Raw genomic sequence first — 72,089 nt, 5'->3', positions numbered from 1 at the left:
TAATAAACTAGTCTAGACATGGATATCATAATCAAAGAAGGAAATAAATCACGAGAAACAAGTTTCAACCACATGCTTTAACCAAACAACAACGCATAAGTACTCGTCACCTCACATATACATTGTATCCAACATTTAAACACATAGCAAATAGGCAAACAAGTCCTAATCCCTCAAGTCAAGATTAACCATGACACTTACCTCGCTCCAAAAATAAACTCAAAGCTCAACCACGGCTTTGCCTTTCGAACAAGCCTCCGAGCCAACTAAATCTATCAAATTAGTAACCAACGATTCAAAATAAGCCTTAAGAACTACCCACGAATGAGAAAGGTTCAATTTAGGTCATTATTGAAAAAGTTAACTCCCGGGCCCGCTTGGTCCAAACCCGAAATTCAGACCAAAACCCGATTACCCATTCACCCCGAGACCGGTTATGCATTTTGTTTCAAAATCCGACCTCAATTTGAGGTCTAAATTCCAATTTTACACAAATCCCTAATTCTACCCAAATCCCCAATTTCTACCACGAAAATCCTAGATTTTGGGTTGAAAATCTTATGAAATGCAATGGGTAATTAAAAGAAAATAGGTTAGAAGCACTTACCGACGAATTGGGGAGGAACATCTCTTGAAAAAATCGCCTCTAAGGTTTCTAGGTTTAAAAATTTGAAAGAATGAACAAAATCCCGTCTAACTTAGCTTAAGTCCAGGTGTAGATGTCACAATTGCGACCTGGGTTTCGCAATTGCGAAGAACCCCTCGCAAATGTGAAGGTCTCACACTTTTGCTGTCATCGCAAATGCGAACTTGGGATGGTTTCTTCGCATTTGCGAACTTGAACTCATAGCAATCGCGATCATTTTGATCGCAAATGCGAACAGTACTCCCCCAGCCCACTTCGCAATTGCGAACCATTGGTGCCCAACTATTTTTCACAAATGCAAGGAAATAGCTCGCAAATGCAAATCTGACAGGAAGTCTGCCATATCGCAAATACGAAGCCAGACCTCGCAATTGCGAGGTCTAAGGCGTGTACCAGAAACAGTAGAACACCAGCTATGATCCTAAGTCCAAAATTATTTCGTAGCGTATCCGAAACTAACCCGAGCCCTCAGGGCTCCAATCCAAACATGCACACAAGTCTAAAAACCTCATACGAACTTGCTCGCACGATCAAATCGCCAAAATAACACCTAGGACTACGAATCGGACACCAAATCAAATGAAAATTTTAATGAAACTTTAGAATTCCTATTTTAACAACTGGACGTCCGAATCACGTCAAACCAACTCCGTTTTTCACCAAATTTTGCAGACAAGTCATAAATATAGTAATGAATATATACCAAGCTCCGAAACTAAAATTCGGGCCTGGTAGCAATAATGTCAAACCTTGGTCAAATATTTAAATTCATTAAACCTTTAAACTTTAAATTTTCGACAAAATGTGATAACTTGAGCTAGTGACCTCCGAATTCGATTACGGGCATACGCCTAGGTCCCAAATCACGATACGGACCCACCGAAATTGTCAAAATATGGATCCAGATTCATTTGCTCAAAACGTTGACCGAAGTCAACTCAAATGGCTCTTAAAGGCAAAATTTTAAAATTTATCAATTTTTAACATAAAAGCCTCCCGAAAAAAGACATGGACTGCGTACGCAAATCGAGGAAGGTTAAAATTAGATAATTGAGGTCTCGAAACACAGAATTAAGGTCTAAAACTCTAGATGACCTATCGGGTCATCATAATTTTATACCAATAGATTTATAAATTATGATAATTTTTCCCCTCATTAATTAGTATATTTGCTTTACTCTTCAATTTTAATTTTTTTCTTTTTATATAGGAATTAAATTATATATATCAATAATATAATTAATTTCTTTTAAAATATACTTTGAAATTGCTTGAACACAAAAGTATTCATGCACCGATTTTCTATTAGTGTAATTCGACATATTATGTTAGGTTATTTATAATTTATTTTAGATATTCACTAAAAAGTGCTACTTAATATAATGAACTACAATTATCGTTTATATTGATTAGAATGAGTAAATATTTTGACACCGTCAATGCTGGAAACTTAAGCTATTACGTTATGTACGTTTTTTTTTTTTTTTTTTATTTATGATGATAGCCAAATCAAATTTTCACTTTGAGTTATGGACCTCAACATCCGATAGTCGTCCACTTTATTTTTTGTGCTCTTCTTCCTTTTTTTCTTTTTAAAATTCGCTTTTTTGTCTTAAATGATTAATTTGTTATTTAAAAAGTAAATTTTGTTGTTAATGTAAATATTTTGTAGAATAAATTTAAGTGCTTCTCAATATGGTTTCGCCTTAGGCCACGATTATATATATATATATATATATATATATATATATATATATATATAGTCTATGTATATCGGCCGAAAAAAACTAATAGGCTATTTGTGTAAAGGATCTTTTTCTCACTCAATGTTACCAACATTCAGGCCTCGACTACTTCAGTTGCACGCGCGTAAGGCCCATTAAAGAGAAGGATTCTTTTTATTCTCCGGTTGGCAACTCAAGCCGTAATGAAGAAGAAGCAGAAGTTAGACACCTTGTCCGCCACCACCACTGATTTGAAAGCCTTAATCGGTGAGCAGAGAGTCTTCTTCGACAACAGGGACGGATGCAGAGTTTGGCCATCGGATTCATCTGAACCCAGTACTTTCGATGCGGAGCATAAATTTATGTGTAAAAATTCATTAAAATTATAACAAATGGCAGGTCTGAACCATAACTTTAAAATTACAAAGTGTTCAATGTTAAAAGACTTAAAAGTTGAACTCATAGAATCTAAAATCTTAGATCCGTCTCTGTTCAACCAGCAGATTGACCTAATTCTACCCAAACAGTACCTCCCTGATGATGACTCTCACAGCAAATCGCAGTACCAAGGCAGCAGCAGAAAAGAAGGCACAATAGTCCTGCCAAAGTCAAGGTGAAGAAAGTGAGAAACAATGCCAAAAGGGAGAAAAAGCTCATGAAACCTGACTACATTGCTCAGGATAAAAGCTAAGCTAAGATGCTTCTTATTTTTATTTCATTATTAGAGTTTGAACTGTGGTTTCACATAGTTTTTTTTTTTTTTTTTTTTTTTTTAACGTTCCGCACCTTTATTAACAATGAGGTTAACCTTGATGCCACTTCTTTTGAATTTCTTTCATTCGCTTTCTAAAGGTTTAATCTCATTCTTTTATTTCTTAAGTATAAGTATATGACCATATTAACAACCGTATGTTCTATTATTTTTCATATAAGAATTAAAAATGTATCCATCTTTCCAAGGGCGTATTATATGTTGGAGCAGGGGCAAGTGAACCTAGGATCCTCTCTTTGTATCATGTATAATAATATTATTTTTCTTAAAAATTCTTTAAATATACATGTATTTACCCAAGCTCAAATAGTCTTGTTTACCCTCAAAATCAGATAACAATTAAATTTATAAGTAGTTTTAAGGATACGAGGATTAACTTGATACAAAGCGGTAAATTAAATTACTATCGAGCAAATAAAGATAAGATAAATTCAAACCACACGAGTTGGATAGTTCCAGCCTTAGTGAAATGGTCACTCTCGATTCGGGTTCACCACGGCCAACACCAATGAAAAGGAGTTTTAAGGATCGGCTTCGGGGTTGCGCTCGGAGGGAAGGGTTTCTAAACAAACTTCATAGAGTCTAGGCCTTTAAATATCGGTGGTGCTCTGGGGATTTGGTCGACCCTGGAGTTTTATGTCTCCACCTTCTCGTCGTTAGATTTGATTTTCTTTTCTCTCATTTCCACCCGTTTTTTCAATTCCTTGATCATCTTTATTATTTTGGGGTTGGTTCCGGGTTCAACTTCATTTGGCCTATCTGCGACTGGTTCATTTCTGTGAGCATTTTTCCGGGATGGTTCGGGCTCAACTCTACTGGGAGCGCCGCTTCGGTTCTGCAGTTGGCTATCGCTGCCTGCTGAGCCTGCAGTATTGCGAAGATCACCCGCAAGCCGATCCCATCTCCCTCACCATCACGAGCATTTTGCACTACCGATCGGACTCCCCCGCGGATGTTGTTCTCAGGATCAGTGGACAAATTTGTGTCGATGGCCACATGTGAGTTGGCGTCGATCGGGTCCGTGACCGGAATTCCGTTGGGATCGGTAGGGGACACCTCATTACCGGGTGCTATATATTTGTTCTCGCCATAGTGTCCAGACTCAACATCCGTGTTTAGAGGGACAGATTGAGAGTTTGACATTTTAACGCAGACCTAAAATCAAAGGCACTTCAAAGAACAAGTGTGAAGTAGGGTGTGTTACGGAAATTTGTATCAAATTGCCGCTATTATCCTTAGCTCCACGATGGGAGCCAAATTTTTTACCTTCAAAATTGGATAATAATAAAATTTGTTAGTGGTTTTAAGGGTAAGAGGATTAATTTGATACAAAGCGGTAAATTAAATTACTATTGAACAAACAAAGATAAGATAAATTCAAACCACACGAGTTGGATAGTTCCAGCCTTATCAGACCCCTTTTATATAGTAGGGGAGCCCTACTTTAGGTACAACTCTATAAAAGATAAAAAAAATCTTTTGATTAACTGACTGTCGATTCCTTATCGATACTTGCCGAGATCCCCGCCGTGATATCTGGTCGGTCACGGATATTTCGGCCTTCTGTCGGCTATGCTTGGTTGTCCGACAGTGTTGTTCGAAGTTGTTTGAGGCTAGGACCGATTCCGGAATCATGACCTCGACATTCTTGAGGGCAGGTGTCATGTCCCCGGATTCTGGCTCGGTGGGACCTTTGGCTCGATCTTAGTCCCTTGCCACCATGTCTCGAGCCTGGCTTATCTTGTCGGAGGCCGGGATGCACAATGAGCTCGATTTCAACCGTATACAAGTCTTATGGTACAATGATTATTGGGTGCACCTTATCTTGTGTTTTAATCAAATATTTTTTATTTTTCTTTATTTTTTTATTTGGCTTATTCATTCAAAATCCACAAATCTAACAAATTAAAATTCTTGATCTCCTTTATCATCGCAAAATTTTATATAATTAAATCTAATAGCAGTGGATGATGTAGCATCAATGATTTCAGCATTTTTGTTCTGGAACATAGGTATATATATTAAAAATCACTAAATTGCAAGAAAAAAAATTAAATTTTAACCTTTAATTTCTAAATTATAATGGATTTATGGTAAGAAAATGTGATGACCCAAAAGGTCATTTTATGTTTTAGAACTCGAATCTGCGCTCTTAAGCCTTAAAAATCTCACTTTTACCCTCCTCAATTTGCGTGCACAGTCCGGGCAGGTTTCCGGAAAGCTTTTATGTTGAAAACTAATAAAAATAAGAATTTTTGCCTTAAAAGTTGATTTTAGTTGACTTCGGTCAACAGTTTTTGTAAACAGGCCCGAATCCGTGCTTTGACGGTTCCGGTTGGTCCGTATAGAATTATGGGACCTGGGCATATGCTCGGAATCGAATTTGGAGGTACCTAGTTTGAGTTATAAATTTTTGATAAAAAATAAAAGTTTGGAAATTATTTGTTTTTAACAATTGATTGATATTTGGCATTGTTAGTATTGGGTCCGTATTTTGGTTCCGGATCCCAGTACTGGTTCATTATGATATTTAAGACGTGTCTGTGAAATTTGGTGATAAACGGAGTTGATTTGACGTGATTCGGACGTCCAGTTGAGAAGATAAAATTTTTAAAGTGTTCTTGAGAATTTTATTTGATTTGGTGCTAAATTCGTAGTTCTAGGTGTTATTTTAGCGATTTGATACCGCGAGCAAGTCCGTATGATATTTTTAGACTTGCGTGCATGTTTGGCTTAGAGCCCAGAGGGCTCGGGTGCCATTCGGGCGATGCGCGAGTTGAGTTCAAACCTCAACAAGGCTGCTGGTACACCAAATCTGGTGTGCCCACACCTGCGAGCCGATGGTCGCAGGTGTGAGCGATAGCCCCGCAGGTGCGACCCAAGCCTGGACTTCATTTTTCCGCAGATGCAGACTTTTCTCCGCATGAGCGGGACCGCAGAAACGGAACCCTTTCCGCAGGTGCGGCCCCAGTTGGCCCAGTCCTTTTTCGCAGAAGCGCACATCCTGTCCGCATATGCGGATGCGCAGGTGCGACCAAATCATCGCAGGTGCGAAGGTCGCTGGGCAGTGAGTTCATTTAATTCGGTGTCTAGCCATTTTTCTTCTCATTTTCAAAAGGATAGGAGGCCTAGGGCGATTTTTCAAAGACATTTTCTTCCCCAAATCATAGGTAAGTATTCCCTAACTCGTTTCTTTCAATCTTTTACTTCATTTTACTAGAATTCAACCTAAAATCTAGAGTGTTCACGGTAGAATTAGGGGTTAGAGTAGAAACTAGGGCTTTCAGGAATTTGGGGATTTAGACCTCGATTTGAGGTCGGATTCCAAAACTAATTACATATTCGGGCTTGGGGGTGAATGGGTAAAAGGATTTTGGTCCGAACCTCGAGTTTTGTCCAAGCGAGCCCGGGGTTGATTCTTTTTTGACTTTTTGGAGGAAACTTTGGGAAATTTAATTTATGAAATATAATTTATTCCTTTAGCAATATTTGATATTATTGAGTCATTTTTGAATAGATACGAGTGGTTTAGTGGTGAATTCCAAAGTAAAAGCTGTGATTGAGAATTAAGAGGCCTTCGGAGCGAGATAAGTACCGTGTCTAACTTTGGCTTGAGGGAATAAGTATTATGTGTTCATTTGCTACGTGATTGGTTGTTAGATGTGATGTAAAGGTGAGGTGACGAGCATCTATGCGTCGTTGTAGATTCATAGCATGCGAGTGAAATTCTATTCTTGTCTATTTTGTAGCCTTAAATTCTACTATCCATGTTTAGCGGGATATTTAAAATGTTGGGTGACTCATATTTGGTTTCACTGAGATTTGGTAGCCTTAGAATATTGATTTGAGGTTGAGATTACATTTTGCTATTGATTATGGGAAAAATACTTGTTTCTTTGTGATACTTTTATCTATCCAGTGTTATTGATTCTGTGATTTATGAGGAGGAGTGTAAAGCACGAAGGGTGATGCCGTGCATGCATTATTATATTATGAGGAAGAGTGTAAAGCACGAAGGGTGATGCCGTGTATATTATGAGAGGTTTAAAAGCACGAAAGGTGATGTCGTGCCGTTCTATTTATTTATTTGGTGAGATTGAGAGTAAAAGCACGAAAGGTGATGTCATGCTGTTTTCCTTTGCTATTTTAATTGCTCAATTCGTTTACAGATTTTCTATTTAATTCTGTCTTTTCATTATTCTAACTCTTTATGTTGTATTCCCTTACTGTATGTCCCATTCCCATTATTTCTGCGTTATTGCTTTACTTACTATTGTTTCCACTAGCATGATTATACTGTTCGGGTTTTATTTGTTAGTCTTGTCCTAGTCTCGTCACTATTTTGCCGAGGTTAGGCTCGACACTTACCAGTACATGGGATCGGTTGTACTGATGCCGAACTCTGTACTGTTTGTGCAGAATTTGATACCGGCTCAGGTTGATTGAGATTTACTACTACTCCGCTGTCTGGAGAATCAAGGTAGATCTGTCGGCGTTTACAGACCTTGAAGTCCCCGTCTATCTTTTATGTCCTACTGTTTTTTTCATTCAAACAGTTGTATTTCTTTTACACTATTACTTGTAGTAAATTCTAGAATGCTCGTGAATTGTGACTCCAGATCCGGGTGGTAGTAATTAATATAATTTTAAGATATTCCAAACTTATTATATTTCATCTTAGTTAATTACTGTTATTTACTGAATGGATATAAGAAATTGGTTTAACGATTTTCTAACGTTGGCTTGCCTGGCAAAGGAAATGTTAGGCGCCATTCACGGTCCCGTCGGTTTGAAATTTTGGGTCGTGACAGTTAGTATCAGAGCACTAGGTTGCTTAGGTCTCACGATTCACGAGCAAGCTTAGTTGAATTTGGAGGATCGGCACGGAGACTTCTGTACTTATCTTCTAGAGGCTATGAAGTTTAGGAACAAGTTTCACTTCTATCCTTCTCTGTTGTGCGATTTTGCTTTCTCAATACTAATTGAACTCTTCTACTCTTATTCTATCACAGATGGCGAGAACACGTACCACTTTCTCAGCTGAGCAGCAGCCAGAGCCTCCAGTGATAGCTCTTACGCGGGGCAAAGGTCGAGGCCGAGGCAGGGGCAGGGCTCAGCCTAGGGCCCGAGCAGCATCCCAAACAGTGGAGCCTCAGATAGAGCTTGACAAGGAGGTTCCAGCACAGACTGTTCCTGCCAAACCAGCTCAGGTTCCGAAGGGGTTCATTGCTACCCCAGTACTTCAGGACGCTTTGGTCCGTTTGGTGGGCCTTATAGAGAGTGTGGCCCAGACTAGCGCATTTCCTATGGCATCAGCAGTATCTCAGGCTGTAGGAGGAGCCCAGACTCCCACCACTCCCCCTCCGGAGCAGATAGCTCCCCAGTATCAGGCTCCATCAGCTCAGCCAGTCGGATTAGTTCAGCCGATTATGCGGCACAGGTCGGAGATGGGCCAGCTATGTCTTCTGAGGCTTTATAGAGATTAGATAGGTTTATCAAGCTCTTTCCTATTCACTTCAGTGGTGCTCCTTCAGAGGATCCCTAGGAGTATCTTGACAGCTGTCACGAGGTTCTACGGAACATAGGTATAGTGGAGATCAATGGGGTCGATTTTGCTGCATTTTAGATGACTGGTTCCGCCAAGAAATGGTGGAGAGATTACTTGTTGACCAGACCAGCTGGGTCGCCTGCTCTTACTTGGGACCAGTTCTCTCAGCTCTTCATAGAGAAGTTTCTGCCTATCACATTGAGAGAGGAGCGTCGCCGTCAGTTTGAGCGTCTCCAGCAGAGCGGTATAACTGTTACTCAGTGTGAGACCCGCTTTGTGGATTTGGCCAGTCATGCTATTCTTCTGCTTCCCACCGAGAGAGAGAGAGAGAGAGAGAGAGAGAGAGAGAGAGAGAGAGAGAGAGAGAGAGAGAGAGAGAGAGAGAGGGGTGAGGAGGTTCATTGATGGACTTGCTCATCCTATCAGATTGCAGATGGCTAAGGAGACTGGGAGTGAGATTTCCTTTCAGGCGGCTGCTAATGTCGCCAAACGAGTCGAACTGGTTCTTACTCAGGGAGGTCAGGGGTCTGACAAGAGACCTCGTCATTCCGGTGAGTTCAGCGGTGCCTCATCTAGATGCAGGAGTACTTTTGGTAGAGGCCATCCTCCCAAGCCGTTTCATTCAGCGCTCCAGGCATCCCACAGTGCCTCAGGTGGTCGTGGCCCTCACACGCATTATTCCGACCAGCTAGCCTACAGTGCACCACCAGCTCCTATTAGTGCACCTCCACTCCAGAGTTATTAGGGTGGTTATTGAGGTCGATAGGGTCAGTTTCAGGGCCAGCAGTCACAACAGCCAAAGTTATGTTATACTTGTGGTGATCCGAGGCACATTGTTAGATTTTTCCCTCGGGCAATGGGCAACTCACAGCATCAGAGTTCTCGTGCCATGGTTCTGGCACCAGTTGCTGCACCACCTGCTCAGCCAGCCAGAGGCAGGGGTCAGGCAGCCAGAGGTAGAGGCCAGATTGTTAGAGGTGGAGGTCAGGCTGTTAGAGGTGGACACCAGCCAGTGAAAGGTCGTCCCAGGGACGTAGTTCAGGGTGGTGGGGCCCAGCTACGGTGTTATGCTTTTCCAGCCAGGCCTGAGACTGAGTCATCTGACGCTGTTATCACATGTACTATTTTAGTTTGCAGTAGAGATGATTTAGTTCTGTTTGATCCGGGATCTACTTACTCCTATGTATCATCCTATTTTGCTTCCTATTTGGTTGGGCCCCGTGATTCTTTGAGTGCTCTTGTGTGTGTGTCCACACCAGTGGGAGATGCTATTGTTGTAGATTGTGTTTATCGTTCATGTGTGGTCACCATTGGGAGTCTTGAGACTCATGTAGATCTCCTACTTCTCGACATGGTTGAATTTGATGTCATACTGGGTATGGATTGGCTGTCACCTTATCATGATATATTAGATTGTCATGCCAAGATAATGACCTTAGCCTTGTAGGGGTTGCCTCGATTAGAGTAGAGAGGGAATCTTGGCCATTCTGCCAGCAGAGTTATCTCTTATGTGAAGGCTCGGCATATGGTCGAGAAGGGGTGTCTATCTTATTTGGCTTATGTCCGTGATTCTAGTGCAGAGGTTTCTTCCATATATTCGGTGCCGGTTGTTCGTGAGTTTCCAGAGGTGTTTCCTGCAGACCTACCGAGGATGCTACCCGATAGGGATATTGATTTCTGCATTGATTTGGCTCCGGGCACTCAACCTATTTCCATTCCGCCATATCGCATGGCCCCACCAGAGTTGAAAGAATTGAAGGAGCAGTTGCAAGATTTACTTGATAAGGGCTTTATTAGACCTAGTGTCTCGCCTTGGGGTGCACCTGTGTAGTTTGTGAAGAAGAAAGATGGATCGATGAGGATGTGTATTGATTATCAGCAGTTGAACAAAGCCACCATCAAGAACAAATATCCATTGCCGAGGATTGATGATTTATTTGATGAGCTTCAAGGTGCCAAGGTGTTTTCAAAGATTTATTTGAGATCTGGCTACCATCAGTTGAGGATTAGGGCATCCGATGTTCCTAAGACAGTTTTTCAGACTCGGTATGGGCATTATGAGTTTCTAGTGATTTCATTTGGGCTGACAAATGCCCTAGCACCATTTATGGATTTGATGAACCGGGTGTTCAAACCCTACCTGGATTCCTTTGTGGTTGTGTTTATTGATGATATCCTGATCTACTCCAACAGTCAAGAGGAGCATGAGCAGCACCTTCGGATCGTTCTTCAGACTCTGAAAGACAGCCAGTTATATGCTAAGTTCTCAAAATGCAAGTTTTGTTGAGTTCAGTTGCTTTCTTAGGTCACGTTGTATCAACAGAGGGTATTCAGGTGGATCCTAAGACATTTGAGGCAGTCCAGAACTGGCCTAGACCCACATCAGCTACAGATATCTGTAGTTTCCTAGGTTTGGCGGGCTATTACCGTCGATTTGTGGAGGGGTTTTCATCCATAGTAGCCCTGTTGACCAGATTGACCCAAAAGGGTGCCCCATTCAGGTGGTCAGACGAGTGTGAAGTGAGCTTTCAAAAGCTCAAGACAACTTTGACTATAGCATCGGTATTGGTGTTACCCACAGGTTCAGGATCTTATACAGTATATTGTGACGTGTCCCGTATTGGTCTGGGTGCAGTATTGATGCAGGGTGGCAAGGTTAGTGCATATGCTTCCCGGTAACTGAAGGTTTATGAGAAGAATTACCATGTTCATGATCTAGAGCTGGCAGCCATTGTTCTCGCGCTGAAGATTTGGAGGCACTATCTTTACGACGTGCCATGTGAGGTATTCACTAATCATCGGAGCTTGCAGTATTTGTTCAAGCAGAAGGAACTCAATTTGAGGCAGAGGAGGTGGCTGGAGCTATTGAAAGACTATGATATCACCATATTGTGTCATCCCGGGAAGGCTAACGTGGTGGCCGACGCTTTGAGTAGGAAGTCAGTCAGTATGGGTAGCCTTGCATATATTCCAGTTGGGGAGAGACCACTTGCATTGGATGTTCAGGCCTTGGCCAACCAATTTGTGAGGTTAGATGTTTCTGAGCCCAACCGTGTTCTAGCTTGTACAGTTGCTCGATCTTCTTTGTTTGAGTGCATCAGAGATCGGTAGGATGGCGATCCTCATTTACTTGTCCTTAGACACACAGTGCGGCACGGGGGTGCCAAGCAGGTTACTGTTGGAGATGATAGAGTTTTGAGGATGCATGATTGTATTTGTGTGCCTAATGTGGATGGACTTCGTGAGTTGATTCTTGAGGAGTCCCACAGTTCTCGGTATTCAATTCATCCGGGCTCCGCCAAGATGTATCAGAACTTGAGGCAGCATTATTTGTGGAGGCGAATGAAGAAGTACATAGTTGCCTATGTAGCTCGGTGCCTAAATTTCTAGCAGGTAAAGTGTGAGCATCAGAGACCTGGTGGTTTACTTCAGAGGTTAGATATTCCTGAGTGGAAGTGGGAGCGTATCACTATGGATTTTATTATTGGACTTCCACGGACTTAGAGGAAGTTCGATGCAATTTGGGTTATTGTGGACAGGCTGACTAAGTCAGCGCACTTCATTCCTGTGGCAGTTACCTATTCCTCGAAGCGGTTAGCAGAGATTTATATTCGGGAGATCGTCCATCTTCACACTGTGCCCGTGTCTATCATTTCTGATCGAGGTACGCAGTTTACCTCGTACTTTTGGAGGGTAGTTCAGCATGAGTTGGGTATGCGGGTTGAGTTGAGCACATCATTCCATCCTCAGACGGACGGGCAGTCCGAGCGTATTATTCAGATCTTGGAGGATATGCTCCGCGCTTGTGTTATAGACTTCGGAGGATCGTGGGAACAATTCTTTCTCCTTGCATAGTTCGCCTACATCAACAGCAACCAGTCGAGCATTCAGATGGCTCCCTATGAGGCATTATATGGTAGGCGGTGTCGGTCACCAGTTGGGTGGTTCGAGCCGGGAGAGGCTCGGTTATTGGGTACAGATTTTGTTCAGGAGTCCTTGGATAAGGTCAAGATTATTCAGGATCAACTTCGCACAGCTCAGTCCAGGCAGAAGAGTTATGCCGACCGTAGAGTTCGTGATGTTGCATTCATGGTGAGAGAGAGAGTGTTACTTCGGGTATCACCCATTAGGGGTGTAATGAGGTTCGGAAAGAAGGGCAAGTTGAGCCCTAGGTATATCAGACCTTTTGAAATTTTGGAAAGAGTGGGAGAGGTGGCTTACAGGCCTGCGTTGCCACCTAGTTTAGCAGCTGTTCATCCGGTATTCCATGTGTCTATGCTTCGACAGTATCACGACGATCCGTCCCATGTGTTAGATTTCAGCTCTGTCCAGTTGGACAAAGATTTGACTTACGAGGAGGAGCCGGTGACAATTCTAGCCCGCCAAGTTCGCCAGTTGAGATCAAATAGTTACCCTTCAGTTCGAGTGCAGTGGAGAGTCAGCCTATTGAGGCAGCTACTTGGGAGTCTGAGTCCGATATGCGGAGTAGATATCCCCACCTTTTCACCAGCCCAGGTACTTTTCTATGTCCGTTCGAGAACGAACGATTGTTTTAAATGTGGAGAATATGATGACCCAAAAGGTCATCTTATATTTTAGAACTCGAATCTGCGCTTTTAAGCTTTAAAAATCTCACTTTTACCCTTCTCGATTTGCGTGCGCAGTCCAGGCAGATTTCCGGAAAGCTTTTATGTTGAAAACTAATAAAAATAAGAATTTTGCCTTAAAAGTTAATTTTAGTTGACTTCGATCAACATTTTTGGTAAATGGGTCCGGATCCATGCTTTGATGGTCCCGGTTAGTCCGTATCAAGTTATGGGACATGGGCGTATGCCCGGAATCGAATTTGGAGGTCCTAGCTTGAGTTATGAGTTTTTGATGAAAATTAAAAGTTTGGAAATTATTTGTTTTTAAGAATTGATTGATACTTGGCATTGTTAGTATCAGGTTCGTATTTTGGTTTCGGAGCCCGGTACAGGTTCATTATGATATTAAAGACTGGTCTGTGAAATTTGGTGAGAAATAGAGTTGATTTGACGTGATTCGGACGTCCAGTTGAGAAGATAGAAAAATTAAAGTGTTCTTGAGAATTTTATTTGATTTGGTGCTCAATTCGTAATTCTAGGTGTTATTTTAGCGATTCGATATCGCGAGCAAGTCCGTATGATGTTTGTAGACTTGCGTGCATGTTTGGCTTGGAGCCCCGAGGGCTCGGGTGCCATTCGGGCGATGCGCAAGTTGAGTTCAAACCTCAACAAGGCTGTTGGTGCACCAAATCTGGTGTGCCCACACATGCCAGACTTTGGTCGCAGGTGCGAGCGATAGCCCCGCAGGTGCGACCCAGGCCTGGACTTCATTTTTCCGCAGATGCGGACTTTTCTCCTAGGAGCGGGACCGCAGAAGCGAAACTCTGTCCGCAGGTGCGGCCCCAGTTGGCCCAGTCCTTTTCCGCAGAAGCGCACATCCTCTCCGCACATGCGGATGTGCAGGTGCGACCAAAGCACAGCAGGTGCGAAGGTCGCTGGGCAGTGAGTTCATTTAATTCGGACTCCAGTCATTTTTCTTCTCGTTTTCACAAGGATAGGAGGCCTAGGGCAATTTTTCAAAGACATTTTCTTTCCCAAATCATAGGTAAGTGTTCCTTAACTCGTTTCTTGCAATCTTTTACTTCATTTTACTAGAATTCAACCTAAAATCTAGAGTCTTCATGGTAGAATTAGGGGTTAGGGTAGAAACTAGGAATTTCGAGAATTTGGGGATTTAGACCTCGATTTGAGGTCGGATTCCAAAACTAATTACATATTCGGGCTTGGGGGTGAATGCGTAAAAGGATTTTGGTCCGAACCTCGGGTTTTGACCAAGCGGGCCAGGGTCGATTTTTTCGACTTTTTGGAGGAAAATTTGGGAAATTTAATTTATGAAATATAATTGATTCCTTTAGAAATATTTGATAATATTGAGTCATTTTTGAATAGATACGAGAGGTTTAGAGGTGAATTCCAAAGGAAAAGTTGTGATTGAGAATTAAGTGGCCTTCAGAGCGAGGTAAGTTCCGTGTCTAACTTTGGCTTGAGGGAATAGGTATTATGTGTTCATTTGCTACGTGATTGGTTGTTAAATGCGATATATAGGTGAGGTGACGAGTATCTATGCGTCGTTGTAAAGTCATAGCATGCGAGTGAAATTCTATTCTTGTCTATTTTGTAGCCTTAAATTCTACTATCCATGCTTAACGGGTTATTTGAAATGTTGGGTGACTCATATTTGGTTTCACTGAGATTTGGTAACCTTAGAATATTGATTCGAGGTTAAGATTACATTGTGCTATTGATTTTGGGAAAAATACTGGTTTCTTTGTGATACTCTTATCTATCCGGTGTTATTGATTCTGTGATTTATGAGGAGGAGTGTAAAGCACGAAGGGTGATGCCGTGCATGCATTATTTATATTGTGAGGAAGAGTGTAAAGCACGAAGGGTGATGCCGTGTATATTATGAGAGGTTTAAAAGCACGAAGGGTGATGTCGTGCCATTCTATTTATTTATTTGGTGAGATTGAGAGTAAAAGCACGAAGGGTGATGCCGTGCAGTTTTCCTTTGCTGTTTTAATTGCTCAATTCGTTTACGGATTTTCTGTTTAATTCTGTCTTTTCATTATTCTCACTCTTTATGTTGTATTCCCCCACTGTATGTCCCATTCCCATTTTTTCTGCGTTATTGCTTTACTTATTGTTCTTGCCACTAGCATGATTATACTGTTCAGGTTATTTGTGGGAGTCTTGTCTTAGCCTCGTCACTACTTCGCCGAGGTTAGGCTCGACACTTACCAGTACATGGGGTCGGTTGTACTGATGCTGCAATCTGCACCTTTTGTGCAGAATTTGATACCGGCTCAGGTTGATCGAGATTTGCTACTGGTCTATTGTCCGGAGACTCAAGGTAGATCTGTCGGTGTTCACAGACCTTGAAGTCCCTGGCTATCTTTTATGTCCTACTGTTATTTTTTCATTCAAACAGTTGTATTTCTTTCTGACTATTACTTGTAGTAAATTCTAGAATGCTCGTGAATTGTGACTCCAGATTCGAGTGGTAGTAATTAATACAGTTTTATGATATTCCGCACTTATTATATTTCATCTTAGTTAATTATTGTTATTTACTGAATGGAAATTAGGAATTGGTTTAACGATTTTCTAACGTTGGCTTGCCTAGCAAGTGAAATGTTAGGAGCCATCAGAGTCCCGCCGGTGGGAAATTTCGGGTCGTGACAGAACCTAAAGGTTGAACACGTTAAATATAAATTTTAGATTAACCTCTTTATAACAGTATACCCATCTTTTTGGAATACTGGATCTGCTGTGAGGATCAATTGTTGAATCAGGACGCTATCAACTTTTGTTCTTTGATTGTTCCTTACCAATTCAGCCACCTAGGAGATAGCCAATTCTGTGATGACCTAAAGTGTCATCTTTCAATTTAATACGTAATTATGTGTTCTAAGACCTCGAAAAGCACCATTTATCATTCCTTGACTTGCGTGCACAATTCGTACAATTTTTTGAAAAGCTTTTATGTGAAAAATAGACTAAAATGTGAAATAGAGCTTTAAAAACTCAAATGAGTTGACTTTAGTCAATATTTTGAGCAAACGGACCCGGATCAGTATTTTGACAATTTCGGTAGGTCCATATCGTGATTTGGGACTTGGGCGTATGCCCGGAATCGAATTTCGATGAAAAAGTAAAAGCTTCAAAGCTTAATAATTTTTAAGAGTTTACTGATGTTGGATTTATTGACACCGGGTTCGTATTTTGGTTTCGGAGCCCGGTATAGGTCCACTATAATATTTATGACTTGTCTGCCGAATTTGGTGAGAATCAGAGTTGATTTGATGTGATTCGGACGTCCGGTTGTAAAACTATAAGTTTTAAAGTTTTCTTGAAAATTTCCTTTGATTTGGTGTCCGATTCTTAGTTCTAGGTGTTATTTTGGCGATTTGATCGAGCGAGCAAGTTTGTATGAGCACTGGCACGCGAACGCGAAGGCCAAGGGGAAAAAGCCTTCGTTAACACGAAAGAGGACTCGCGAACGCGAAAGCCACGGGCTGCTACTCATCGCGAACGCGACAGGCCCTTCGCGAACGCGAAGAAGGCCTGACCCCTGTGACTTAAAACAGAATCAAAACGGGAATTTTTCTATTTTTCACAAACCCTCAATTATAACTCGGGTTAGGGGTAATTTCAAAGGAGTTTTCACGATTTCGAACTGGGTATGCGTTCTTTATCATATAATGATTGTATTTCATAAATCTAAGTCTATATTCATCATTTATTTCGGATTTAGATGGAAGAAATTGGAATTTTATAAAATCTTCCAAAAACGAAAATTTAAAATTTGAAGGTCCATTTGACATCGGAATTTGATAATTTTTGTATGGTTGGACTCATATCGGAACGGGTATTTGGATTTCGTAAGTTTTTCCGAGATTTGAAACATGGGTCCCACTGTCGAATATTTTAATGAATTTCGGATTTTTATCCGAAAAATTAGTAAATTCATATAGAATTAATTTCTATTATTCGTATTGAATATATAGAATTGTTTGTGAATAGATTTGAAGCTTTTGGAGATAAATTTAAAAGGAAAAGTTGTAGTAGAGTAATTGATTGAAATTTGCAAAGCGAGGTAAGTGTCGTGGTTAACCTTGACTTGAGGAAATAGAACCCTTAAATTATTTGTTATGTGAATTGTATGTTAACGACGTATAGGTGAGGTGACGAGTGTCTATACGTCATTAAATTAATTGTTTGCCTGCTTACTTGAAAAATCATAAATTATTTTAAATCATGAATTAATTATTATAATAATTGTTTCTCTCCTATTCTTTGTCAAATATTAATTCTTGAATTCTTGCATTAATCATTACATGCTATTTGAATTATGTGCCTTAAGTGTTATTTGACATTTAGCATATTAAATATTAAACTGCATATTTTCTCTCTGATTTCTATAATAACTTGCTATTTGCCTTTGTTTGTTTCATAATTAATTCATAATTATTGTATGCTTGTTGTCTTATAATTTTATATTAATTATTATATTTATTGGAAAAATTTCTTCTATAAGATTTGGTAAATGAATATGTTGGAGGAGCGGGTTGCACGCCGCAAGATGATTGATTATAATGAATATATTGGAGGATCAGTTTGCACGCCACAACAGAATTAATTATAATGAATATATTGGAGGATCGGGTTGCACGCCGCAACAGACTTATTAAAAGTCCATATTGAAGGATCGGGTTGCACGCCGCAACAGAATTATTTAAAAGTCGACATACATATATATATATTGGGGGATCGGGTTGCACGCTGCAACAGACTTGATTAAAATGAATATTTTGGAGGAGCGGGCTGCACGTCGCAACAGAACCGAATGTGAATATATTGTGAGAGCGGGTTGCACGCTGCAACAGAATTGATGGAAATGATAATTGGTTATGACTGTTGAGTTGGCTTCAATTATTATAAATGAGTTACCTGAATTATTTCTATTATTATTGTTGTTACTAATATTGCGTACAGGTAATGTAAGTGACCCGCCTTAGCCTCGTCACTACTTCGTCGAGGTTAGGCTCAGCACTTACCAGTACATGAGGTCGGTTGTACTGATACTACACTCTGCACTTCTTGTGCAGATTTTGGAGTTGGTCCCAGCGGCGTACCATAAACTTGCTCGGATTTCAGCTACCAGAGGAGACTTGAGGTATAACTGCATGGCGTCCGCAGTTCTGAAGTCCCCTTCTATTTTACTTCAGCTGTGTGTTTATTTCTAGACAGCCTTATTTTATTCAGACCTTTATTTGCATTTATTCTAGAAGGCTCGTGCATTTGTGACACTAATTCTGGGATGGTATTTAGATATCGTTGCATTTTTGGATTATTTCACTATATTTCAAACTTTGCTTCCGCTTTTGTTTCCTTGATTATTAATAATGTAAAAATTATTTAAAAATTGGTTAATATTATTCTAACGTTGGCTTGCCTAGCAAGTGAAATGTTAGGCGCCATCATGCTCCGAAGGTGGGAATTTTGGGTCGTGACAAATTCTGAAGGGATTATTATGATTAGTTGGGTATTAATTAAGAAGTAGCATGTTTTACCTTTCTAATTTCCTTTCTCTTGTTTATGAGAAGTGGCAAGTCGTGTTTTTTTTGGTTATATATAACGAAGCTGTTGTTTTTGCATTAATAATCTCTACTATCTTCTTCCTTGTGTCGATGAATAAGTTAGTCAATGGATATAATATACACACGCGCGTACACACATACGCACGCGTATATACTATATATATATATATATATATATATATAGTATACATAAATTATACAGAGCTATATATAAATATAATAAACATATATATATATATATATATATATATATATATATATATATATATATATATATAGCTCTGTATAATCTATGTATACTATCTAAAAAAAATAACCGACTATTTGTGTAAAGAATTTTTTTCTCACTCAATATTCAATACCAACATTCGGGACACCACTACTTTAGTTGCATGCGCATAAGGCCCATTAAAGATAAAAGCTTTCCGAGCATGACTTTTTTCATTCTCCAGTTGGCAACTCAAGCCGCAATGAAGAAGAAGCATAAGGTAGACACCATGTTCGCCTTCTATATGCACCCAATTCGCTCAAATAGTTCTATAGTACAATAATTATTTGGTGCACCTTTACAAGCAAAGTTAGAGGTTCAAATCGTATCTCATGAACTAGGGTTCAAATCCCCTCTTGTATTTTTATCAAGTATTTTTTCTTTTTCTTTTTTTATTTATTTTTATTTGGCTTATTCATTCAAAATTCCCAAATCTAACACATTAAAATTCTTGATATCCTTTGTCGTCGCAAAATTTTATATAATTAAAACTAATAGGAGCGGATGATGTAGCATGATTCAATGATTTCAAAATTTTTGTTCTGGAGCATAGGTATATATATATATTAAAAATCACTAAAATTTCAAGAAATATTTTTAAATTTTAACCTATAATTTCTGAATGATAATGGTTTATGGTAAGAACCTATAGGTTGAACCCGCCAAATGTAAATTTTTGATTCACCTCTTTGTAATAGTACACTCATCTTTTTGGTATCCTAGATCCGCCTGTACATCTTTCCTGTCACGCCCCGAACATGGGCTTGGATATAACACGACATCCGGTACCTGACCACATATGACCGAGCGAACCAACTAGCTGGCTGAATCAACATGTGATATCATAACATACTAAATGCAGAAGATAAACTAACAAATAGTGATATATTGAAAGTCTGAATGATATAAAATCAAGTGCGAAAACGCTAATATAGAACACAGAGTGTTTGTAAATACTCAAAGACTGTAAAGTAATGATAATGCCCCGAAAGAACTGGGAATGCACCTCACTCTCCGTATTGATTCTATAACCAATATTTCCACCCATGCTCATCCCGATAGGACTTCACATGTCTAAAATATCATATCAATACCTATTTAACACGTCCACAACTAATCCATATTTACGGAGTGTTACATTTCCCCCATAATTCATTTTACATGGTAAAAATTCTTGATATAAATTATGTTCCGGATAATACCATGATAATAGCATATAAAAGGATTGCAAGGAGTATTTGCTATTAATAAAATATTGATTTATAAGGGCAACCATTTGTTACTTAGAGGCAATAAGTACACAGAATGAGAACTTGAAAAACTCCGAGCAAATTAAGGCTAGCTAGTGAAGTACTCTGTTGGCTTTAATTGATCAAAAGAAAGGAGAACCAAAAGTTCCAGCTGAATGAAAACCAAAGTTATGGTTGTGAAGATTATTTGAAGCAACCAAGTTTCGAGCTGACTTGATATCATAGTTGTCATAGATCCCATTACCATTAATATCAAAATATGGAGAAGAATTAGAAATCTCAACCATAAACTTGCTTGCCTGATTTGTCGCATTCTTTTTTAAATCCTCTATTGAATCCTTTAATTGTTGAAGTTCATGCAAAGCAAGTTGCATTATAGGAGCTTCCCACCAATATTGACTTTGACTAGTTTTCCTCATTTGATCAAGTGATTCTCCTTTTTTCTTCTCAACTTCAAGCTCAGAAATAATTTGAGTTAATTGCAAATTGAGCTCATGAATACTAGCATTTCGATGTGCCTCAACAAGATGAAGTGATGAATTAGAAATTGGATTATGATTTCTCGAGAGGAATCTATCGACAATGGACTCAACATTAGGATGACCAAAAGAAAAAACTTTTCTTGCCGGTGAAAAAACTATGATAGCAATTTCAACCCCACAAAGGGTGCATAGTTCACTAGCTTTCTTGAAAAGACCAGAACGACGTTTTGAGAAGGTAACTTGGAGATGATTCTTGACCTCTATTTTGGAAATTTTGATCTTTTGACGACCCATTCTAGGTTTCTTTACCATGGCTGAAACTAAAGAATATTAGAGATAATTCTTGTGGTTTTCGAGTTTGCATTCAGAGTAAAAAATATGGGCTATTTAAAGGTGCTTTGGAGTATTCTCAAGCTTGCTGTCTTTATAATGTTTTTACTATTGTTTCTATGTAATGAGCTGATTTGGGAGTTAGAAAATCTTAACCTATTAATGGATTGATAATGTGAGACTCAATGCACCTTAGTTGGCATTATTAAAATGATAGGGCATATATATATATATATATATATATATATATATATATATATATATACTTGTGAAAGTCAACTATTTTTTTGATAAATCCCTTAATAAATACTCCCTCCGATCCACTTTAATTATTTTTTTAGTCTTTTTTTTGTGTTATCCACAATATTTGATTTTTTCCCGATATCAACAAGAAATTAACTTCTTTTTTTAAGTTGCCCTTGTAGTAAAGAGTCTTGAAGTATCTATTATATTTTCAATGAACAAATTAGGGTTAATATAGTGAATTTTATTGTTAATCAATGCAAAAAGGTGAATTCTTTCATATGTGTGAAAACATCCAAAAAAATCAATTAAAGTGGACCAGAGAAAGTAATGACTTAATTGTTTGTTACAATTGTCAACCCCTCAATCTATTAATTGGTTTTTATACAGCTAGCTAGCAGGAATAAACACTAATTAATTAGTAGAGTAAGATTATTTTTTTTAAAAATGATTGTGAGTGAGAAAAGGAGATATCTCCCGACCTTAGAGATACTATACGTAATTTTTATGGGGAAAAAACATAACTGTCCAAAATTTTAGAAAATTTTATAAAATCTTAGCAGCATTAATCAATTTACAAACGTAGCAGTAAATATTTTACATTCCATAATAGAATCCCAACTGGACCCAATTAAATCTCAACCGAGATTCTCTCCATAAATATATCAATCCCAAAAATTTCTTATTACCATAAAGTACTATTAAATATATTATTCCTTATTTTTCACCCAAAATTATAGTTATTCCATTATACACAACATTACAAATAATATGTAATTATGTATAAAAGTATATATACATAGTATAATGATGATATTTAATATTATTGTAAATAATAATGGTATTCTAGTATACTAATATTATATTTATCCTATATTTCAGATTGCATGTGTATTAATGTTAGTAAATAGTGGATAATTAAATATATACATGGAATACATATATACTCCTATAAACTATAAAGTATTATAGTAGTTTATAATTATGTGTAAATATACATATACACGGTATAATGATGAATAATGCATAAATTAACAATGATATTATATTTAAATATACATATACACGGTATATTATGGATATACAATGTATATAATATATTAAGTGTATTATATAAGTGAAAAGGCAGAAAATTCGATCAATTAATAGTAAATCAATCTTCACAATTTACAATTGTAAAGCATAAAAGAGAATCTCAATCTAGGAATACAAGAAAAACAACAAAAAAAAAGGGATCTCGGCCAAAAAAATATTTAAAAGAATTGAATAAATATTGACATCACCATTATTGGCATATTAAAAAGTTCTTTACTTCAGGTAGAAATTTCACACAAAGAGGTGCCCAACTTATTGGTTGATTAATTTGGCGTTATAGGGAGGTGCTTTTGTGAAGGTGAATAACTGGTGCAGAGGCAATAGAGAGAAGAAGAGAAGAGGAGAAGAGTTGAGCTTTGGACAGCTGTAGGTTGAAGGGGGCGAGAAAGGGGGATTTAATCCTAAATTACTGGGATTTTAACTTATTAATTAATGGGATATTAGATACAAGCATTTATTGAGATATGCTATGAATGTAATTTAAACTGTTTGTTCTAAAATAATTTGAAAGGCCTGTTGTTTATGCTAATAGTTCCTTAAAAAAGACCTATCATGTAAAAATCTCTTTTTTTTTTTTTTTTTTTTTTTTTTTGCTGTTTGAGTTGTAACATAAAAATAATCATGTTTTGCATTTACTTTTGAGTTGTAACCTAAGGAGAAGCCAATTATGATAATAGTTGGATAATAATAGTGTCTTATCTTAAGAAATTAGGTGGTCATAATTAAGTTTAGATATTGATGAGTTATGAATCATAAAAGTTAAATAACATATATAGATTATAAGATATGAAAATGCAAAAATTGTGTCGGAATATGGGAATTTTCTTAATACTTTTTAATTTTCTTAATGATTTTGTGTTGATTTTAGTTAAGGACTATAGATGCCAACTCTAGCATTAATACATTTTCATCAAAACATTAACTTGATTTCAAGACAGATAATCATATATTACGATTATTTTCGTATATTTTCTCTTATCTACTGCAAAGTTTAGTTTTTGTCCTAGTAACTGAGTGTACACTGGGAGTTTTTCTTATATGACATCTTTAAACCTAAAAGGTTTAAAACCCCTCTGTTATTGCATTTACCCTCTTTTTAGTTTGTAAGAGATTTTGTCTTTCCCGATGATCGATGCCTTTATTTTATTTTAACAAGAATCAGTCAAAAGTAATTCGTTACATTGCATTATAAGATTAAAAATAGTTTGTTTGGCGAAAAAATTAAACTTATTTTGAGAAATATTTTTTTTTCAAAAGTGCTTTTTTTTTTTGCGTTTGGCTAATTAATTTAAAAAATACTTATAAACATTAATTAGTGTTTGATCAAATTTTTAAAAAGTGCTTTTAAGTGTATTTTTCTCAAAAGTGCTTCCGAAAAGAAGCTACTTTTTTTATTTTCTAAAACTGTTTCTGCTTCTATTCAAAAATAATTTTTTTCTCCTAAAAGCTTGGCCAAACACTTCAACTTTGAAAAAAAAAATACATCTATCTATATTATATTAAAAGTGAAAGCCCTTAAGACAAAAGTTAAATTACTAAGATACCCTTCTAATTAAGTAACTTAAATACCCTATTAATAAAAAATTAAAAACAACTAAGGGCAAATAACCTAAGTACTCCTTCATGAAGGGTTACAAGCCACAACTATTAGATGCATACCCCCTTTTAAATGCAATGTTAAAATATCCTTTTTCGAATCATCAATCTACCTTCCAGATGGTTGCCGTTTCGAATATTATAGGTAATCATTTCAATTTAATTTTTTTTTTCATATATATATATATATTTCAATCTGACTTTATAGATTTTCCTTTCAAAAGTTTTTTTCCGTTATACCATAGATAAAACATGAGTGCTCTTGACCAATAATGCTTCCTTTTTTGTAATATTTCGTTTCAGCTTTTTTTGATGTATTTTTTATTTTTTCTCACCTATGTTACATATCCTTCTCTTTTAACATTAAAACCTAGAATGATATGATTTGTCCACAAAAATTTTGACGTCGACGTAATAAATATTTTTTTCTGCAGGAGGATAGATTATCCTCTAAAGTTTATTATTTTTCCTCTCATCTATTAGTTTTAAAACACAACACAAACACACACACTATTATACTCCTACAACTTTTATTTTAGCTTAATTTTCCTCTAAAGTAAAGTTTATTATTTAATGAATTTCATGTTAATAACCATTTATATTTTGATACATAAAATCATTACGCATATTGGAACTTAAAATATTTTAGTATTACTTTGAATTTAAGCACAATTTTTGGTGTGTACTATGTCAAAAATGAACGTGCTACAAAAATTGTTTGCTGTTTAATCACTCAATGAGTCAATGCAATTCAAAGCCGAAAGTAATTTTCACCAGTAAGCTTTCCTCTTATATAGAAGGACCTATAATAATATTATAAAGATGATAATGCTTTCTTTTGTAAAAGACCTAAAAAAAAAATTATTTTTTTTGTCACGACCCAAAATCTAACTAGCCGTGATGACACCTAACCTCACCCGCTAGGTAAGCCCAATAACAATAATCTAATTCAATTAATATTTAACTGACTCTAATTCACTCCCCAAGGATTGGTAGTACAAATCATGAGCTTCTAAAATTAGAAATTACAAAGCTGGTATGAAATAAATACATCATCTGTTCGAAATATACATAAACAGATTTTTATAGATCTAAGGCTACCATTAAGAAGAGGCAGCTACAACCAGAACGCAGGTAAGTCAATACACATAATACGAAGCTGCTCAGAGCCTTATGCCACCGGGCGAAACTTACATTCTAAAAACGACCGGCCGGGTTGTTACATCCTTCCCCTTTTAAACAAACATTCGTCCTCGAACGTACTAAGAATCGCCTCGAAGTCTTCAAATCACTGAAAGTACATATCCAACATACACCCACGGGGGACCCCACGTCACCCCATCCACATAAGATTGATGACACCATCCCAACTGTAATTTATCCTTTATATCAACACCGATAAGCCTTAGAGTCAAAATTCTCACCTTCCATTTATCTTCAAAAGACCCGATTCTAAATCCATAACTGGTATCCGTCTCAACCAACTGTAACAACTTATGCCTACACCCACAAGGTACGACCACACAACAAGACGCACCATACATAGGCCTATAATAACATTTCTGATCACAATAGCTGCCTGTAATCAAAACCAGCACTGGCAATTAGCCTCATATCCGTTAGAACCCTATTAAAACCTCCACAACACTGACAACGATGCAAGAAACATGAAGACCTCTTAACTATACATCCGAATCAATAAGTCACAACTAACACCACCGGGCACACACCCCGCAAGCTAAAACTCGAGAAGCACAAAATGAAAATGACTGAATATGTAAAGAGAAACACATAAGGGAAATATCAAACAAGCCCGACAAGCACAACTCTTTAACAGTACCATACTACGAATCAGTTCAAAAGGAAAAATCAAAGTACATGAACAAATCATAAGGATCTCATCCTTGTATAACCTTCCACCGCGGCACACAGCCCGGCTCAAACATATCAAATCACATGGAATCGCGAGGGTCTCACCCTCAACTCTGAATCACAAGCCGAATACACATCATACCAATTGAAATCTCCCACTAACTCAATTCTGCCAATAAAATCACAACACTTACTAAACTCTCACCCCGGTAGAGTATCAAATCACAAATCGTAACCAAATTACTTAGGAATCATATTAAACCTGCCATAATAAACAATATGAATTCACTTATAGTCTCAAAACTCTCAATAATGAATATAAACAAATGATATACACAGGCTACCACTCATAGAGTCTCCCAACAGGGGTAAACACCTAAATATAATACTAAGTCATGAACTCACCCAACAAATAGGGGACCACGCCCCGATAAGCAAAACCGAATCCAAATACGAATGGTGCCCCTCTGTAACAAATCAAAAGCATATCTATATGACATCATCTGGCGCAATGGCCTCAAGCCTACTATATGAAACACATCAATGATTCGGGACTTCCCCTCTTGGGCACCCTCTACTCGCTTGAATACTCCGCTATGACACACCTATTTGGAGTCTAGTACAATCTCTCACCATGTGGATGGTATCTCCACACTCGAAGCAACCTCTATGCTGGCGTGGCTGTGAGAACTGTGCGGTACGGGGTACTCTGAGACCCATGAGCACCTGAAACATTTGGCGATCCTGAAGTGCAAACTGCACTGGCAGACCCACGAAACCTCTACCATGTCGAACCCTGCCTCCAAAATAAGGACCAGTAGATCTCTCCGGTCTACGAGGCCTCTTCGCCTCCCTGTCCTCTCTCTCCTAATCTCGCATGTACTCTCTCTCACGGCCCCACCTGTCCTCTCTCTCCTGATCCCACATGCCCTTTACACGTCGAGCGATCCTTACCACATGCTAAAACGAAACATCTGACTCTAACTCCCGAGCCATGCTGAACTGAATATCATGCCTGAGTCCCTTAATGAATCTGCGAACACGCTCTCTAACTGTGGCGACCAAAGCAGGTGCATGCCTGGCCAAATCACTGAATCTCACGGCATACTCTGATACTGACATAGTGCCCTGGTGCAGCTGCTCAAACTCCGCGTGCCATGCATCTCAAAGGGACTGAGGTACAAACTCTCTCAGGAATATTTCTGAAAAATGAACCCATGTAAGTAAAGCTAACTCGGCTGGGCTACCGAACTCATATACCCGCCACCACTGATAAGACGCTCCCCTGAGCTGGAACGTAGTAAAAGCAACCCCACTCGTCTCAACAATACCCATAGTGCGGAGAATGCGATGGCACTCCTCCAGAAAATCGTGCACTCTTTGAAGCCAAACCACTGAATGTAGGAGGGTCATATTTCTTGAACCTTGCAAGTCTAAGCTCCTCCTCCTCAGATGTTGCTGCCCTGACCACAGGCTGAACTGGATCCACAGTCTGTGTCGCCATGACACTTGGAACCTGACCAACATTAATTCGCTGCTCGGGGGTGTGGGCGGCGGGAGTCTGGGTTCCTCCCCCGGTCTGTGAAGTAGCTTGTGCAACCAGAATCAACCCTACTCTAGCTAATGTACCAAACATGCTCAGGAATTGTGCTAAGGTCTCCTGATGTCCGGGGGTAACAGCAAGTGCTTCCAGTACCTGCTCCCCAACTAGAACTACTAGCGGCTCCTCAACTACTGCTCTGGTAAGTGCTCTGGCTGCGGCACTTACTCCTCATCGGCCTCTGCCTCTGCCTCTAGCGATACATGCTCCAGGAGCAGCATCGTTGATAACTGCAGCTCGTTTCCTCACCATCTGTGAGAGAATAGAAATGATAAAAGTTCAAACTCTGATATCAATAAACTCGCACGATAGGAATGAAAGAAATCAGATTGTCCTAATAGTTTCGTAGCCTATCAAAGATAAGTACAGACGTCTACGTACCGATCCGCAAGACTCTACTAAACTCGCTTATGACTCGTAGCACCTATGAACCTAGAGCTTTGATACCAACTTGTCACGACCCAATTTCCCCTCTGTTTGGGTATCGTGATGGCACCTAGTCTTAGGGACTAGATAAACCTAACAATAATTGAAACAACAACATTATTGAAATAGAATCTCTTACAATTCCCAAAATCGGTAGTACAAGTCATAATCTCTATAGAGTATTTGCTAGAAAGCCTCTAAATAAAACTGTCCAGAAATAGGAATAAATAGTGCAAAATGAAAACTTGAAGGTGACTCTGAAGCCTGCGAATGCAGCAATAGGTTTACCTTAAGTCTCCACGGCAACAATCCACACAACTAACTAACGAACAAGTACCTGGATCTGCACAAAAATATGCATAAATGTAGAATGAGCACACCACAGCGGTTCCCAGTAAGTATCAAGACTAACCTCGGTAGAGTAGTGACAAGGAACAGTCAAGACACCCACTGGTCTAATAAACTGAACATGTATAAGTATATGAACAACAAAAGTATGATGTCTACATAAAGACTATGCAATATGGCTCACAATATAGTAATGAAAATAAGGAAGGAAACAACAAGTATCAGCAGAATATCATGAAAATGACACAGACAAAGTGAATGGAATACAACCTAAATCTGAAATCACAAATACAACAAGGGCAAGCAATTACTCAGCAACTACAACCGCTTTTACATCAGGTTTTGGTCAACAACTCCATGAGGTACCGAACCGCGGAAAAATCACAACTCATGGGTCTCAATACCTGAACCCTAACACTTGGCATCCTGTGCCCTCGTGACACCTCATAACCGCATTGACGACTCACGTACCAATAGAGTCATTCTCACATAGAAGGCAAGTAGACAAGGGTGAGCATCTATGCTCAACAATATCAATAACACCTCTTATCCGATAAGAGTGCTTAACTACGTGTATGCTTGTGCAAGTGTACTACCATAGTCCATATCAGCAATTAAGCATAAGGAAAAAGAACAGACAACACGTAGAATATTTCCTCACAGCTTTCACAAGATAAAGCTGACACAGGTACATATACCACTATACAAATATCAATAACAAGAATGCCCCCATGCCACAAATCATTAAAACTCAATCCCTAACACAACCCACCTTGTCTCGCCACGTGTGCAATAGTAATATAAATGCCTGCCTTGTCTCGCCACACATGCATAATAATGCTCCCACCTTGTCTCGCCACATGCGCAACCTACATATATACATATTTTGCCTTGTCATGCCGCATGTGCAAATATCAATAGTAACAATTGCACAACAGAAACCTCGTGCAACCTCATAACAACAACCACACGACAAAAATATCGTGCATCACAATAATAACAACCGCACGATAGAAACCTCGTGCATCACCATAACAAGTACAACAACAACAATGACAATAATACAAAGTACGATAAGTAAATAAACTCAAGAACTTTAATTCATAAAGAAACGGTAGAACCAATTCACATGGAATAACCATAGTAAAGGATATTAGGTGTAAAGAGAACAACTCAACAAGGGAAAACTAATATGTAGCAATGATCCCACAATATACATTTCAACAACAGGGAAGCTAATACGAGTCAAATAATTCCAAATAAAACAAGTCGACTAAGATGTAGGATATCTAACTTCTTTTAAGGTTGAGAAATTACGAAGGATATTCAATAATTCAATTAAAGATAAGCAGTGAAAAGATAATCATAACCTCAATTAAGACTGAACGATTATAGGATGAGATAACAATAATTTCAAATAAAGATAAGCAGTTATGGAAAAGATAGCAGGAAAATAGAAGAGGTAAAATCTCCAGTTAAGTCAAATAAGAGTCAAATAGGCAATAAGAGTGAATCCTGAAGTAATTAATTTGAATTAAAGCATGTAGAGGTGAAATCTTTAAGGTAAGTATCTTGCCTAACTTCGTGTGGAGGAACTACCCCTTATGATTTGAGTCTTCCATGCTAATTGTAGTCCGTGTATGCAAGGTGACGAGTACGTGCTCAGACTTATTTGTGGAAAATTGGCCTTTTAGAGTTCTTAGGCCCTTGTGTTCACTGAATATGCAGTTGTCCTTGTTATGATTATGCTTCTTAATTACTAGTTTCACCTCTACCTGCTTAATTAGAATTAATTGTTTCATGATTCACTCTTATTGCTTATTTGATTCATATGTGCCTTAATTGAAATTGTTACATTTCTATTGCAATATTATTCTTTCCATAACTACTTATCTTTATTTGAAATTATTATTATCTCTTCTCTAATTATTTAGCCTTAATTGAGGTTATGATTATCTTTCCGCTGCTGCTTCTTCTTAGCTGAATTTGTTGTATCTCTTTCCTAATTGCCCGACCTTAAAAGAAATTTAGATATCTTATATCTTAGTTGACTTGTCCTTATTTGGAATCATTTGACTTGTGTTAGCTCCCTCGTTGCCAAACTGTATATTGCGGATCGTTGTTACATAGTATTTCCTTTCTTGTTGAGTTGATCTTATTATGACTAGCATTCCGATTGTGGCTACTCCTTGTGAATTAGTTCCTCCATTTCTTTGAGTTCAGGAATCTCTGAGTTGACTTATTTATCGTACCCTTGTATTATTGTCATTGTTGCTGTTGTACTGTCCCGAGTGGCTCAGGTGAGTTTCGTGGTGGTTTCGGACCATTTTTAAGCCATTTTTAGTTGCTGGTTTTTGGTCACATAGGCATGCATCGCGATTGCGGACAAATGGTCGCGAACGCGAAGAGCAATTTTGTTGTTTGGACACTGTGAATCGCGATCGCGGAAGCCTTTTTATGATCGCGTATAGGAAAATCTTGTTGCACAGGACCCGACATTGGAAGCTTATAACTCGCAATCTATAAGAAATTTGGAGATGGTCCAAAAATAAAAGTTGTAGCCCTTTGTGTCTAATTTTCAAAAAATCAAACCATTTGGCATTTGGAGTTGTGTACGAAACGTTATAATTGATATACAATAGGCTATCTGGGAAGAGTTTGAAAATCACTAAGAAGAAATTTGTGTTGCAAAGGGCTAACTTTGGCAGCTTATATCTTGCAATATATAAGGAACTGGGAGATGAGAATAACATTAAAGTTTTAGTCCTTGGTGTCTAGTTTTTAGAAAGTTAAACCATTTACAATTTGGAATTTTATACAAAAAGTTATGACTATTATACTAGAGGTTATCTAGAAGAGCTGGGCACTTGTTCTTCGCTATCGCGAAAGGCAAATTTTGGGCTGACAAAAGTTGTGCTTTGCGATCGCGAAGAGTAAATACCTAGGCGGTAGCTATATTTTGAGATTTCAGCCATTTTTAACATATTTGGAGCTATGGAGCTCGGATTGAGGCGATTTTTGAGGCGATTTTTACCATATGAATTGGGGTAAGTGTTCTATATCCTAAAGTGTTTATATTTCATGCATATATGATTATATTCATCGTTTAATTCGGATTTTAATGGAAGAAATCAAGATTTTGGCAAAATCTTTCAAAAATAAAAATTTATGATTTGGAGGTCTAGTTGTTATCGGAATTTGATAATATTGGTATGGTTGAACTCGTATCGGAATGAGTGTTCGGATTTCATGAAAATTATGGAGGGTTCCAAGAGGCGGGCCCCGTGTTGACTTGTGTTGACTTTTTGGAATAAATTTTTATGTCGACGTATTATTATCCGGAATTATTTCCGATGAACTTTAATGAAGTGGTACAATTAATTTGCATAGATTTGAGCTGTTCGGAGGTCAATTCAAGCAAGAATACAATTTTGGAATATCGGCATAACTTCAAAATAGGTAAATATCTTGCTTAACCTTGAGTGGGGGAATTACCCCTTAGGCATCGAGTCTTATGTGCCATTTGTGAAATGTGAAAAGTCGCGTACGCAAGGTGACGAGTACGTACTCGGGCTTATATGTACAAAATATATTGGGTTAAAATCTTAGGCATATTGTGTAGTAAATTGAATAATTGTGGGCATTTATTAAATCATCTATTTGCCATGTCTCAATTTGGGTTTGTTGAATTTGTTTTTTTTATATGACAATCTGATGAAATTATTATTTGTATATTTATGTGAATTCTGTGAGTTTGGTTGTTTGATATTTCTTGAAATTTAATTTCATTATGGATTTTCCCTCTGCAAATAATTAATTAAGTAAGCTTAAGAAGAAGTGTTAATATAATTTTCAAATTTTGGATTAATGAAGGCGTTGCCCTATGCTGATTATTTTCTATCTCACTTGATTATTTTTGTAGTTTTATACATATTGTGTGGAGCCTTGGGCTATTTGTTGTGATATTATTTGATTATGTTATATCTTTGGAATTGGTTGTGGCCATTGGGCAATTTGTGAGATGAATTGATTTTGTTATGTTATCGTGATAATATTCCGTGTAAATTATTGTGTTGTGTGAGTTATTATTTTGACGATGTAAGGGTGGCATTCCACTGTTGATATAAAGTGGGTATAAGGGTGGCATTTTACTATTGTTATGTATATTGGGATATTGTCTAAGTAGAGTGATAAGGGTGGCTATAGGAGAGATAAGAGTGGCTATAGGAGAGATAAAGATGGTTATAGGAGAGATAAGGGTGGCTATAGGAGAGTTAAGGGTGGCTATTGTCAGGGATGATATGTGATGATGTGGAGTTATTGTGTTGGTAATTTTCATGTGATGTTGGGATTTTCCTTGTGTTTATTAAAATCTTGTGCAAATTGTCTTGTTGTTTCGATAAACTTGATGATAGCCTGTTCTATGTTGAAATTGTGAGCCTGTGGCTATTGCCGGGCAGGTAATGTTATATGGGATCGGGTTGCACGCCGCAACAGATATGAAACGTCGGCACGAAGTGCGGGATAAAATATGATGATTTAATTATGGGCACGGAGTGCCGTGAAAATATGAAAGTGGGTTGAGACCTCTGTTTACGAAAAATATGAAAGGGCGCTGAGACCCGTATTTTATGATTATGAAATGAGGTGTCACATGGTGACTTTTAATTGAAAGAATTATATTCAAAATATTCATTTGGAAGGATTTTTGTTCAAAAAGATTTATTTGAAAGAATTATATTCGAAAGATATTTATTTGAAGTAATTATATTTGAAAGAGATTTATTGAAATAATTATATTTGAAAGATATTTAATTGAAGAGAGTATATTCGAAATATATTTATTGGAATGTATTATATCCTGGAGATTATTATTTGAGGAGCATATAGGCGAAATATTTATATTTGAAAGATTTGATTTAATTGGTTGTACTTGTGTTCACTATTTGTTGAGCAATATTAATGGTTCTCTTGTTGCCCTGCTGTGCATATCACTGGTTGGTTTGTGTTGCCTTTAATGTTATTTGTTTTCTATAATTTTGTATACTACATTGCACAGGTTATTAGACTAGTGAGTGTCTTGACTGTTCCTCGTCACTACTCCGCTGAGGTTAGTCTTGATACTTACTGGGTACCGACCGTGGTGTACTCATACTACACTTTTGCACATTTTTGTGCAGAGCCAAGTATTGAAGATATCGGACTCGGACAGATTTAGAGTGAGATCGCAAGGATTCAAGGTAGAGCTGTTTGGTCGTCGCAGATCCTTGGAGTCTTTCTATTTTATTGTACTGTTAATTATTACTCAAACAGTATTGAGTATTCGATCCTTGAGATCATTTCATGTATTCAGTTAGAGTTCATGACTCAGTATTTCCAATCTTGGGAGGTTTTCATATTTGTTTCCGCTGTTGGTTTTGATTACCTATTTAATTAATATTAAAAAAATGGCTTGAAATATAATTGTAATTGGCTTACCTAATCTTAGAAATGGTGAAATTTTGGGTCGTGACAAACATCCCTTTTGCCGGGGGCCTGCATCTTTGAATGTATGTAGATGGTTACATAGCAGACAATGCTGATCAAAAATAGTGCTGCATCCTCTTGTCAGCGGACTCGGTGAGCCCCATTTCATTCCGGGGTCATGTATTGTACCTTTTGTTTATATTGTGGTCACTTTTGCATTGTAGCTGGGGTCTTGTTGCCGGCATCTTCTTTACACTCTTTTGTATCTTTAGAGGCTCCGTAGACACTATGTAGGTTGTATATAAGTGTTGGGAATGTTAAGCAAGTTGTGTTGTGTTTGATCACTTGTTCCACTTAGACTATAAGAATTTGTGTATTTTGGGACTTAATAGTGGGGTAACTAATGAAACGATTTAATATTGTATGAATAAACTTCCTATTGTCTAATTAATGAAATCACGTCTTTTCTTGATCATAGGTGAGTTGGATAGAAAGTATCTAACAGGCTTGTTTGGACGGGTTTAATCGGTTGAGCGTCGGTCACGCTTCCTGAGGTTGGGGCGTGACACGTAAACCCCCAAAACTCATAAAAATGTTAAATGGGAACCACTACCACAAAACCACTACAAGCTGAACACGGACAGGGCAGCTTCCATACGCCCAGGAAAATCTGGAATATGGGGTGTCATTCGAAATCATACAGGAGCGTGGGTTATTGTCTATAGTGGCAGTATACCACACACTTCAAGCATACATGCGGAGCTGAAAACTTTACTTCAAGGGCTCAAGTTAGCTGTTCAAAGGAACCTTAAACCAATTCACATAAACGTGGATGTTGCGGAGATACTCACAACACTGAAAAATGATAATGCTGTATATACTAATATTGCATCCGATTGCAGGAAGCTTCTCCACCAGCTACATGACGCGAAAGTCACTCGCACGTACAGAGAGCAGAATTTTGTAGCAGATATACTAGCAAAAGGAGGCAGTAAAATGGAATGCTCTGCAGAGCCAACTATTTTTAACGTGCCACCATTTTTTGTTACTGATCAGTTCCGTGCAGATCTACTTGGAACAGCCTTTTCAAGATAATTCCCACAAGGCGTACTTATGATTGCAAACAACACACAAACAAACACCAGGGCAACAATGCAGACAAAACATCAGCTGGAAGCTGGATTAACGCCTACTAGGGATCCATCTTTTTGCACGGAAACAGGACAGGGACCTATCCCTAATGTACTTCATACTGAAATTTCTAGTAGTAATCACTGTAGTAGTTGTAATCTGATGATGCCTCACCATCATCCTTCTCTGTACGCATGTTTTACAATAGTTAATGCAAACTTTATCTTTCCTACAAAAAATAAAGAATTACTAACTCCACAAATTTATATTTAAGTGGGCTCAGGCATATTCAAATATTAGCAAAAGCATACCTGTTATGGTGCACTTTGTCCTCCATAATGAGATAGTATACAAAATTTAAACAACTTGCCAAGAGTGCATGCCAAAGTAGAGCCGGCAACCCGAGCACCAAGCCACCAATAATAGTGATATTTGTATGTTCGTCATATGTTTCTCTAGAAATTCCATAATTAATGGATAAGTTAGTTTATTTTTGTTTCTTTCGTGTTCGCGAGTTTGAATAGCAGATGGGAAACCATTAGATTTGATATTCTCCATAAGAACATTATAAGAAATATTCTTAAGATTGTTGTAAAAATTAATTATAGACAATAAGAGTTAGCTTAATTAGTATAGCCAAGCTGGTTTGGTTACAGAATGCCAGCTCAGTATATAGTCGGTGATAGTTGAATATAAAGAAAGTATAGGTCAACTATCACCTGATCATAAGTAGGGGTGTCAAGTGAGATGTTTGGGTTGTATTTAGGCTGATTAAGATGGTTTGATTTATTAAACGGGTCATGTAACCCTACCCAAAGTTTACTTGACCTAAGATAGATTGGGTCAAGAAGGACTAAACAATGGGTTATAATCCAACCCGTTCAAATTGACCTAAATATTTATAATATTCTCAACTTTTAAACAAGTATAAATAAAATAATTTCACATATATAACAATAATTTTTATATTTATTTTTCGTAAATATTATTCTAGAATGGTTTATGATGATAAATTTTTTTTTTCTTTTTTTCATATTGCTTCTTGTCTTATATTTTGGAATAAATATCAAATTATGCCTAATAATCTCTTTCCTCAATTTTTTCCCATCCTACCCGAACCCTCCACCCCACCCTAAACAGAAGTATTATTTAGAGTACTTTCTTCATGTCGTAGATAGAGTATTTACTTTTTCATTTCAACAAAATGAGTATTTTCTTCTCATGTTGTAGAAATAGTACTTTTGTTTTATTTCAACAAGAAAAAGAGTTTTTTTTCAATTATGAAGCTCAAATTTCAATATTGTTCTTGTGTGAAAAAGTACAACAACACATTAATTCCTTTGTGTTTGTATGATTTTTTAAAAAAAATAATTGAATTCTTGAAGAAAATAAAGTCCTGAAAATATTGAATTATTGGGGAGAGGGCTCGGGGGTGGTAGCATGGGAACACATGGGGATTTGAGTGGAGGGGTTGAGAAGAGTAGCATAGAAAATTATTTTGCTAAAAAATATTTTCGATTCTCTGACCAAACACAAGAAAATATTTTTTGATTTTTTTTAAAAATATTTTCCTTCATACCTAACACACTTTTAGAAGCTTTAAAGGACAATTACTATTCATGGGTCAGTTTGGGCGGATTTGATCTACCGAAAATAAATTAGTTTAATTAGATTGTGCCCTAACTTAATCCATTATTAAAGTAACTAAACACATTCTCACATCAATGTCATGGATTAATTTTATCACTTAACCATATAAACTATGCTTTTTTGTAAATTGTTGTACGGCTGTGGCAAGAGTTTTTTCTAGTGCTAATAATCGTATATATATCTCGTTTGGTTATTTTCTAGAGGCAAGCATCTATTCTGGTGAAATAATTAAAGCATCCCTCCTTTTTCCTCTTGTGAATTGTCACACTTAATGACATGAAAAAACTTCCGGTGCGAGCTTAATTGTTGTTGTCATCAATATGACAGGTTTAATAATGTGTGTTTCAAAATATTACACATTTTATACATGCTAGCTCTGAAATTATCGGTTCTTACACTAGCAAAACTGACTGGCCGATTAGTACATATTCTTGTTTTTTTTCCCAGAAATAGAATAGAAAAAGTGAGCAACCTTTTTTCAGATATCGAATAGAAAATAGAAAAATTAAGAATTGAGTATCGGATTACTCTATCAATTGGTCAATTATTTGTGATCAATTAATTCAAATTCTTATTTTAAAAAGAAAAAAAATTAGTATAGTAAAATGAACATCCATACTTCTATAGAATGTCTTTTTTACGACATAAACGAACTACTGATAATAGCATAAGAATTTTTAATACATCGATTTGTCATTTGAACGATACAATACTGATCGTTTTTGTATAGTAATAAAATATTAAACTTGTATTTTTAATTGATATATTAAATGCAACTTAAAAATTACTATTTGCAAATTTGGACTACTTCCACTTCTCAACGGACCAAGCACGCCATATCTCCGATTTTATGTTTCGTTCCATCACCGAATAAGGCAAATTTTAATAAAACAAAAATCATAAAGCAAAATTATACAGTAGAATTTTTGTTCGGACACTTGCTAAGCCGGCCGATGTAGGTCGCGCATATTAGTTAATTCAGCAAGGGAGTTATTACACACACTGAGAATTGGTACATACTCTTTATCGGATTTCGACCACCGTCCTGAATTCTTTCTTACAATACAGTAATGTGAAAATACAAAGGAAATATTGACTGATATGAAAATATGATACTTCTAAGTTTTTGCCAGAAACACACACCAGGAAAGAAAAAAAAAAAGAGGAAAAGGAAGGAAAAAGTTAACTAGAGTTTACATGCCTAAATTATCTACTTACGAGTATCCTCAGGACGTACAATACCACTGGCAAACTTAGTAGCATCTCTAGCAGCATCTTCTGGTTTCTTCTTGATGTACATCATGTAGTACCAAATTCCGCCAACGACGACGGCGCCGCCGACCGCTATAGTGCCTTGGCTATAAGGTAAACTTCGCAACCGATTCATAACACCACCAGCCATTTCTTTTCTTCTATTGAGAAGAGATAAACCCTAATAAGGTTTTGTTTTTTTTACTTGATGTTTGAGTACGTAAAGAGGTGGAGCTGAGGATAAAGCTGTGGGGAGTAGACACGTTCTCTCTTTTGTGTCACGTTACGAGAAGTTGCATGTATATTCTCAAGTATGAAGTATGGACGTAGCGGCGGTAAAGGATAAGTGCTGGTACGTGGTGACTCACCAGGCAACGTGCTTAAAGGTTAAGAAACCTTAGCTTATATTTTCGTTTGGTGATTAACTTACATAGCAGTGTACACATTTTTCTAACATAATTAAAGAGGTTAAGTTTATCTAAGATAATAGGTTTTGTAGTAGTACTTTACATAATTTTAAAAATACAAAAATAACTTGTTATAATCAGTCAGAATATATTAATAATTATAAAATATTATATTATTTCTGTAAATAACGTTTGTATAATTAGTTAAATCCTTTTTATTTATTGTCTTTTGGCTCTTCTGATTTTTCACAACAAGTGTTCGGCTAGTGGTTACCAGGTTAAAACAGAGTTATCGAAACGACGAAGTTTCAGATTTAAATTTAATTACAACCAAAGCGAATATGCTTCCATTGTAAATGACATCCCGCTATATGACAAAATTTTAAAAAAAGGAAGTAGTAATTTTAGTCCTTGAGTTATAGCCTTATTCCAGTTTGATCCCAGTATATTTGATTGAGCGAATTTGACTTTCAATTAATATAAATGTGAAATTTTGATCCCTCAAACTAACAGAGTTAAAAACTTCACGGAACATCACTAGATCTAAATGGATTTAGATGAAATTATAAAAGACTCATGAGGCTACGCGTTAACGGAGTTCGACTTTTGTTTTGAAGTTTGACCATTATGGCTCAACTTTGACTTTTGTTTGGATTTGACATAACCTTAAATTGTGGGGGTTAATTTTTATGAATTTGTTTAACCTCGTTGAGGATATAGGCATATAAGCTTTGGCGATTCTTGACCATCCGTCCTCGATTATCGGGACTCTTCAGACCATATATCTTAATGGATTAATCCCAAGTAAAGTAAAGATAACGGATAAAAGCCCAAATAATTTTTGACCGTTTCAAACCCTTAATCTTGTACTCCTACTTTTTATCTAACGGCTAGTTTTGTTGTTTCTTTAGCTGCATTACTCTAACGGCTAGTTTTTCTCCTCCCCTATATATATACATAGAAAGAAAAAATTACCATACAAATCTCTCTTGCTCCATTAACTTCTATTTATAAAAACTAGTGTAGCTGTTGAAGAAAAACTTCTTTTTCTTTTGAGCATATCGGTTCATACTAAATGGCTGGTTTTTCAAGAAATGTGCTTTCTTCTTCACTAGTAGCTGTTCTCTTCTTCCTCCTCTTGAGCTTCTCAGAAGCCAGAGACCATTTGGTAGGGGGGAAAACTGATTCTTGGAAAATCCCATCTTCTGAATCAGATTCTCTCAATCGATGGGCTGAAAAATCTCGCTTCCTCATTGGAGATTCTCTTGGTATGGTTATAATTATCTGAACTTTATCTCCAATTTTATTATTAGCTCAGACATACGTGTAAAAGAGTTTTTATACAAGTCACCTAAAAATAACTATATGTCATTATTGCTCACAGTAAGTGGAACTAATTACCTCAAAAAACTAAAATAAGCAACGTCTTATATGTAAAAAAAAAAAAAAGTAGTAGGGGCGAAGTTTCACCTTCGCCGGAAAAATACTCTAAGTACTTAACTAAAATATTAGGTTTTAGAGGTATATAATATATATTGAACATCCTTTGTTTGAAATTATTTTTTACTTCTTTTAATTCGAACACTCTTAGAAAAATTTCTGACTTCGTCATTATTATGGGTGTATACAACATAAACACATGAACATACCAATTTTATTTTTTAATTTTTTCTTTTGGCAGTGTGGAAGTATGATGGGAAAAAAGACTCAGTTTTAGAAGTGAGCAAGAGGGATTATGTGACATGCAACACGTCAAGTCCAATAGCAGTGCACAATGATGGGAATACAAAGATAGAGCTAACAAATTCAGGAGCTTACTATTTCATAAGTGGAGCAAAAGGGCATTGTGAGCAAGGCCAGAAACTGATAGTAGTGACCTTATCTGAGAACAACATGAGGAGATTCATGGGTGCACCTGCACCTTCTCCGACAGAATTTGATGGTCCAGCTATGGCTCCTACTAGCAATTCTGCTACATTGAAGGCTGGTTTATTTATGGGTTTTGGGGTTTTAATTGGATTCTTGTTTTGAAGTGAGGGATATTATTCTCATTGATTTTATTTTTATTTTTTTGAAATTTTAGATGAGAGGGAGAGGATGAGAGATGGTGATCTTCTTAAATATTCTTTGATTCAATTTCTTCTTTAATAACTTTGGGCAACCTAAGCTTTGTTTGGAAGGAAAATGAAAAAGCTTTATTATTGATATTATTCTCTCCATACCAAATCTTTTTTTTTTCAAGGTTAAAAAGAAAGAAATAATTGAATATAAAAAGTAGTAGTAATAATTGTTATGGTACAATGGTATTTTTGGTAGCCTATGAGCAAAAGCTATAAAAACTATGTATTCACTCCAAACTAAATAGTCAAATAATCAACTCCTTGGCTAGAGGTCCAAATTATGGCACTAGGATGCTTACGAAAAACTCAAAAATCGAACGGATGTGCTTAGATGTTGTTCCAAATTAATGGTTTTTCTTCATTAATTTCATAGAAGAAGTTGTTATGAATTTCACTCTGGTGATAGTAGACAATGAATCTCACATTCATTTACTGCTAAATTTGATTCTGGTGAAAGAATCTTCAGATTTCAGGGATGTATGTCATTATTCAAAAAAAATAAAAATATTTTTTTTATTTAATTAACCGTTTTCCTTCCTTTACTGACATTACTCTTTTTTATGTGTTATAGAAATTGTAAAACATTACTCTTTTTTATGTGTTATAGAAATTGTAAAATGATTTAATTGATAAAATTGATGGTTAGTCAATTGCTGGCATGGAAATGGTTGTTGGATGAAGAAAATATCATTGAAGAAAGTTGTAGAGAAAGTGCAAGGTGCCATTAGGTGTTTGATAAAAAATGCCTTAATGACCTAAAAATATGGAAATTCTTACTATTGATTGGTCCAATTGAATTGTGTTGAACGGTTGATGTGTAGATTGATTGAAGTTGTGTAAGAGTAGTGAAACCATTATAGGAATAAGGCGTTAATTTAAGATATGTTTGACTAAAAAATCACATTGAGTCTCTTAAGCTGGGTCAATCCAATTTTGATTAATCTCTAATGGAAAGCAAGTGTGAGGATGCTAAGAAAAGGAAAAAGAAGTCCACGCCCAAATTATGGTGTCTCTAATGGCTAAAACAAGACTCCATGACCGAGAAAGTTAGAGATGAAGAAGACGAGACAAGGAAAGAGAAATTGGAGATTTGGTCTGCACGAAGTAAACCTTGGTCACATTGACCAAAACTTTTTATCTCCTTTTGATACAAAGCAGCTGTCCATTTTGTCCACATTGTCCACTTTTCACTTTAGTGCATGTGAGCACGTGACCCACAAATAAGGATAGGACATTTATTGAATAAAGTAGCTGTTTTTATATTCTTTTGTATACTATGTAAATAAGAATGTAAAGGCACGGGTGAAAAAGGCAGAAACTTCTTTCCATCACTATCTTTTCCTTTTCAATATTCTTAAATGGTATCAAAGCAGTGAAAGCTCGATCCATCAATCGTCTTCCTCATCAATTGTAAACAATGTCGGATAACACTACAAACACAGTGGCTCTGAACACCACTGGAGGAATCCCTACCATCGACTCAAACTATGCATATTTTCTTCATTCTTCTGATGCACCGGGAATGTCTCTTGTCAACACAGCTTTTGATGGAAAAGGATTCCAAGGATGGAGAAGGTCTGCACTATCTGCTAAAAACAAAATATGATTCATCAATGGTGCTTGCCCTGCTCCGGCTCTCACTTCCAGAGACTATCAGCCTTGGAGCAGGTGTAATAGTAACATCCTGGTTGCTCAACTCATTGTCCAAAGACATAGGAGACAGTGTCATTTTACTCTAAATCTACTAAAGATCTCTGAACCAGCCTTGAATATGTTTGGTCAGTCAAATGGAGCTAAGCTCTATCACCTGAGGAAGGAATTATCAAGGTTAGTACAGGGAACTAGTGACATAGCAAGCTACTTTACAAAACTCCAACGTTTATGGGATGAATTGGATTCACTTAATTGTGATGTGAAGTGCAGTTGTTTATGTGTCTGTGAAGGGAAGCAAAAATTAGAAAAGTCACTAGATGATGAAAAGCTTATTCAGTTTCTTATGGGTTTAAATGATAGTTATGGCCAAGCAAGGGGAACCATCCTAATGATGAACCCCCTACCAAGCATAAACCATGCATATTCCCTAAGCAAAATGAAAGCCAGAAAGAAGTTTTTTCTATCCCACTCATTTCTCCAGATTCTTCATCTTTCATGGCAACAAATCAAAACGACTTTGCACAAAGGAGTGCAAGGCAGATGCAAAGGAACCAAATGCAACATCAAAAGTTTGGGAACAACATCCAAAAAGTGACTAACTCTACTCAAAGAAACACAACTTTCAAGGGAAAGAAAAGTAACATGCAGTCATTGCAAGAAAGTAGGTCATACTGTCAGTGATTGATATTGAATTATAGGTTTCCCAGAAGACTAATTCACAAAGGGAAATCAAGTTCACGCCAGAAGCAATGGAGCATTTCAAATTGAAGAATCAGATCAGAACAACAGCAATCAAAATGAAGTACTCAATCAATACCTCTCACATGATCAATTTTCACAGCTGGTACAACTAATCAAGCAGGTTAAAGGTGCAGATTCAGGAAATTCTGAAACAAATATCAATGCAAATGCTGTGGCTGGTACTATTGCTAGATATTCTGGAACTTGTCTTTCAGTTTTTAATTCTAGTTCATGGATTATTGATTTTGGAGCATCTGAACACATGTGTTTTGACTCAAATACCTTTATTTCCTTGACACCTCTCCCAGTTCCATTAAACATAAATCTGCCTAATTTTTTCAAAGTCATTGTCAATCACATATTCTTCCTGATTTCATTTTAGAAAATGTATTAGATGTACCTAGTTTCAGATACAATCTATTATCTGTTAACAGGTTTTGTTTATAATTTCATTCTATCCTCTTTTTTTACCTCTAGTAACTGTATGTTGCAGGGGCTTCTAGTGAAGAGGGCAAAAGTTTTTGGTAAGGCAAGGGATGGGCTCTACCTTTTGGAATCAAGTGGAGTTAGAAATAGCACAAGTCTGGTACCACTTTCAGTTTTAAATCAAAATGTCTTTAGTCAATTATCAGTCTTATCTGCAAGCTCAGTTTCAGATATAAGCCTTTGGCACATTAGGTTAGGGCATTTGCCCTTTTCAGCAATGAAACATCTCAGTTTTGTTTCTTTACCTTCTAACTCTGATTGTTTCTGTCAAATTTGTCCTAAAGCTAGGCAAACCAGAATTCCTTTTCCATTAAGTCAAATTAAATCAACAAAGGCGTTTGAGTTAATCCATGTAGATGTTTGGGGACCTTACAAGGAGTCAACTTACAATGGTTTTAAGTATTTCTTGACACTGTAGATGATTATAGTAGGGCAGTTTGGACTTTCCTTATGAGCATCAAAAGCAATGCTTTTGGACTCCTTAAAAATTTTCTCACAATGGTGGAAAGACAATTTGGTGTAAAGGTACAAAAAATAAGAACAAATAATGCTTTCGAACTTGGGAAAGGTTCTCAGGAGGCAGCATTTTTAGCCTCTCAAGGAGTGCTACATCAAACATAGTGTGTGGCAACCCCTCAACAGAATAGAGTGGTTGAGAGGAAGCACTGGCATCTTCTGGAAATTGCAAGGGCTTTGTTGTTTCAATCTAAGCTTCCTCTTTCTTATTGGGGAGAATGTGTACTAACTGCAACATATTTGATCAATAGGTTACCTTCTAGAGTGCTTAAAGGAAGGACACCTTATTTTGTTCTATTCAAACAAAAACCCTCTTATGAACTATTGAAGTGTTTTGGTTGTCTTTGCTTTGTATCTACTTTGACTAGCGGAAGAGGTAAGTTTGACCCAAGGGCAAAGCATTGTGTGTTCTTAGGTTATCCCTTGGGGTAGAAAGGTTATAAAGTTCTAGAGTTGGATACAAGAAGAGTAAGTGTATCTAGAGATATATACTTCTATGAAAATCAGTACACTTTTGCCTCTACTACTACACCTACAAATTCCTTTTTTCCTATTACATCATCCCTAGAACATAGTGTAGACTCATCATCAGAACACATAAAGGATGAGCCCATTATTCCTAGCTCACCCTTATCTTCACTGCCTACCTTTTCAAACCCAAGCAACTCTAGCACTCTTCCTTCAACCTCAGGTACAAGTTCTATTTCCCAACCTAGATTATTTCCTTATTCACCCTTACCTATATCCCTTCCTGAAGTCAGGAAATCTACTAGAACACATAATCCACCCTCATATCTCCAGGAATATGTGTACAACTCAGTCTTTCTCACAGACCTCACAAACTCTTGCTTCACTGCACCAATCCAGCCCATGGTTCTACCCTTCATAGCTCGTTCTCCTATCAATCAGTCTACACTTAATTCCACTTCCTACCTTGTTGAACCTACTTCTTACTCACAGGCATCTTTACACCCAGGGTGGCAGGAAGCAATGGAAAAAGAATTAGAAGCTCTAGAACTTAACAAAACCTGAGAGGTTATGCCTTTACCTAGTGGAAAGAAAGCTCTTCCTTGCAAATGGGTCTACAAAGTGAAATACAAGTCTGATGGATATTTGGAAAGATTCAAAGCTCGTTTGGTTATTAGGGGAAATATTCAAAGAGAAGGGATAAACTTTACTGAGACTTTTTTCCTAGTTGTAAAAATGACAACAATTAGGTGCTTACTTGTTATTGCAGTGAAAAAGGGATGGAAGGTGTCACAACTAGATGTGAATAATGCCTTCTTGCATGGGAATTTGCAAGAAGAGGTGTTTATGAAATTTCCAGTAGGGACAACACCACCTTTACCCAATCATGTCTATCTTTTGAAAAAATCACTATATGGACTACGGCAAGCCTCAAGGCAGTGGTATGCAAGGCTCACTGCAACCCTAAATTTTAAAGGATATTCACATTCTTTAAATGATTATTCCTTGTTTTTTAAACAATCAGCAGGAAGGATTACCATAGTTGCAGTTTACGTTGATGATATTCTAATCACAGGGGATAACTCTACTGAGCAGGCAGACCTCAAATCTTTCCTTCACTCTGAATTTAAAATAAAGGACCTAGGGGATGCACATTATTTTTTGGGATTTGAGATTATAAGGGAAGCACATGGAATAATTTTGACTCAAAGGCATTTTACCTTAGATCTCTTGTCTGAATTTGATTGCATGAGCATGCGCCCAGTTTCTTCTCCCTTGAATCCTACTCAGAAATTGCGAGCAGAGGCAGGGACTTTGCTCCAAGATCCCACTTATTATCGTCGGTTGTTAGGAAAGTTAAATTTCCTAACACACACCAGGCCGGACTTATCCTTTTCGGTGCAACATCTTAGCCAATTCATGCAAACACCCCGTCAACTCCATTTAGATGCTGCATTTCATTGCCTCAGGTATCTCCTCAAGGACCCAGAATTAGGGCTTTTTTCTGAATTCAAAGCCTAATTATCAGCTCCTTGCTTTCTGTGATTCCGATTGGGGATCTTGTCCTCAATCTCGCAAGTCCATTAGCGGGTTCTTCATCAGCTTTGGGGGTTCTCCCGTCTCCTGGAAATCAAAGAAATAAACCTCAGTGTCATTATCCTCTACTGAAGCAGAGTATAGATCTATGCGGAGAGTCACAATAGAGGTTACCTGGTTAGTTCGTCTATTAACTGATCTTTCGATTTCCCCTCCATTGCCAATAGATCTCTTCTTCGACAGTCAGGCCGCCATTCACATCGCGAAAAACCCAATTTTTCTTGAGCGTACCAAGCATGTGGAGTTAGATTGTCACTTTGTCCAACAACAATTTCTTGCCGGAATCATCTCTCTTTCTTACATTCCTTCACGTTCTCAGGTGGCTGACATTTTTACTAAACCCTTAACAGGACCGGCACACAACTCCATTATTGGCAAGTTGGGTGTGGTTACATCCCCCTCCAACTTGAGGGGGGGATGTTGGAGCTGGTTGTTTGAAACAAGACTCCATGACCGAGAAAGTTGGAGATGAAGAAGAAGAGACAAGGAAAGCGAAATTGGAGCTTTGGTCTGCACGAAGTAAACCTTGGTCACATTGACCAAAACTCTTTATCTCCTTTTGATACAAAGCAACTGTCCATTTTGTTCACATTGTCCACTTTTTACTTTAGTGCATGTGAGCACGTGACCCACAAATAAGGATAGGACATTTATTGAATAAAGTAGCTATTTTTATATTCTTTTATATACTTTGTAAATAAGAATGTAAAGGCACGAGTGAAAAAGGCAGAAACTTCTTTCCATCACTATCTTTTTCTTTTCAATATTCTTACAGGTAATCTGGTTGCCTAATAGAAAAAACCAGGCACAAAACTCTCGGTATTCTGGTATGACCCCCAAATTAATCTTAATATTAAGAAATGAGAGCACAATAGAACAATATACTAATGGAGACAAAATATATATGAGGGAGAATGACTTTGTTATTTCCTATTTATAAAGGTACAAAAGTTCAAAAGTTCCCTATTTGTACAAATACATTCAAAGGTTAAGTTAATGTCTTCTTAATTGAGTATATGAAAACAAAATACGTTAAATGGACAGATAAATGCATTCCTCTCACTCACATGCATTCATCTCATTTATAACACTCCCTCTTGGATGTCCATTTAAAAGATAATGTCTCGTTAAAACCTTACTAGGAAAATCCAGTGAGAAAAAGCCTAGTGAAGGAAAAAAAGTACACATATCTTGTAATACGCATTGAGTGTTGCCTCATTAAAAACCTTACCAGGAAAACCCAATTGGGACAAAACCTTAAGGGAAAAAGAGTACAACGCGTATTATACTCCCCCTTGGTGAAGCTTTATTTGATATCTCGGAGACGAGGCATTCAAATCTTATGTCTCAGCTTCTCAAATGTTGATGTTGGCAATGCCTTAGTGAATAAATCTGCTAGATTGTCACTTGAACGGATTTGTTGAATATCTATCTCACCATTTTGCTGAAGATCGTGTGTGAAAAAGAACTTTGGTGAAATGTGCTTTGTTATGTTTCCTTTGATATATCCTCCTTTAAGTTGAGCTATGCAAGCAGCATTGCCTTCATACAATATCGTTGGAATCTTCGTTTTTAAAGAAAGACCACACAATTGTTGAATATGTTGAGTCACTGATCTCAACCATACACATTCTCGACTAGCTTCATGAATAGCTATTATCTTTCCATGATTGGAAGATGTAGCATCTAAAGTTTGTTTTGTTGAACGCCATGAAATGGTTGTACCCCCACAAGTAAATAGATAGCCTATTTGAGATAAGGCTTTATGTGGATCAGACAAATAACCTGCATCTGCATAACCAATCAACTGTGAATCAGATTCATAAGAATAAAATAATCCCATATCAATAGTCCCTCGGAGGTATCGAAAAATATGCTTACCTCCATTCCAGTGTCTTGTTGTTGGAAAGGAACTAAATCTTGCTAACTTACTGCAAAAGTTATATCTGGTCGAGTATTATTTGCAAGATACATTAGTGCCCCAATTGCACTAAGATATGGAGTTTCATCACCAAGAAGCTCTCCATCATTTTCATGAAGTCGAAATGGATCTTTATTTATATCAAGTGATCTCACAACCATCGGGGTACTCAATAGATGTGCTTTATCCATATAAAAACGCTTTAAGATCTTTTCGGTATAAGTTGATTGATGGACAAAAATTCCATCTTTCATATGCTCAATTTGTAGACCAAGACAAAATTTTATCTTTCCAAGATCTTTCATTTCAAACTCTTTCTTCAAACAGTCTACTGATTTTGGAAGTTACCCAGGAGTTTCAATTATATTTAGATCATCAACATACACATCGATTATAACAAATTCAGATCCAGACCTTCTTATAAATACACAAGGACAAATTGGATCATTGTTATACCCTTCTTTTAGCAAATACTCACTCAGGCAATTATACCACATTCACTCTTATTGTTTCAATCCATATAAGGATTTTTGAAGCTTTATTGAACAAGTTTTCCGAAAACTTTTATTAGTTTCAGGAACTTTGAGCCCTTCAGGGATTTTCATATAAATTTCGTTGTCTAATGTGCCATACAAATAGGTTGTGACAACATCCATTAGACGCATATCAAGTTTTTCATGAACTGCCAAATTTATAAGATTCATGAAAGTGATTGCATCCACCACATGAGAATATATCTCCATATAATCAATGCCAGGTTTTTGCAAATATCCTTGGCCACAAGTCGTGCTTTATATCTAACGACTTCATTTTTATCATTTCGTCTTCGCACAAAAACCCATTTGTATCCCACTGGCTTTATTCCTTCAGGTGTTCGGACTATACGTCAGAATACTTCACGTTTTTCAAGTGACGCTAATTCTGCTTGGATAGCGTCTTTCTATTTTTGCCAATCATTTCTCTGTCTACATTCATCGACAGATCTTGGTACAAGATCCTCATCTTGTTGCATTATTTCAACAGCAATATTATAAGCAAAAATATTGTCGACAATAATATTATTTCGGTTCCACCTTTTTGCCGTAGAGACATAACTTATTAAGATCTCTTCATTCTTATTATTTTCAGGTACCTGGACCTCCTCTGAGGTCTTATCATTTTTTATGTCATAGGGCTCTTTTTGAGCAATTACCTTCATATTATGATCTCCTAGATCATTTGCTTCTTCTCACTTTCGAGGATTTTTATCTTTGGAACCAATTGGTCTACCACGTTTCAAGCGTGGCTTAGACTCATTTGCATTTATAGATTGTGCAACAGGGATATCAATTCAAATAGGAGCATTAGCAGCTGGAATATGTGACTTAGTCACCCTTGGTAGGTTAGTGAATGCATCAAATAGTTGATTTGCAATATTTTGCAAATAAACTATCTTTTGAACCTCGTGTTCACATTGATTTGTTCGAGGATCTAAATGAGATAGTGATAATGCATTCCAATCTATTTCCTTTTGCAGCTGTTTATTTTCTCCCCCTAATATTGGGTATACTGATTCATCAAAATGACAATTAGCAAATTTTGCCGTAAATAAATCTCCAGTTATAGGTTCCAAATCTTTTATAATAGAAGGAGATTCATACCCAATATATATCCCCAATCTTCTTTGGGGTCCCATCTTTTTGCTGTGGTGGAGCAATTGGAACATATACTGCACATCCAAATATTCTAAGATGAAAAATAGTTGGCTCCTGATCAAAAGCCAATTGTATTGAGGAAACTTTATGATAACTTGTGGGTCTGATCCGTACAAGAGCTGTTGCATGCAAAATAGCATGGCCCTATGCCGAAATGGGAAGTTTTGTTCTCATAAGTATTGGTCTAGCAATTAATTGGAGGCGTTTGATCAATGATTCCGCTAGACCATTTTGAGTATGAACATGAGCAACTGGATGCTCAATTGTTATCCCAGATGATATGCAATAATCATTAAAAGGCCTGGGATGTAAATTTACCAGCATTATCAAGACGAAGTGTCTTAATTGCGTAATCTGGAAACTGTGCTCTTAATCTTATTAATTGAGCTAGAAACCTCGCAAAGGCCAAATTGCGGGTTGATAACAGGCACACATGTGACCATCTTGTAGATGCATCTATCAAAACCATATAATATCTGAATGGTCTACATGGAGGGTGTATGGGCCCACATATATCACCTTGTATACATTCCAAAAATGCAGGAGATTCAACTCCAACTTTAATTACTGATGGTCTAATAATCAGTTTTCCTTGAGAACATGCAGCACAAGAGAATTCTTTAGTTTGAAGAATCTTCTGGTTCTTCAATGAATGACCATGTGAATTCTCAATTATTTTGCGCATCATATTATAATCGGGATGGAACAACCGATCATGCCAAATAATAAAATCATTAGTAAACTCCTTGTTTACTATGTCATGTGATTCAACTACACTAATATTAGTGTAGTATAATCCGGAGGAAAATACGGGAAGCTTTTCAAGCACATACTTCTTTTCCCTTTTTATTGTAGTAATATAAAGGTATTCAACATTTCCTTCATTGGTGGTCTCAATATGATAGCAATTTTGGCAAATATCTTTGAAACTCAACAAGTTTCTTTGAGACCTACTACAATATAATGCATCATTAACAGCCAATATAGTTCCTCCTGGTAGTAATACAGTCGCTCTTCCAGAGCCCTCAATTAATTTTGTACTGCAGATATTGTTATGATATTGGCTTCTTTCATAATTAAATAAGAGAAATATCTCTTATCTTTTAATATGGTGTGCGTCGTAGCACTATCCAGAAGACATATTTCTTCTTTATTATTCATACGGCCAACTGAAGACTAGGAAGTTTTCATATTCTTCAAGAAGAAGAAAAAATACATCATAAGTTATATTTTAAAATTTTTAGAACAAAAGAAACTACAATTATGAAAATAAATACTGACAACATAAAAAATTTTATTCAAAATATGAACTTCATAAAAAGAAATACATTAATTCTTATAATTTTTCCCAATAATAAGTCTTCAGTTATGATGCTCAAAGAAGTCTCCAGCTTTTAAATGAGTAATATATGCAAGGCCTTCAAAAATATAATCTTTATAGGCAATGTTTGCTTCAACTTTATCATGATTATTCATAGGGCCCGCCTCAACATCATTTTGAAAAGTCAAGTGAGTCTCAACTTTATTTTGTTTCCCTTTTATAGATGCTTGATAAAGTTTGACAAAATATTTAGGTGTACGACAAATTCGTTCCCAATGATTTTTCATACCACGTCGGTGGCAAACATTACCTTTGCCTTTTGAAGGATTATTTTGAGAACCCTTATTGTTCTCTTGTTTATAACGACCACCACCATGGCGCTTATTATTTTTCCCCTTGCCACGCCCACGTATATTTATACAACCACGATAATTATTTTGTCTTTTTTTAGACTTTGGATCTATCGTTCCCAGATTCGCTTATGGAAATGGAGCTGATCCAGTGGGGGCGGGCTTCATGATTTTTCATTAAAAGGGCATTATGTTGTTCAGCCACCAAAAGGCATGAAATTAACTCAGAATATTTCTTAAAGCCCTTTTCACGATATTGCTGCTGTAACACCATATTTGAGGCATGAAAAGTGGAAAAAGTCTTTTCCAGCATGTCCTCACCATTCATAGGTTCCCCACATAATTATCCACTCATGACGAGTTCTTGGCAATACCGTGGCCTTTAGATGGTCATATCGTTCCTTCAAACTAGTCCATAATTGAAATGGATCTTTCAAGGTTAAATATTTACTTTTTAATCCTTCATCAAGATGATGGCGAAGGAAAATCATGGCTTTTGCCATATCCTGACTTGATGCTTTATTTCCTTCTTTAATAGTGTCACCAAGACCTTTAGCGTCAAGGTGAATTTCAGCATCAAGTCCCATGGCAAATAGTTATTTCCAAAGATGTCAAGTGCCATAAATTCAAGCGTTGACAAATTAGACATAGTGATAACTATCATAGAAATAAGTGAATTAGAATGACAAAAATTATTATCAATTTAGTGTAGTACATAATCGTGTATTAATATTCTATATGTAAAATTATCAAACTAACAATTATGTACAGTGCGATGATAAATTAATATTTAATATTATCCACAAAAACTTTAGACATGTAAGTATATTTCCATAAAATAAATAAGTTGAATTAATATGTACTAGTGTAATTTTGTTCTACTTAGAATATATTTTAATAAGCTAAGTAGGCATAAAACTAGATGATATCAATTCTGACAAGTTTCAACATTCAATATGATTCATCTAATAGTTCAGTCGTTAATTTTAAAGTCATTAATTAGTTTGTGCACTTAGATGATAAATTTATTGGAGACACATTTAAACCTTTTGAAAATTTTGCAAGAATTCCTTCTAAATGCATATTATGTTAGAATATTTTGGATGTGGGCTTAATTAGACTTAATTATTGTAATTCAATTTTAATTATTTATTTATTTATATGTGGGATTAAACTTCTTCGTAGTTTATATAATGAAATAACAATTTAACCGAAACTTATTGGTTTCATACCAATGCAATTATTATAATCATATTCAAAATAAGTTATGCATATGGTAATTAAATTGTAGGTTAAAGAAGATCCTAATAGAAATATTATAAATATAGGAATGTATACCTGAATCGGAAAAGAAGTTAACTACCTATTTTAGGAAGAAGATAAAATTCGGATGAAGTAGATAACCTCAGTTGGTTAGAACCTCGTCCTGATAACGTATTAAGAAATGAGAGCACAATAGAACAATATACTAATGGAGACAAAATATATATGTGGGAGAATGATTTTGTTATTTCTTTTCTTGGTGTGTTCTTCATAGGGTCAAAAGTTCCCTATTTATAAAGGTACAAATACATTCAAAGGTTATAAGTTAATGTACTTCTTAATTGAGTACATGAATACAAAATACGTTAAATGGACAGACAAATGCATTCCTCTCACTCACATGCATTCATCTTATTTATAACACTTAAAGATTTGTTGAATAAGAAAATTTTGATAAAATTAATTGATTAGAAGAGTTTAAAAGGGTATATTAGTGTCACGACCCAACCTAAGCTCTGTCGTGATGGCGCCTATCGTGGAACTAGGCAAGCCGACTCATTTCCAAAACAAACCAATATTTTCATTTTAAAGATAATTCAAGGTTATTTAACATAAAACCTCCATTTAAAGAGTTCAAATCAAAGAAAAATAGAAGTGCGGAAAAGAAAAGCCTGTCATCGGGGTATCACTAGTCATGATAATATACTACAATCTATCTAAAAATATCAAGGCTAACTCAGCCCGAAAAATAGCTAAATACAACTAGAGGAAGATAAGAGGGAGAAGATCAGGGACTGCGATCGCCAAACAGCTACCTTGCTATCTCCAAAACAATCTGCAACCAGAACACTCAATAACCGCTACCGTGTCCAGCTACACCTGAATCTGCACATAAGGTGCAGGGAGTAACGTGAGTACGCCAAATCAGTAAGTAACAACAATAAATAAAGACTGAGTAGTAGTGACGAGCAATAGAGCATATAACATTCATATCATGAAATCTCAGTAAAGTACAATATGCTTTAAAATCAGTGTTTGAATCAAATCATCTTGTTTAAACCCGGTTCCAGTAAAAATCATTTAAAGACATTTTTCCAACAGTTTTTCAAACAAAGGCTCAATGAAAAGGTGAGCAAAAATGATGAAATCATAAACAGTCCCTTGGGCAAAACATCACTCATATACAGCCCCTCGGGAAAACCTCATAGTCACTCGTGCCACTTGGGCATACCTCACAATCACTCTTGCCACTCGGGCATACCTCACAATCGCTCATGCCTCGCAGTCACTCAGCACTCGGCACTCGCACTCAGTAGGTACCTGCGCTCACTGGGGTGTGTACAGACTCCGGGGGGGCTCCTTCAGCCCAAGCGCTATAATATGCACGGACAACTCACGTGCGATAATAATAAAGTATGCTGCAGGTGGGCAGCCCCGATCCACACTCATCCTTACCAATCAGGCCCTCGGCCTCACTCAGTCATAAGTATGTTGCAGGCGGGCAGCCCCGATCCACACTCATCCTCACCAATCAGGCCATCGGTCTCACTCAGTCATAAGTATGCTGCAGCCGGGCAGCCCCGATCCACACTCATCCTCACCAATCAGGCCCTCGGCCTCACTCAGTCATAACTATCTCAAGCCACTCAGGCATTTCAGTAAAACAGGGCATTCGGCCCAAAACATTTATATGCATCAAAATAGAGTCATAAAAACTGAGTTATGTAGTAAACAAGTATAAACATGGCCTGAGTATAGATTTTCAATCAAAAGCAATGAGAGGATAGTAAGAAACAGCCCCTAAGGGTCCAAACAGCATTGGCGCAAGGCCTAAACATGGCATTTCCCAATTTACAGAAATTCTTTCTAAAACATATAAGTATCAAATGGTTTCAACAAAGTATGCAACTTTACAGTTGCAACGGGACAGACCAAGTCACAAATTCCCAACAGTGCACGCACACACGCCCGTCACCTAGCATGTGCGTCACTTCAAAATAGTAGAATGATACGAAATCCGGGGTTTCATACCCTCAGGACTAGATTTACAATCGTTACTTATCTCAAAACGTGAAACTTTTTACTCCGCTATGCCTTTGCCTCGCAAATCGGCCTCTGAATGCCTCGAATCTAGTCACAAATAATTCGTTTCAGTCAATAAAATTTATTGGAAGTAATTCCATAAGAAAATACTAATTTTTCATAAAAAATCCGAAATTTAGCTCAAAAATCGCCTGTGGGGCCCACGTCTCGGAACCCGACGAAAGTTATAAAATTCGAAAGCTCATTCAACCACGAGTCTACCCATACCAATTTTACCAAAATCCGACCTCAATTCGACCCTCAAATCTACAAATCTTATTTCCAAATTTCTAAGTTCCAATCTCCGATTTACACCTCAAAATCATGTAATCTAGTCGGATTATTCGATGCTAATTCAATATTATGGAGTAGAAAGGATCACAAGGGACTTACCTCAAGTTTTCCTTGAAAATATATCAAAAATCACCTCTCCTCAAGCTTCAATTTGTCAAAAATGGCAAATGGGACGAAGTCCCTGTTTTTATAATTCTGCCCAGACAACCTCGGTTCTGCCTCGATCTTGGCCTTCGATCGAGGTCCTCGATCCTGGCCCTCGATCCTGGTTCTCGATCCGAGGCTTTCGATCATGTCTTCGACCCGGCCTTCGACCGTGACCCTCGACCCTGGGATCGATCATGGCCCTCGACTTTGGGCTCGATCATGCCTTCGACCGTGACCCTCGACTCTGGGCTCGATCATGGCTTCGATCGTGGCCCTCGACTCTGGGCTCGATCATGCCTTCGACCGTGACCCTCGACTCTGGGCTCGATCATGGCTTCGATCGTGGCCCTCGACCCTGGGCTCGATTTCTGGGCTCACATCTGGGCTCGATTTCTGGGCTCGATTCTGAGAGATTTCTGGGCTCGAATCTGGCAGAAAAAATTCCCAACAGAAGGAAATTGCAGCAGCTGTTGTAGTTTAATTTTTGATCTGTTAACCATCCAAAACTCACCCGAGGCCCTCAAGACTTCAACCAAATATACCAACAAGTCCTAAAACATCATACGAACTTAGTCGAATCCTCAAATCACCTCAAACAACGCTAAAACCATGAATTACGCCTCAATTCAAGCCTAATGAACTTTGAAATTTTTAATTTCTACAAACAACTCCGGAACCTAACAAATCACATCCGATTGACCTCAAATTTTTCACACAAGTCCTAAATGACATAACAGAGGTATTCCAATTTTCAGAATCGGATTCCGACCCCGATATCAAAAAGTCAACCCCCCGGTCAAACTTCTCAAAAATAAAACTTTCGGCATTTCAAGCCTAATTCCTCTACGGACTTCCAAATAATATTCCGGACACCCTCCTAAGCCCATAATCACCATACAGAGCTATTGGAATCATCAAATTCAAATCCGGGGTCGTTTACACATAGGTCCATATCCGGTCCTCTTTTCTAACTTAAAATTTTTAATTATGAGACTAAGTGTCTCATTTCACTCCGAGTTCCTTCTGGACTCGAACCAACTAATTCGATATAATATAATATAGCTAAATAACACAAAAAGAGGTAGGAATGGGAAAAACAGGGTTATAACTCTCAAAACGACCGCCCGAGTCGTTACAATTAGTCAAATTCTAATTCGTCTATGTTAATGACAAATAAGTAAAAAACAATTACAAGAAAATAAAAATGGAGGTAATTGTAATATCGTAAAGCATGAGGGAAGTCAGTTAGGGTTGTGCATAATATGGTAAATACTGAATCATTCCCAAAATCAAAAAATTTAGTATTTAATATTCGATATTTTGGCATTTAAATAGTATTTTATTTAAGATTTTAAAATATTTGGTATTATGTATGGTATTTGGTATTTAAGAAATAATACTGAAATACCGACACCGTACCAAAATATATATTAAATTATGCAATACGCATATAATCAATTATAACATACTAAGTTACATATATTTTTCTTTGGCATTCGTATTGAGGTTGGCAATAAAGTTAGGAAAAATGGAGGAACAAGGTAGGCTACAAATTCTGACTCTTTTCTCTAGGTTGCAAAGCAATTTAACATAAATATTTCTAAGATTTTGGGGTATTCTTTCTCTGTTACTCGTGTATTACTGTTGCATTTGTTGGATCTAATCCTTGTTGTTGTCACGACCCCAAATCCCCTTCGTAGGATGTCATGACGACACCTAGTTTCTAAGCTGCATAGACTATAAGCTACATACAATTTCCCAAAACTCGGTGAGATATAAGTCACAAGCTCTAGATACAATGCTGAACAATCCTATACATCATTGTCTATAAAAAAATGTAAGGAAATAAGGAAACACAAGGTAAAAGGTGACTCCGAGGCCTGTGGACACGGGCAGGTGTACCTTGAAGTCTCCAAGCAGCAATACATCGCATTAATACCGAGGCTGATAGGATGTACCTGGATCTGCAAAACAATATGTGCAGAAGCGTAGTATGAAAATACCACAACGGTACCCAGTAAGTGCCAAGTTTAACCTCGGTAGAGAAGTGACGAGGTCGGGTCAAGGCCCTACTATAATAATAAGAAACATGACAGATAATATGATATAATAAAAATGTCAGGGAAGTGAACAATAAAGAATTTACGAAAAATAACAACACGGAATCAAGGAAAGCTAATACGACACGAAAGGAAAACAATGAATTTTTCATGTTAAGGAAAACAAGAACAAAATAATACAACAAATAATGAATATCAACAGGGCACTCCCGAGTTACTGCCTTGTAGTCCCAAATCGTAAAATCAAATCATAGTCTTTCCTTATATCATCGAGGGAGCCTTTATATTTAGTTTTTGAAAATTATTTTCCCGAAATAGCATCCCACGTTTTAGCCCACCTTATCACACCACATGGCTTCTAGTAGTTCCCCTATTAGCCACGCGTATGAAGCCCACCTTATCTCACCGCATGCTTTTCAACACCCAGTCCTTATACCATCGCATGCGTATCAATAATCATAACGGCACGGCAGAAATCTCGTACAACAATAACAACCGCACGCCAGAAACCTCATGCAACAATAACAACAGCACGGCAGAAACCTCGTGCAAATAACCAAACAATCACCTCAACAATAACACGAAATTCAAAACACAACAACTGAATAATAATATTCCAAGGATAGAAAATTCAAGTAAAGAATTCTCACAGTTAAGTAATGAATACGGAAATCAAGAGTAATTCAACTAAACATATGATGCAAGTTTCAAATAGAAGATAAGACAAGTAGACATGTGAAATTAGGCTAAACACGATGACTATAAAGTGCTAAAGTAACTCAATTAAGGCATGAAAAGGAAACTACGTAAGAAAAATCGAAATTTCAACTTTTAGCCCGTGTACGTACTCATCACCTTGCGTACATGGCCTTCACATATCACAATTTATCACCAAAATACCAAATCACAAGGAGAATTTCCCTCACCCAAGGTTAGACAAGTCACTTATCTCAAACTACGCTCAATCAATCAATTAGAAGTTCTTTCCCTCGATTTTCCAACTTCGAACGGCTCGAATCTAGCCAAAAAAATTTCATACTATAAATATAACTATATGCAACTAATTTAAATAATGAAATAATGATCTTAGCTAAGAATTAAAAAATCGCTCCAAAAAGTCGACCCGGGACCACATCTTGGAACCTGACCAAAATCATAAAATCCGAACACTCATTCGATATCGAGTCCAACCATACAAGAATTATTCAAATCCGACACCAAATCGCCACTCAAATCCCAATTTAAACTCTCCAAATCTCTAGCCTCAAACTCCAAAATTACACCTTAATACCACACAATCTAGGTGGGAAAATCAACGTGAAAACATAATTATTGAATAAAAATAACCACAAGTGACTTACCTCAAGGATCCCTTCGAAATCCCTCTAAACGATCGCCTAATCCCGAGCTTGAAATGTCCGAAATGATGAAACAAATCATGGAACCCTTGATTTTAATACACTGCCCAGACTTTCTGCACCTGCGATAACTTACCCACACCTGCGGCTTCGCGGGTGCGACCAATACATCCGCTCCTGTGATTGGCTTCGCGCCTGTGGACTCGCGTTGGCGAGCACACTGCCGCTTCTGCGGAGCCAACTCCCTTTCCTATTTCTGCTGCTGCGTTCATCACTTCGCACCTGCGACCTCGCAGGTGCGGGCAAGCTCTTCGCACCTACAAGCACTGCCCATTTCCACTCCTGGCTGCTTCTGCGATGGCTGGTGCGCACATGCGGCTTCGTACATGCGATCAAAACCTTCGCAGGTGCGATTACACCAGACCTGGTGCTTCAACAATCTCCCAAACTCCAAATTCGATCCGTTAACCATCCGAAACCACCTCGAGACCTCCGGGACCTCAACCAAATATACCAACAAGTCCCAAAAGACATAACAGACTTAATCGAGGCCTCAAATCACCTCAAGCAATATCAAAAATACGAGTCGCATCCCAATTCAACCCTAATGAACTTATAGACTTTTAACTTCTACTTTCGATGCCGAACCCTATCAAATCAAGTCCGATTGACCTCAAATTTTGTACACAAGTCATAAATAACATTATGGACGTACTCCAACTTTCGAAATCGGAATCCGACCCCGATATCAAAAAATTCACTCCCGGTCAAACTTTCCAAAATCTTCCAACGTTCGCGAATTAACACCGAAATGACCTACGGACCTCCAAATCAACATCCGGACATGCTTCTAAGACCAAAATTACCCTACGGAACTATTGTAACTGTCAAAACTCCATTTCGGAGTCGTCTCCATACAAGTTAATCTACGGTCAACTCCTACGACTTAAACTTTCACTTTAGGGATTATGTGTCCCATTTCACTCCGAAACCAAAAATCAAACCTTCAGCAAGTCACGTAACCACAGTATAATACAGAAAAATTAATAAATAGGGGGCCGGGGCTAATACAATCAAAACGATCGATCGGATCGTTATAATTGTATTCTCTAATTAGTTCAGCAATTAACCCCAAGAAAGTAATAAGGCATTGGAAATAATCAAATTTATTTATTTATGTATCTTTTTTCTCTCTATGGGTTAGCCCTCGGTGGTTTTGGACAAAAAATTTATCAACGGTCAGGTGAGCTTAGAATATTGTACTTTAATTAAGAATATTACAGTTTATGCACTAGTTAATATTCAAGCTGAACGAACCGAAGTTATGAGATGGAATAAATCGAACCAAAAGGAGACAAGGAGAACCATAACTAATTTAATTAGATATGGTATTGAGATAGCATTTTAAGAAATGAAATATCGAAAATACCAAACAGAAATGACTAAATACCATACCGACCGACTAATACATGTGAGTTAGTGTGTTGAAGTGAAACTTGGAGGGAGGTCTCTCAAATTGACCGTATTATAGAAGTGTAAAGTTCCGTAGGGAAATATCGTTCGTCCTTTTTACCCTTTAAACATTAATTTTACACCAGACAATAATTATTTAATTAGTTACCTAATATTTTAGGAATTAACATTTGATTACTTACCTAATATCTATAACTTCTTTCCATTCTTTTAGGTTTTTAAATCATTTCTAAGTTTGGTAGCATACTAATTCCTTAAAAAATAGAAATTATAAATAAATGTTTCTCTTATGATATCGATTCAGTGTCAAAGCAAGCCCGTTGAATGACCTTCTTCAGTTCTCTGTCATTGCAAATTTCAGGTTCTATCTTTGACTTTCAATTTTATAATAAAATTATATCTCTTTTGTTATCATTAAATCGTTAATATCTAGTGTTTTAATTTGATCTTTGTATATGAAAAATAGGCTGCTGGAGTTTTTATTCAACAACTCTATGAATTGCATTACTAGTTGGCTGAACAAAATCATTGACTAGGTCAACTTCTTTCTTTAATTCTATTTTAAGCAATACATTAATTAATTCAGAGTCCGATTCTATTATTCCATGATCTACATGTATGAACAATTGTATAGTTTAATTCAATTCTAGAAATCCTACCATTTTTTACGGGCATCCCGTACAAAATCATCAAAATTGTCTTACAATTCCCGATGTTATTTAGACAGAAGTTGATCCGTCGAAAATTATAGACAGAAGAACACTATCGTGTCCCATATATGAATTCAAATTATCTACGGCGTCCGTCGCAATGCCAGTCGGATTTCATTTCTAAATTAGCATGCTAGCGCCCAATATTTCACCCCATATTTCCGACGAAATGCGCGAAAAATTAAAACATAAATTAACTTAATTAATTTATTAATTTTTGAGAATTCGTCGAAAAATTAAAATAATTTTTTTAATTTTTTTTTTCTTCAATTGCTTCGGTCGAAAACTTACTCTCTTTATTTTTTTTGGCTTTTCTAATGGTATCCGTTGAAAAACAAAATAGCTGGTGTTTCCGCAAAGATTGACGACGAAAAATATATCGAAAGTGTCAAAACAAATAAAAGAATATAGATATTCTATGCTCCCTCGGAAGGTTATCAAAAATATAATCGGAGTTCCGCAAAAAAAAAAACTAGTCAGTGAAATTTTGCTATTTACAAAGGAAAAATGCATAATTACCCCTCAATCTATGTCCAAAGTTCTAACTACACCCATTTCCTTTTTGAGGGTCCTGTTACCCCCGAACTATCTCAATTTAGAATTATTAACTCCTTAAATGGTGAGGTGGCAAAGAGAGTGAGTTCTCTCTTAAAAGCATGTGAAGCACGAAAAATAAGATGAAAACAAACAAATATGTGCAACAGTCATTTTTAATTGGATACCAAATTAATTTATATTTAATTAATTATCATTATCCCTTAAACCTTTTATTATTTTTTTATTTTTTCGAAAATCAAGTCACCTCTCCAAGAACAACACACTCTCTGTTATAACCCTAAACACTCTTCTTCCAAGGCTCCCCTTACAAACCTTAAAGCAAATAAAAGAAATATATTAAAAATATATTACTTCAAAGTGAAAATTATGATGCAATTATTATTAAAGCATTACTTTGATGGATATATTAATGTGACATGAATTATTTTGCGCGAATCTGCTATTGTCTAGGTTGGATGAAGTTATCGGAACACCATTATTTCTCCCGACTAACCAAAAGAAAAGATAAAACAAAAGAAAAGAAGAAGGAAAAGAAACAAGAAAAGAAATGAAAGGAATAGAATAAATAAAAGAAAAAAAAGATAAAAAGCATTTCGACAAAATTATCGGAGAAAGAAAAGGAAAAAAGTTGGTGACGGCCGGATGGAAGAAAAATTATCGAAATTCGCAGTCATATGCATGACAAAGAATGGGAATGAAAAAGAAAAAGGAAAATATTTGGAATATATTAAGAAAACAATGAAAAGAATAACAAAAAAGTACAAAAAAGGAGATATATACACGTGTCAGGCGAATGTGTTTCACATTCTAAGAAAAATCTGGTTATGACACTTCAAAGAGATATCTATTCCACTTTAGAATAGTTCAAGGGGGTAATAAGACTCCCGAACGGAAAAAGTGTGTAGTTGGAGCTTTGGTTATAGGTTGTTGGGGTACTTATGCATTTTTCCATTTACAAAATGAGAAATATAATGTATTCTTTTTCTAATCCTATTAGAAATAATTCATATAGTATTTCGTATTGATTAAAAAAATAGAACAGTTAAAAATTATTTTCTATCGAGGGGCGGATGTAGCCTTTCAACTATGGGTTCAACTGAACTCATAACTTTCGACACAGAATATGAATTTATATATAAAAAGCTACTAAAATATCAACAAGTATTAGGTTTGAATTCATAATTTTAAAAGTACAATGAGTTCAATACTAAAAGTCTTAAAACTGAACCCATTAAATTTAAATCATGAATCCGCCTTTGCGTCTATCAGTTTGCTAATTGTGCTTGTGTCTTATAGAATGAACACGAGAATACCAAAAAATATTATTTTTTTTAAAATCTTTATAGTTTATGTGTGATTGCTGAAACTGAAAAGAAAACATGATAACTTGTGAAAATGGACTGATGAACTTATAAAACAGAAAAATGATTTAGTTGAATATGCTGACGGATGAGTTAGGTGTATAGGATCCACATTCACCGGTACATCTTTATTTTATAACTCAAATACAATATTTATGCGATTATTTAAAATTCTTTTTCTTTTTATTAGTTGCGCACATATGACTAGTTTGATACTATGACTAGTTTGATACTTATCCAATTCGTTTTTGCACTTGCCTCACTCTGGGGAACTTTGAACGAATCAACAAACTTTTTTTTTTTCAAAGAAAAGAAAACAATATACGAAGAGAAGTCCTTAGGACCCATTTGTCCATAGATTTGTTTTTGAATTTTTGTTTTTCAAAAACGTGTTTGTCCATAAAAATTATAAATTTTTTGGAAAAGAGTTTTTTTCAAGTGTTTCTGAAAAAAAATTCCCTCAGTCACAAAAATACAATATTTTTTCTAAGTGAAATGCATGTTCAAATATAATTTTAAATTTCAAATACTATTTTGTTTTTAAAAATCGCAATATTTATGTCCAAACGCCTACTAAAATGCATAGTGTTGTTGACATGAACTATATAGTTATCTAATCTTCTTTCTGAGGCATGATCTTCTTTTCTCCTACAAAACTTCAGATGATAGTTTTTTGTCAAGGCTCCTCTAAAATGGAAGAAGATAGGTAAGTATTCTTGATCTCAGATCATTCTGGTTCATTCTACTTCTTATTTTGTTGTTTTTCTGTTTGAATACTTATTTCTTGCTTCAAGTCCTTCTCCTGGCGTTCTTGGTAAACTTTTGTTGTACTTTTCCGTTTATATATAATGGACTTGTTATAAACACAAGGAGTATATCCAATGTTCATTTATTATAGTTACTTATTCGTGTTTCTAGTTGTACTGAAAACCTAAATATAATACGCCCTCCGTCTCATATTAATAGTAGTGGTTACTAAAAATAGTTATCTTAAATTATTTGTTAATTTAGAAGTTCAAGACAAAATTGATTATCTTTTTCCTTTTTACTCTTAGTAATAATTATCCTTGAAGACTACAAACACCTAACTTTGTTCAAATACCAATGAAGAAAGATTAAATATTAAGACATAAATAAGAGTAAAGTAGTCAAAATCCCATCATAATTAATTTTTCTTAAGGAACGTGTACAACATGACAGATAATATTAGACAGAGGGAGTAAATACCGTACTATTTACATCTCCTTGTCATTAATTAACTTTTTTTTTTTGTGCTTGCTATATCTATCAGTGTTGGACCATCATACTATACTAATACGAACATATTACATTATTTTTTACGAAAGCATCTTCATTTTATAAGCTTGATATAGTAATATAGTTGCTAGTCTAAATATTTATCAGTTAGTACAGTTATCAAAAAGTATTTGTCTGTTAGTGTTCTTTTAGCTGTGTGGAGTGTACTATCTGAAAGTGAAACTATATCTTGATGATTGATTTGTTGAATTTCTGTCTGATTGTATTCCTTTTGATGTTAATTTGTCTGATGTCAAAAGCAACAACAACAAAGAAGAGCAGTTAAGAGAAGAAGCATGTTCAAAAAAGAAAGAAAAACTTCAAGACTGTTTATTGTCAGCAAGATCATGGCGTGATCTGCCTTCAGAACTTTTAAGTGATATAGCAAACAACTTGGGAATTTTTGATCTTCTTGGTTTTCGTGGAGTCTGCAGTGGCTGGCGCTCTTCTTCGATCACAGCTTCTGCAGCCATAGAATCTGCTCCTGACAATCATCCTTATTTTCTACTCCACAGCGATAGCGATGAGAAATGCATCCTCTTTAATCCAACCACCAACAAGCAGTACAATATCAATATCCCCGAATTGAACGAAACTACTTGCCTTGCTTCAAGTCATGGTTGGTTACTGTTATCCCAAAAAGGTCTCATTTTCTTCTTCTGCCCTTTGTCTCGTGCAAGAATTGACCTCCCCTCATTTCAAGAATCAAAAATATTTGAAGGGGCTGCTGCGTTTACTTCTCCTCCTTTGTCAATTGATTGTGCTACGGCTATCATTTGTCGAAAAAATTATCGTATTTTGGAAGTAAATGTGCTGGAACGTGGAGTTAGCTCGTGGGTGAAGTATGAATTTGATCTTGGAGATAGATTTTTTGGGATGGTTAGGGGTGCTACTTTTGCTGATGGGTGTTTTCATATCTTGGATGACGAGGATGGGCTAGTGACATTCGACCTGAAAAATAACCATTTTAAGATTTACAAAGTAGTTATTAAAGGAGGTGGTAATTATCCAAGTGCGGAAAGCCTGCAATTTTTGTACAAGGAGAAATATTTCAGAAGGAATGGTTTCAGGAAAAGGATGAAACTTGGGAAAGATGTTACCATTTCTGCTTGTGCTGCCTCTTACGCTGGAAGTGATGATTCTGTAATTCTTATCAAGAATGAAGAGATTAAGGCCAAGGAAGAATTTGGAACTCGCGATTTCAAAGGAATTTGGATTCAGCCAAGATTCTTTCAACTCCCTCCAAATTACTGTTGGGAAAAAACAAATACAAGCAATATATACGACAAGGTAACAACGAAATAATACTCAAGTCTATTTTTTTTTTCAATCTATTTGAATCAAGAAAAGATAATAAACTATAACACAAATTGAATATGGGCAGCAATGTATCAACCGATAAAATATGGCAAGGTTGGAATGTAGACACAGAAATTTTCATGTCTACATTGATCGCGAAACAAGAAAATTTAATTTCTAAAATTGATTATTTTCTTTGCTTACTCTTGATCATGTGTGATGGATGATATGAAAGAACCTCCGATATTTGTCATGAATACAAATTATATTTTTATATCGATTACCACTCACTTTTAGTGCTTTTTGTGCGGTTTAACTGTTAAAATATCCATTTTCTCTAACTATTAATTTTTTATGTTTAGGAAGCCAACAATGTGAAAGGAAGCAAGCTAGGGAGATTTTTGACTAAATTTTAAAGAAACTGAAGATGTCCAGGGCTTATGCACGCAGGTCAAAATTTCAGGCTTATAAGCTAAGGGCTAATTTTGTCCACATGATGATTTTGAGTGTAACTTTTGCTTGGAAAAGAAGAGTTCTTATTGTAGAGGCAGAGGCAAGTTCGGAAGAATGTTTGAATTCTGCTTTTCTTGCTATATTGAGGAGTTTTTCATAAATATTCTTCTTTTATAGATTCTACCTTGTTCTCTATTTAATATTTTGTTGAGTTTTTCATAAATATTCTTCTTTTATGAATTCTACCTTGTTCTCTATTTAATATTTTGTTCGTAGAATATTTTTTTATCAAACTGCAACAAATATGACGATAATAATTTTTTTTATCCAAAACATAAAATGCTAGGAATATAACATGAGAAAACAAAATTTTAACCATATTTTCCACATTCCCGTTATTGCATCTTTAAACAAAAAGTCATTCTTAACTCATGCTTACTTTTAACGCATGATGAGTTTTACTATTAACTCTGCCCACTTTTAACGCAATACTCCATTTTTAATCCTGCTCACTTTTACTATGGTTGTTGATCACGTCCAACCATGCATAATAAAAACACTAGCGATTGCTGCAAATATAATTCAGTTTAAGAGCCCGGAGTTGAATCTCATAAGGAACTAACCTATCAATCACAACTATTCTAACGATATGGATTCAAGCAAATTATCACGACCCAAAATCTAACTAGTCGCGGTGATACCTAACTCAACTCGCTAGGTAAGCCAAGTAACATTTAACACAAACTCATGTGAGAATAATAAGGGTAAATGAGTAAAATAACCGAATTTCTATACAACTCCCAAGGATTGGTAGTATAAGTCATGAGTTTCTAAGACTTAGAATTTACAAAACTGGTATGAAATAAATACATCATCTGTTCGAAATATACATAAATAAATTTGCAAATCTAAAGCTACCAAGGACAAGTCATAACTATATCCGGAATGCAGGCACATCTTCAATGGCAGTTCCTGCCATATACAGTAATATCAGCTCCAACATCTACACGCAAGGTGCAGAAGTGTAGTATGAGTACAACCGACCCAATGTACTCAATAAGTAACAAACCTAACCTCAGGTTGAAAACAGTGACGAGCTCGGAAGAAGGTTAGTATCCAACATCAATAGCCAATAACAGTTCATAACAGTATAGTGAAGACAGTAAAGGTATATATAACTCAGGAGATGTAATGCTCATCTCGTTCACAGATACGAAAAAGTAGACATGCTTTTCAAGTATAATAGTCCAACTCTAAATCTTACCACTGAAATCAATTTGACATGAGTTTATGAAAAGAACTGTGTTTTTTCCAATTTACAACATCAAATAAGACTTTTCATTTATCGGTAGTATGAAGAAAATGCATCTCTATGCCTACATGTCAAGTAATCAGATGTCATGTCACTGTCTAGCATGCAGAAGGTACATCTCTATGCCTACATGTCAGATATGCATGTCAAGTAATAAAATGGCATATCACTGTCTGGCATGAGGGAGGTACATTTTCACGACCCAAAATTCCAACCCTTCATGATGACGCCTAATACAATTACTAGGCAAGCCGAATATAACAATAAAAAACTAAAATAATGGAATTTACATAAACAACATAAGTCCGAAACCTCAATATAGCCAAATACAGCTAGTACATGATAAATCCCCCAGAAACTGTTAAATACAAAGTCATGAGCTCTAATATGGAAATACAAATTTGAAATGACCAAGTACAATACTGTCTGAAATAAAAATAACAATACATAAGAAAAGAGACGCCAAGACTGCGGTCAAGAATGCAGTTATACCTAGTCTCTCAGCAATCAACTTTGCTACTAGCCTCGGCTACTAATGATTGGGTTCGATACCTAGATAAGCACAATTAAGTGTAGAGTGTAACATGAGTACAACCGATCTGAATATACTCATCAAGTATCATAACTAACCTCGGTGAGATAAAATAAGTAAGAATTATAAATGATACTTACTGTAACTTGTATAGTTTCATAAATTCGACAAGTACAGAACAATAATGTGATCTAGTATAAAGAATAGGAAAGAACTATTTGTGTACGTGTGTACAATTTCTCAAGTACTCTGCTCAGTCAATGATACATCATATAAAGATGATATGCAAATAAATCAGTTAATTAACCATAGAAATTGCAAGTAAAGTTAAAAGACAAAATCCAAAACAAGCACTGGCCAGAATTTCCTCAATATTTCCATATCCATACCAAATCACTGATAAGTTTTTTTCAAATCCGCGTGTATGCCATCAAGAGAGAAACATGAGAGGGTGACAATGGGGGGATGGATCCATATCCACATGCTGCACAGACAACTCACGTACTAATAATATCAACCGCATGGACAACTCACATGTTGCACGGATAACTCACGTGCTAATAATATTAATATTTGGATTCACACTGACAACTCACGTGCTAACAATCACAATCCACCCGGTGTGGTCACAAGCTACCTGCTAGATCATAGCTCACAGAAAGCAAATATACGAGAATACATGTGCACGATCAATGATTATCAAGTTTCATACTCCTGGACTGGTATAACTAACATGCTATAGTGTAGGCATGTGTAGTGTATGCTATCACAGCTAGAACAAATAATTTCATCATGAAATAGTAGTTTATCAGGTTTAATCGGGAGAATAACTTGAAGAAAATCTCAAATGTGGTACAAATAGCTCACATAGGGGTACAAATATGAAAAACATCACAACTTCAAGCTTAACAGTTAATTCAAGGCATATTATAGCCTAAGCACTATCCTGAGCATGATAATAGTACCCCGATGCATGCATATAGGCTCAAGCCCACACATATACGCTACTCATAGCACATAGATATCACAAATAATTCAGGCAACTAGTGCCTCAACCAAATTTAGGTAAGATACTTACCTCAAGTAAGCCAAATCACTCCTCTAACAAGCCCTTCCCGCGCGTATCAAGCTTTGGACGGCTCGAATCTAGCCAAAATAACTTAATACCATCAATAATAGTTATAGGAAATAATTCCAAATGATAAAGCTAAGGTCTTTAATCAAAATGAAAAACTCAACCCAAAAAGTCAACCCCGAGCCTCCACCTCAAAACCCGATAAAATTTACAAATTTTGAACACTCATTCAATTACTAGTCCAACCATACCAAAATCATTCAATTCCAACCACAAATCGATCCTCAAATCGTCAAATCTCACTCTCCAATAACATAGACTAAAATTTCCCAAATTTCACATCAAATACACATAAACTAGGTGCAATAATCAATGGGTAATCAATATCTATTATCAAAATTCAATAAACTTAACTTACCTCTTTAATTATAGTGAAAAGCCACTCCAAATATTGCCTTATAACGAGCTCCAAAATCCCAAAAATAAGAAGAAAAGACCAATCCCTCGATTTATAATCATGTCCAGCAATTCCGCACATGCGACGCCGCACTTGCGAAAAAAATAATCACAGGTGCGGAAATTCATTTATTCCCCACCTACGCGCACATGTGGTCCATAATCCGCACCTACGGGACCGATGCTGCGGTCACACCCCCGCTCATGTGAATCCTCATCTGTAGATCTCGTCCACATCTGCGACTCAAGCCTGTCCAGTCAAACTCTGCTTCTACGTAATATTCCTCGCAGAAACACATTCGCTTCTACAGAACTCCATGCTCATCTGCGACCTCACCCCAGCCTAGACAACCCCCACACCTGCACTACTAAGGCTGCACATGAGGCTCCGCATCTGTGGCCATACCCACCGCAGGTGCGTAAACACCAGAAGCCAGAATCCCTTCACCAATGCTCTAAGTCCATAAATTGATCTGTTAACCATCCGAAACAGATCCGAGGCCCCCGGGACCCTATCCAAACATACCAGCAAGTCCTAAAATACATTACGCACTTACTTGAAGCCTCAAATCTCATCAAACAATATCAAAATTACGAATTGCACCCCATATCAAGCCTAATGAAACTGATAAACTTCCAACTTTTAAAACTAATGCCGAACCATATCAAATCAACTCCTAATGACCTCAAATTTTGCACACTAGTCTCAAATGGCACAACGGACCTATTCCAACTCCTGAAACTAAAATCTAAACTTGATATCAACAAAGTCAACTCTCGGTCAAACCTCTCAACCTTCCAACTTTCGCCAAAAAGATTCAAACCAACCTACGGACCTCCAAATCAACATCCGGACATACGACTGAGTCCAAAATCTCCATACGAAGCTATCGGAACCATCAAAACTTCATTCCATAGTCGTCTACATAAAAGTCACACTTCGGTCAACTTTTTTAACTTAAGCTTCTAACCTTGGGTCTGAGTGTCCCAATTCACTCTGAAACATCCATGAAACCAAGCCAACAATCCTGGCAAGTCACATAACCATAAATGAATATAGGAGAAGTAGTAAATATGGGAACAAGGCTACAATACGCATAATGACCGGCCGGGTTGTTACATATATTTCTATGCCTACTTGTCAAATATACATGTCAAGAACTCAGTTTCACAGAGAACTCATCAAGTACACACAATCTTAACACACTCCAGGTGCTTGGCTCAAATGCCCCGCTTTATCACCATGGATCCATAAAAAAAAATCAAACTTAGCACTATATGGGTGCCTAACATAACTGCCTATCAGCGAGCACGTGTATATAACACTGTGCCTGCGTGCACTACTGTCATGTCAGACTCTGGAGGTGTGGATCCTACCCAAGCGATAATCATTATCACATAGCCTAATTAGTGGGTCTTGGTGCACGCATAGCCTCAATTCAGTACAGCTTAGCCCAATGTGGGGCCTGACATACGCGTCACCTCAATATCAATATATTTGTTGCGGCGTGAAACCCGATCCAAATATACATATCAATACAGCTTTATGGCCCACATCAGTCAACAATCCGCTCAGGTCTCAATATGGAAATATCTCACAAAAACACAATCCAGTTATATAATACAGAATAACACAATATGTGCCAAATATAGTTCAAACTCGTATCACGTACAGTGACACCAATAACATGTGAGACAACATATCAAAAATGCATAGTGACCGAGGTATAACATGCATATGTAACTATCATGACTGTACAGTATGACTACGATTAGGGAAAATAGCTCAAGATGGCAAGAATAGCCCTATCATGTCTCAAACAATTGAACGGGTAGCCTAGGCATATAATAGCCTAAGAAATACCCATATCATGAATACCTCGGTGCACGCACCCACGTCCATCACCTAGTATGTGCGTTACCCCCAACCCATCTCAAATATCATAGTTCTTAGGGATATTTACCCTCAAATCCAAGTTTAGATATATTACTTACCTCAATCAAGCCAAATCAAATATCGAGCAAGACAACCGATACTCTAGAGACGCCATCCCATGCAAATCAATGTCTAAACGGCTCGAAACTAGCCAAAAGCAACTTAAAATTATCAAATAATGCCAAAAAATAAACCCAAATAATAAAGGTCGAATCTTTAATCAAAAACTCAAAATCAACCAAAAAGTCAAACTCGGGCCCGCACCTCGAAACTCGACAAAACTCACAACTTCCGGCAACCCATTCACTTATGAGTTCAATCATACTAATTCCACTCAAATCCGACTCTGTATCGATGATCAAATCTCAAATATTCACTTTGGAAAATTTTAGACAAAATTCCCCAATTTCTCATTGAAAATCATCAATCAAATGCCAAAATCAAAGATGGAATCATGGATACTTACCCAATCCATGTGGTGAAAATTCTCTCCAAAATTACCCAAATCCGAGCTCCATAACTCAAAATGTGATAAAATAACTCAAAGGTCTGAAATAGAGTACTTATAGTTCTGCTCCAGATATACTCTTTGTGAACGCGGAAGAACCCTTGCGTTCACAATGAACAAAAACTCATCGTCATAAAATAACTCTATGCGTTCGCGGCATAGTCCTCGCGAACGTGATGAACAGTTGATCCAGAACTTTGCGAACCCGGCGTAGACCACGCGAAAGCAAAGATAATTACCTCAATTCCTAACTCAACACTACATGAACGTGATGCCTCCGACACGAACGCAATGCTTAAACCCCCACAACTTACACGAATGCGATCATGAAGTCGCAAACGCGAAGAAGAAAATACCAGCTACAGAATTCCTCTACGCGATCACGAGCTTAGCTCCTCGATCGCGATGCTCTACAGGCACACCAGAAATCAGCAATACAAAATCCATCTGAAATGATCCGAACCATGCCTGAAACTCACCTAAGTCCCTCGGGACCCCGTCCGAACATACTAAAAGTCCAAAAACTGTAACGACTCGGTCGGTTGTTTTGAGTATTGTAGACTTGTTCCCCCATTTATTGCTTATTATATGTTCATTTATGGCTATGTTACTTGGCGGGGTGGTTGATTTGGTCCCGGGTATGTTTCTAAATGAATTGGGACACTTAGTCCCACGGTTGGTAGCTTAAATTGAAAGAGTTGACTGAATGTTGAATTATGTGTAAATGGCTCTAGATTGGAGTTTTAATATTTCTGA

General features: G+C 36.8%; 3 protein-coding genes across 3 annotated transcripts; 2 read left to right on the top strand and 1 right to left on the bottom strand.

The window, feature by feature from the left end:
* Positions 1-20,519: 20,519 nt before the first annotated feature.
* Positions 20,520-21,191, bottom strand: LOC107770779 (agamous-like MADS-box protein AGL62). The gene has a single exon (XM_016590110.2). It carries the CDS (start codon positions 21,189-21,191, stop codon positions 20,520-20,522), a length of 672 nt encoding a protein of 223 aa, XP_016445596.2.
* Positions 21,192-34,305: 13,114 nt separating this feature from the next.
* Positions 34,306-34,950, top strand: LOC142169558 (uncharacterized). Its single transcript, XM_075231432.1, has 2 exons — positions 34,306-34,333; positions 34,559-34,950. The coding sequence occupies exons 1-2, from the start codon at positions 34,306-34,308 to the stop codon at positions 34,948-34,950; spliced, it is 420 nt and encodes a 139-aa protein (XP_075087533.1).
* Positions 34,951-39,270: 4,320 nt separating this feature from the next.
* Positions 39,271-40,499, top strand: LOC107770784 (early nodulin-like protein 15). Its single transcript, XM_016590113.2, has 2 exons — positions 39,271-39,562; positions 39,976-40,499. The coding sequence occupies exons 1-2, from the start codon at positions 39,370-39,372 to the stop codon at positions 40,323-40,325; spliced, it is 543 nt and encodes a 180-aa protein (XP_016445599.1). The 5' UTR covers positions 39,271-39,369; the 3' UTR covers positions 40,326-40,499.
* The last annotated feature ends 31,590 nt before the right edge of the window (positions 40,500-72,089 follow it).

This window comes from Nicotiana tabacum, chromosome 15 (assembly GCF_000715075.1).
Source record: "Nicotiana tabacum cultivar K326 chromosome 15, ASM71507v2, whole genome shotgun sequence".
Classification (NCBI taxonomy): Eukaryota; Viridiplantae; Streptophyta; class Magnoliopsida; order Solanales; family Solanaceae; genus Nicotiana; species Nicotiana tabacum.
Note: the sequence above shows the minus strand (reverse complement) of the source record. Positions and strands in the feature narration are given on the sequence as shown.

Coding starts and splice junctions, on each gene's coding strand:
- LOC107770784 (XM_016590113.2), top strand. CDS start 39,370: ATGGCTGGTTTTTCAAGAAATGTGCTTTCTTCTTCACTAGTAGCTGTT. Junction 39,563..39,975: donor CCTCATTGGAGATTCTCTTG/GTATGGTTATAA, acceptor TTCTTTTGGCAG/TGTGGAAGTATGATGGGAAA.
- LOC142169558 (XM_075231432.1), top strand. CDS start 34,306: ATGAAATCACGTCTTTTCTTGATCATAG. Junction 34,334..34,558: donor ACGTCTTTTCTTGATCATAG/GTGAGTTGGATA, acceptor GAAATCATACAG/GAGCGTGGGTTATTGTCTAT.
- LOC107770779 (XM_016590110.2), bottom strand. CDS start 21,191: ATGGTAAAGAAACCTAGAATGGGTCGTCAAAAGATCAAAATTTCCAAA.